The 72,089-nt window shown below is 34.8% G+C and overlaps 1 long non-coding RNA gene across 1 annotated transcript; it reads left to right on the top strand.

Moving 5' to 3' along the window:
- The first annotated feature begins 19,515 nt into the window (after positions 1 to 19,515).
- On the top strand, positions 19,516 to 30,533 carry LOC126940566 (uncharacterized). Its single transcript, XR_007720808.1, has 3 exons — positions 19,516 to 19,712; positions 28,064 to 28,126; positions 30,169 to 30,533. It is a non-coding gene; the product is annotated as an uncharacterized LOC126940566 (long non-coding RNA).
- Positions 30,534 to 72,089: the final 41,556 nt, after the last annotated feature.

Consider the following 72,089-nt stretch of genomic DNA (forward strand, 5'->3'; position numbering starts at 1 on the left):
TCCCTCTCAAAAAAAAAAAAAAAAAAAAAAAGGAATACCTAGGGTAGTTACATAGTTAGTCAGACCTCAATAAAAACAAGCTATATGAAAAACAAAACAAGTAGTAAAGCCATTTCATCACAAACTATCCAGACTGAGAAGGAGAATAGAAACACAGTCTCCTAAGATCCATTACGTACTATTTGCCTTTTCTGCTTATATGATAGGGTCCCTGACCCTATGGGTTTATTTCCCAATCTCTCAAGTCAGGAAACCCCTGACTGGATTTGGCCAATGGGAGGCCTTGGTGAGACACAGGAGAATGAAAGAAAAGCAGCAGCAGAGTTATTTCTTCTTCTTCCTGCACATTTCTAGCACTCTGCCGGTGACCTCTCTAGAAATGCTTACATGTTCTCTGTGATCTGACACCCACTAAACAGGATTGCCTAAATCCAGCTATTGCAGACAAACCTCTTAGCAGAATGGGATGGCCTCTTTCTTTTTTAGCTCTAGCTAAAATGAATTGGCTGTTCCTCGTGGTTGCTGATATTTGCATTATCTCACTGTTTTTATTTTCTTGCTGAGCTTTTCCATCGCCAGTACAACCAATCTTATTCATTAAGTTTTCTCTGCTTTGCATTCATTGAGTGATTTCATATTCCTAGTTAAAACTTGAAGAATACAAGCAATATTTGATCCACTATATATGTATAATATTAAAATGTTATGATATCTGTATTGAAACTGTCTTTTCATAAATCTGGTCATAAATGTGTATCTCCACACATTTTGACTCCATTCTCAAATTGTAAGGGAAGTTAAACTTTTATACGCACGTTTTATAATTCCTTTCAGCAAAATTATTTTATAATGTTGGCCAACTACTATCGGGCTAAGGCTTCCTATTCCTTACCTGAAAAATATCAATAAATCTATCTTGTTCCTCTTTCCAAAATTCCCCATTTTTGCAGAAAGCAAATCACCCTTCTTGGCATTATCTTTTGCCTACCTATTCTTTATTGTTTGTACTGGAGTTGTTGTTTTCTTCCACAAATTACTCCTTCATATTGGATTGGCCCAAGCTAGGAAAAAAAAAAAAAAGAGAGAGAAGAAAGAAAGAAAAAAAGAAAGTGAGAGGAGGAGAGGAAGGAAGGAAATATGCAAGGAAGGAAGGAAAGAAGGAAGGAGGGAAGGAAAGAAGGAAGGAAGGAAGGAAGGAAGGAAGGAAGGAAGGAAGGAAGGAAGGAAGGAAGGAAGGAAGGAAGGAAGGAAGGAGAAAGAAAAAGGAAGAGAGAAAGAAAATAACATTTTCTTTGAATGTCAGTCTTAGGAATGCATTAACTCTGGTTGACTATGTTTCTGGCCTTGTGGATAAAATTAACCTGCAGTACAAAGTGATGGAACAACATTCAAAGGGAAGCAGAGATAAGAAAGGTGAAGTTTAAGATTTTCCTTGCTGTTCTTTTGAAGTCGAACTTCATTAGTGTCTTTCCTATCTATATTTGTTAAATATAAATATAAGTATGCGTGTGTATACATATTAATTTAAATAATTGGGGAATATACTCTAAGCCAATATAACCATTTTTTATTAAGCTAGGTTGAGTTCATTTTCTGTCATTTGCAACCTAAGATGTCTTAAGTAATACACATATCATTTTATTACATTGTATTAAAATGTCACTGTTAAACCTGCTCCTTGGAACAAGGACTTCCCTTGTGTTAGGATAATGAGGCTCACAAAGAAGTTAAGTCATTCTTGTTGCCTAGAACCCATTTTTAAGGCTTGAATCTCAGACATCAAACAGAATTGAGAGCAAAAGCCACAAGTGGGCTACAGAGTGAAAATTTGCCTCTTTCAGTCTTGAACAGCCATACATAAGTCAAAATGTCTATCCACCTTGGGAGTAAATTTTAAAATGGTTTAAAAACAGACAGAAAGAAAGGAAATCAGGAAATATATCAGGAAAATTGAGCCAGCCCTTTTTAGATATAGTGTAAATATTGCAAGGCAATGGATGAAATAGTATTAGTAACTGTGTCCTCTGAATAAGTGAGCTGACCAGAACACAGAAACTTGACATATGAAATTATACTGTTTTCCTGCATTATTTAATGCATTATTTTCTCTTCTATTCCTCCTTGTACAACTTAAACAGATGAATCCAAGGGCAAAATGAACTGACATGCCATTGTCAGAGAAAACATGACAGGTCAGGATTGGAAGCTGCCTTTGAAATGTCTATTTTATTTTGTTATATATTTATAAAAGATACTTTAAACCTAGGTATTCATAGTAACAATATACAGAATTATTCCAATTTTGCTTCCTCCAGTTTTTTCCTACCACTTTAAATATACTATATCAAATGTTTTTGTTGTTGTTGTTGTTTTAGAATGAGACATTTATATTTAAAAACATAAAATTCTCATTCAAGAAAAGTACATATTGCCCCAGGATAGGTAACAAAAAATAAAGTTTCTGCAAAGCCTCACACCCTTTGTTTTGCCTCAACCACATTTTGGACTCTTCCCTAAACATACACTCTCTCTCTCTCTCTCTCTTTCTCTCTCTCTCACACACACACACACAATTTTTGTTAACTAAGTTGAAGATGTCTAAAAACACATAAATCTTTAGACAAATAATTTAGCAGATAAATGTGTGTGGTCACACTTTGATTCCTCTGTATATTTTTTTTCTTTCAGAACTTTCCTAGTATATGTGTCCTTCATTCCTTAACTCATTGATTATTTTCTAATAAATCTAATGGGTTAAGGGCTGACAAAGATTTTCACATTTAAATTATACTTGTATTTTAATTGGGAAATTTTTAGAGATTGAAACTTTTAATATTCATGATAAGTAAATGTTTAATGGTGGAAATTCTGGCCTTGATACTATACTAAGAAGACAGAGTTTCTATTCAACCTAAGTGTTTGAATATTAGGTTGGTGCAAATTTAATTGTGGTTTCGAACTGTGAAATTTAAATCACTATAATAGGCTCAAACACATCTTTACTAATCAAAATAGGAACCATTACAATCAACACATTTTTGCCAATGAGAAATAAGTTTGTTTATTCCTGTAGCATAAAAATCCATGCTTCAGGATTTGATGAACTCTTGGAAAGCATTTTCTGCATTCTGCTGGTTGTGGAAGTGTTTTCCCTGCAAAAAGTTGTTGAGATGCTTGAAGAAGTGGTGGTTGGTTGATGAGAGGTCAGGTGAATGTAGCAGATGGGGAAAAACTTCACAGCCCAATTCATTCAACTTTTGAAGCATTTACTGTGCGACATGAAATCAGGCATTGTGGAGAAGAATTAGGGTCTTTCTGTTGACCAATGCTGGCTGCGGGTGTTGCAATTTTCAGTGCAGCTCATGGATTTGCTATAATGGTTTCACTGGGATTCAGAAAGCTGACCACCAAACAGTGACCATGACCTTTTGTTTTTGGTGCAAGTTTGGCTTTGGGAAGTGCTTTAGAGCTTGCTCTCAGTCCAACCACTGAGCTGGTCATCATTAGTTGTTGTGTAAAATCAACGTTCTGTCACATATCACAATCCAATCGAGAAATTTTTCATTGTTGTGTGGAATAAGAGATGACAACACTTCAAAATGCAGATTTTTAAAATTGTCTCTCGCTCATGAGGCACCCAATTATTAAGCTTTTTCACCTTTCCAATTTGCTTCAAATGCCAAATGACCACAGAATGATCAATGTTGAATCCTTAGGCAACTTCTTGTATAGTTGTAAGAGGATCAGCTTCGATGATTGGTTTCAATTTGTCATTGTCAACTTCCAATGGCCGGCCACTACACTCCTCATCTTCAAGGCTCTCGTCTCCTTTGCGAAACTCCTTGAACCACTGCTTCATTGTATGTTCATTAGCAGTTCCTGGGCCAAAAGCGTTGCTGACATTGCGAGTTGTCTCCACTACTTTATGTCCCATTTTGAACTCAAATAAGAAAATCACTTGAATTAAAAGGATGAGTTTGAGTCCTTTGTAGGGACTTGGATGCAGCTGGAATCCATCATTCTTAGCAAACTATCACAAGAACAGAAAACCAAACACTGCATGTTCTCACTCATAGGTGGGAACTGAACAATGAGATCACTCGGACTCAGGAAGGGGAACATCACACACCGGGGCCTATCATGGGGAGGGGGGAGGGGGGAGGGATTGCATTGGGAGTTATACCTGATGTAAATGACGAGTTGATGGGTGCAGCACACCAACATGGCACAAGTATACATATGTAACAAACCTGCACGTTATGCACATGTACCCTACAACTTAAAGTATAATAATAATAAATAAATTAAAAAAAAAAAAAGAATTTGCTTTTTGTCTAACATCGTTTCCATAGTATACAATAACTATAAAATAAACAGCAAGTAATAAGTCATTAGCAAAAATATAAAGCAAGAAATTCCAATTAAAATGAAGTATAAAATAACCACATTTAAATAAGAATGTATTCCAATATCAAGTGGGCAATTCCAACAATGTGAAAACTGCAATCTCTTTTGCACCAACCTAATAGTTCACTGAAGTGAATACTTATTCCACCAAATTGTTAGGCAAATACTGGGAATGTCAGTATGTAAAAGAACTATGAATTATCTTAGAATCTTTTATTTACTGTACATAACCATATTAAATTATCTATTATTTAATAGTATGTACATTTAATTTTTTGAAATACTGAATTTATTCTTATTAGTTGTTACCTCATTTGGGGATCTTAGGACTTAAGATCAATTTCATTCAATATGACAGTAAAACTCTTTTTGAAAAATATATTGTATTTGTTTAAGTTCCTTTTCACTGGCATAGAAATGGAAACAAGGTACTCTCTACTTCATGCAATAATACTTAGATGTATGTCCAGATTATCTAGGTGTTTGGTTTTTAAAAAGTTTAATTCCATTAAGGTGAGTCATGAAAACACTGATGTAATTTTTGACAGGTTTTAGGAGTTTTTTTTTTCTTTTTAATTGGGTTGATTTAATTAACTTTAAAATGTGTGAGTGAATGGATGTTATCTAACAATATAAATGTCAGAATTTACTCAATAGTGTAAGAGTCTTGGTAAGGAGGTGGTGGTAAAATTAGCTTCTCAAAACTCAGTCTTCCTATGCTTTTATGATACTAATGGCATTTTTTCATTCTGGATTTGTTTATTCCCTAAACTTATGCAAGATATAATTTTTCAAAATACTGCAAAGGAAACCACTACTAATTGCTATTTTTAATACAAAATTCCTTGTTTGGGACCAAGTTCCATTTATGTCTGTAATGTAATTCTTTACTCTGTCACCAGATGATGAATATGCTCATCCATTAACTCAGTGTCACAAAGATTTCCTTTGCAGATTCTCAATGTCCTGCTGCTGTAATTAAACTAATCATACAGTGGGGACTGTTGTGGCCTACTCAGTTTTATGTAATTTTATAATTACTTAACAAAATTTCTTAAACTATTTGCAAGACTGTTTGTATAAGTGATTTCACAAGTTAAAAACAATTCTTTGTTAGACTTCTGATAATGACTTTTACTTTGCTAAACATGACCACAAAAATTACAGTAAGCTTTCCAATCATTATTATAAATATCTCTCAGCTGCTGCTACAGTTGGCCTTGTGGCCGCTGCAAATTTTACATGGCCTTTTCTAGACTCATGCACAATTATGTGTATTATTAGCATACACTGTTTACTTCCTATTGCCATTTGCCATTTTGTTACTATAACTCTCAGGAACACATATTTTTTGTCTTTCTTTCTTTCTTTTTTTTTTTTTTTTTTCTGGCTATCTGTTGTTAAAAAAACATCCAGGTGCTCTTTTCATGGTGGCATGTCATTGCTTTCATTGGTTAACCTGCTACCTCTGCCATCTTCAAGGCAAAGCTATTGTGCCTTTTATTATATGATTTATACTATTTGTGGTCAATACTGGCTCCACACTGACCATTACATCTTTCCATTCTAATACATCATATAAAATCTGATTTAGTCCTAAGAGCAACGTGATGAGGTAAGTCTCTGACTTATAAGTGCTAACATTTGAATTTACTCACCTCTCTTTTCCAACTACATTCTGAGTTTTGGAATGAAACGGATGTTTTCTACAAAGAATGACACCAGGATACCTTTCAGTGTCTCTTCCTTAGGGCACAGGATATTACATTCAGAATAATACACATAATATTTTCAAATACAGAATAGAAAAATTTGGTTAATATATAAATATGTAAAAATATTCAAAATTAGAATACATAGCAAATTATATGTTAACCTAAATAGTAAGATATACATCAAATATACTAAAATGAGAGGTTATTATACCATTCTATGGAACAAAATTGCATGGAATAACAGGAGATGTTATCCAATGAAGGAAGTAAAATATCAAGACAATATAACTGAGATTTTTTTAAGATAAAAAGAGGAGAATTATACATTTGAGAAGCATAAAGAAATCACTGCTTGTAAAATATTTTACATTAATAGAATAAATTTGAATAAAAAGTCAAATAATTTACTAAATAAAATGAAGAAATTATAAGAATATAATTAAATTATATTTTATTGTTTTAAAGGGAACCTAACAAAGTTGGAAATAATAAAGTACAAATAAAGTATGATTAGACATATTCACAAACCCAAAATATACATATGTAAATTTTCTTTAGAGTCTCTGATTCTTTACTTCTTTGATTCTGATAATACTATAAAATACTGTATAAGAAACTGTGTTTGGCTGTGTGAGAAATAAAATCCAGAATACAATATGGTGCTTGAATATAGAGTTAAGAGTAATCGTTTTATGGTTAAGAAAGACTGTACAGTAAGGAGGTACCTTTATAATAGGTAAGAAGAAACATCATTAAAATCTGAAGAAACAACATAGACAAGTACAGAGACTTGAAAGTGTCCATCAAATTCAGGAATCAATAAGACATTCACCTCTTCTGACTTCCCTTTCAAGTCTAATCATTATCAGATGAGAGAGGGCAGAACCATCTTTGATAAAAGATAATCAAAGTCCAAAATACACTAGGAAATAACAAGTGAGCACCTAGGTAATCTCAATAACTTTGGGAGTCCCGAGTCAGACAAATTACTTACTGAAGTACAGTAAGATGTGCACCGATATCACTGAACTGCAGGTAATGATGTCTGAAGAACTATGTTGAAAATAACACAGTCCTAAAATCTGTCAGGCTGACATATTTGCCAAAAACAGCAGACATGGTTTAAGAAGGTTTTTTCAAATAAATACCTGTAAGAAGTTAGAAAAAAGAAGGAGGAAGCTGTTGTTAAGAGCCAGGATAAAAGTGCAAAAAACACATATCAATAAGCACATGTCATTTTCTTTTTTCCTTGCTTTCTTTCATTTTTACCCTGCCTTCCTTCCTTTCCTTCCTCTCTCCCTCCCTCCTTTCCTTCCTTCCTTCCTTCCTTCCTTCCTTCCTTCCTTCCTTCCTTCCTTCCTTCCTTCCTCCTTCCTTCCTTTCTTCCCTCCTACCTTCCTTCCTCCCTCTTTCTCTCCCTCATTTCCTTTCTTCCTGTCTTCCTCCTTTCCTTCCTCCCTCCCTCCCTTCTTTCCTTCCTTCCTGTCTTCCTCCTTTCCTTCCTCTCTCCCTTCCTTCTTTCCTTCCTTCCTTCCCTCCCTCCTTCCTTCCTTCCCTCCTTCCTTCTTCCGTCCTTCCCTCATTCCCTCCTTCCCTCCCTCATTTCCTTCCTTCCTTCCTTCCTTCCTTCCTTCCTTCCTTCCTTCCTTCCTTCCTTCCTTCCTTCCTTCCTTCCTTCCTTTTTTCTGAACTTATCAAATTAGTTAATTGCACAGTGATAGAGTTTCACTTGTCTTAATATTGTCATTGTAGAAATCTTGGGCAGGATAATTTTTTGTTGGTGGGAGGAGTCTGCCTGCATACTGTGGGATGTTAAGCTGCTGCTTGGCCTGTCCTTCCCTCCTTACCTCTCTCCTTGGTTTGTGACAACATGTTTTTTTTTTCTCCCCTGGGGAGCAAAATCATGCATATGGTTGAGAACATTTATTTCAGATACAAGATATCTGAAAATTTTCAAGGCATGTAACGACATCTATTATTATGTTACTGAGATAAAATGAACAGATATAAACTGAAGATTTCTTAAAAGTAAGTTCATTGTTATCTGGCCTATTAACTTACTCATAAATATTTATTGAAAATTTACATGATGTCGGGCATAATATCTGGCACTGGGGTCAAAACAATATGAGATTATATATCAATATCAATTTGCAGAAAGTTTTTCATAGTTCTATCCTTAGTCTTATAATGTTCAACACCCTACTGATGACCTGGCTATAGAAAAACATGTTATGGGTACCCAAGGAAATCTGGAAGCATTGTTTAAGTGGATTTCCAAAAATTAATCAGCATTTGCTATGCAAAAGAGGAGGAAAGTGGAAGTTGGAAAGTGTTTACACTGAAGAAACAGAAAATCTAAAACCCCTGATGTGAAAACCTCAAGCTCTGTTAGAAGAACTTTTAACACACCATTCAGTTGGAGACAAAGAGTAAGGAAAAGGGTGAGAGTAAGGAAGAGCATGTAAAAGTTACAAAGAAAAAAAGGGCAATGCCATGATAAGCCTTGTTAATAGAAAGTCATAGAATATTTTGCTTACATATGAGCAATGAGAAGAAATTGGAGGGGTGAAGAATGTGTAAGATAGGAAAACACTTTTTATTTACAAGATTAACACTCAATGCAATGTACAAAAAAAAAAAAATAGACTGAGAACAATAGAGAGCCCTTGCAATAATCAAGTCAGATGTGATTAGAATGGTGGGGTGAGACTGAAGAGAAGCAGAGGGATTTGAAATGAACTTAAGATGAAGCGAAAGAAGATACTGTTGTGCAACACCCTGATCCACTCCCACCCCTTTCAGAAATGAAGCAATCATTCCCACAGCTGCTGGGTTGTGGGAAGCTGACAGCTCTCAACTGATTGCCCACCTGGAAATTGCCTTTTAGAAGAGAGCCACTATGTTCAAAACCATGACCCATTTTTATGGTCAACCTGCATTCAATGAAAAGTCAATGCGGAGTTACACAATTCTGGGATGATTTGTTACACATAAAGACTAATTAAAACATGCCTATTGTTTCAGATGCCTGCGATTTTGCTTTTTAATTAGTTCATGAATATCTTGTAAGCTACAAATGACTGATGTGATGAAAATTGTACTTGATAAAATATTTACATCTATCGTGGACACTGTTAAATTCATAATGTTGCATGAAAATCACTCTGAGAAATGGTAGGTTTTGTGGTAATGAAAAGTGGTGAGGTGTTAGCTTTGTTGCTTACACTTAGGGTGTTTCCTGATTGACTTTCACTGCTTGGGAAGTTTTTAAAAAATTCCATTAATTCTGTTGCAATGAAATATTGTATTTATAGCCCCCAAATGCATGAAGTATCACATTTTTCACTTGAACACATTTTATGTAAAGGCTAAAAGACAGCCAAAGATAAGAATACACCTTACAATCTCAAAAGAAGATAAGGACATAGTAAGAAAAAAAAATTGCAAACATTAGTACTATAAAGTACTCAAATCTTGTACTGAGTATATTTGTCTCCTACTTTCCCTTCAACATCACAGCTTTTCTAAATGTTTCACTCTAAATTTTAGAATGCTGTAATATGTGCTTTATAGTTGTATCAAAATGAAAAGAAATCTCCACCAATGAATATTGACCCAAAGAAACTTGCTTCCATCCACATTTCCATTTCCCCAGAACATTTTCTGTACGGTTTCTGCAGGTTAGTGTTGATCCTTCAGTTTCAAGGAGGGAATCTCCATGTACTTTTCCTATATTCTTCTTTGGTACCTTTGTTCTGAAATGAGACAAGAACGGTGTACTTTCTGCAATGAGCCACAGTTCAAGTAGTCCTTACTTTTAAATTTTCCAATTGCTCCTCTTTCTCGAGACATTTACTTAAGAGTGTTCTTGATCATTATTAAATCTGGCAGATTCATCCTGAGTGCCTGCAGTGCACCAGTTCCTTTTGGAAGCAGAAAGAGAGAGAGACTGCTGTACAGAGAATAACATCTGTCTGAAATAGCACTGAGCTTTGACCTTGGCAGTTTCTCTTTAGCTACTTTAAGCATTTATTCAGAGTAGGCAGTGACTCACTGGATCTGTTACTACACTGGTCATGTTATATTAATTCTGAAGCCTTGGTGTGGCAGAGGCTCCATCTTTAATCTCTGTGTGTGTACGACAAGTGTTCAGACTTATGTATAGTTAGACTTCAAAATAAAGTCATTGTATGCTTTTAAACATTCATTTGGAAATAATAAAGATCTGGTTATGGGACTGTTTTTCTAATTGTAGAGTAATGATAAGATAATCATTTGTTGAACTACCTTGTATGTGGCACCCTTTTTGCTGGCGTTTGCAAAGTAATTTCAAAATTTTCTTCCCATGATGAGAAAAATAGGAATATTACTTTTATTTCATTTATCTGGGCCTATTAGAGTAGGAATTTTATTTATATGTTCACATGCAATTTAATGTAAAGAATTTTTAATACTTTGTCAAAAACAAAACTAAAATCATATGGCATTCTCAAATATACTTCACAAATACTTAATAGTTACCATATATATATACACACACACATATACCATATACAGTTAAATCCATCAATACCATTAGATTTCTTTAGACTAATGATGATTTACAAAATAATAAAGCAATGAAATGCAGAAATTATTTAATATATGTTTTCTCTATTCTGACCATGATACACACACACACACACATACTCTCACACACACATATATGTGTTTTCATCGTATGTATATATTTATACATACATACATACATATATATATATAGTGAAAAATGTTTTATTTGGGCAATAGTTTTTGAAAAATGTGCCATAACCTCCATTAATATAAACTAGACTTTTAAAAATTACATTGAAATGAGATCATAAAGAAGTAAAGATTTAAGCATTTTGACTATATGGTGTCACTCTGATTATAAAATCCAATATCATATAGTTCACATGTCATTTCTCTTTTCTGAAACTATCAAAGACAAACACAGAAGGAAAACAAACTCTGTAATTGATTACAAAACCAGATTTTATTTTCATCAACAAAATTTACATCTGAAATTATATTAGAATTCTATCCTTCAAAAAAAATTACCTATTCAATTTCATACTTGAAGTAAGTTTTTAAAATGGTATCTTAATTAAAGTTAATTATTTTCTACAGTGAATTTGCCATTTTATTTAAGGTGCATTTAATCATGTATTTCTTTTGAATATTGAATGAGTAAAATTATATACTCTCTCTCCCACCTTTCACACGTTTCTCTTTTGCAGCATTTCTCTTTTATTATTGTTCATCAATTGAATTAATGAACTGTGAAATCAATTATTATTCTCAGGGTATATAAATTATCATTTTTAAATCTATGCTTCCTTTAATCCATATAAAACTGAGAAGCATTTTTCATACATCCTGAAAAAGGAGTAAATAAGCATCAACCTAAGAAATCAGTGCTGGTGAGTTAGAGAGTGTCAGTCACTAGCTGCACATGTGATTCCAGCAGAGACATTGCACTCCATGTGCAAGCTACAAGTAAAGGGTATAGAAAGTACTCAGTCAAGGTGAATCTGTCCTCTGGGTCTCTACAGAACATAATTAGTTTCATGTAAAATGAGTGGTTTTCAAGTTTATTATATATGAATTTAATATACCAAATAGAATACAAGAAATGATAAGTGGGAAAATTTCAAAAGATTTATATTTCTTCAGTGAGCACAAAAATAGCCTATCCTGCATTCTTCTCAGTTGCCACAAAATGTGTAGTACTCTGACTTTTCCCACAAGTGAAGTGATTAACTGTCTTGTGAGGGTCTTTTTACTCTTTCATTTTTTTTTTCTACTAAGGATAAAAAAGAAAAGAAAAACATAAAAAGGACACATGACTGAGTTTGTAAAATTAAAGTCTGTGCAAAAATGACACCTCCTCCATATAAAGTGTTTGAATTATACAAATCTCTGGACAATAATTTTGGAAAATTTCATAGGTGCCTTTCAGTTCACCTCTAGTTTACTTGTTATTGATAATATGAATACAACAGGAAAATGAATTTGATAAATTTCTTCTGCTTATCTATGATAATGTATTTGTTTTAGGAAGCTTTCCTTTCTATAATGCATTAATAGGGACTTCTCTAAGATTTTATCTTTAGCTTTCTCTTATTACATATTTGAAATAATATATTATATTATTAGAAATATATTTCTTAAATAATATTAGAAATAATTTTTTTCTTAGACAGAAGTAGTGTTTTCCTATAATATTTTCCTTCTGTTAAAATCTTTACTTAATTAAGCAAAAGACCTTTATGGCCAGAGACAACTCCTTCTAGGCTATATGTTTGGTGGATCAGAGAAATGGCAATGTACATTCTCAGGGGCTATCTTTATGAAAAGCCCTTCTCTGACTACCTGTTCTGACATTGTCTCCTCAGTTAATTCTTAGTATATCATTCTGTTTCATTTTCTGTCTAGGATTTACTATTATTTGGCACATTTTCTTCACTTACTTTTTCCCGATACATATATTTTTTTCAGGTTTTGCCCCCAACTACCATCATTTCCACACAAGATCAGTATCCTTGCCAAACTTGTTTCTTCTTTCTTATACCTAGCAGTATGCTTTGTACCACTAAGAATCAAGAAAAACACTCAAAAATTACCTTTACATATCAAGGACAAAAGGAAAATAAATGACACATATATTGAGCATCAGTTATGAATCTGACAGTAAAGTAAAAAATGTGTGTGTGCAACTGGATCTTAAAATAAAGGTTTCACTTAGGCACTTTCTAAAATGAGATGCTGACACAAGTTTCAAAAATTTTCAGATTACTATTCAAAAAACAGTAGAATAAGAAGCAAGAAGATTGAAAGAGAGAAACAGCAAGGCAAATGCAGAGAACATGTAAACAATGCAGGAAGCATGCATTGAGGAAATAAAGCTCATTTCTATCTTTGACTCCCTTCTGCTCCTGTCTACTGAACATTCTGGGAACATAGTCTGTACATTCATCATTTCTAATGCAGCATTTCGTTTCTTCACTCAAATGATTGCTGCTCCAATTTTTCCTACCTGAAATATCATTCAGAGTATTTAAGGCTTAACTCAGTTGCCATGGCTTCTGTAAGTATTTTCTAATCCCACCAGAATATAACCCCAAAATATAGCATTTACTTCATTTTAGACCTTGGAAAATATTATTGAATTCATATCTGCTTCCTCTACTTGATTTTAAGGTCTTTCATTATAGGTAACTACTTTATTGATCTTAGCAACTCAGTGCAAGAGAGGACAACTTGTATGTAATTTCTTATAAATAATGAAATGCAACGTACTCAAGGGGAAATAGTACGGACTTGGAAACCACAGAACAGGGTTTTGTCTGTCTGGGGGATTTTCCACACACTTCCCAGTCAGCACACCACACACTAGCTTTGCCATTTTTAATAAGATGCCTAAATTCCCTAAGCCTCCCTGTATGGCTTATAAATTTAGATGTCTAATGCCTGCCTCATAGAGTTTTTGCAGCAATTATATGAGGCAACATATATAAAAAACTAACGCATTCCATATATTACAGATGCTATTACTATTAATACTTTAACTGCGATTAACATTTTAATAATTGCTTTTTTAATGGAAATCAATTTAGTTAGAATGTTGAAAAAATATAGTCATATGTATTTGTGAGCTTCTTCCTTCCACAGTTCAGTGTGCTCATTTTTCACTGATGTATAACAAATTGCCACAAATTGAGTGGCTTAAAGCAACATCCTTTCACATCTCAAAGTTCTGGAGGTCTGGAAGTTTTTTGCAAGGCTTTTTGGTATTCTCTACTTTGTTTTCCAAACAGCTGCATCAAGGTCTCAGCCAGGATTGGGGGCTTATCCGAGGCTCAAGGGTCCTCTTCCAGTTTTCTGCTTGTTAAAAGAATTCAACTCCTCACAGCTGCAGAACTCATGGAGGCTGTGTTTTCAAAGGCAGCAGAATCTCTCTAATGTCTCACCTTTTTTAAAGGCTTACAATGGCTATGTTGACCCCATCCAAGATTATGTTCCTTTTGAATAACTCAAAATCAATTAATAGTAGCTTTATAAAGGGAGAGATATCTCATCTATAAGTTAAATCCATACTCAAGGGAAGGGGATTATACAGGATGCCCAGGGATGAAAATTTGGGAGGCCATTGGAGAATCTTGCCTATTACAGTCAAGTTAATAACAGCAAGCTAGAAAATGCATGTGCATTTTCTATATATATGTATATTATTGTAGTTACATATATTAGCAGTGTACCTGTGTGTGGGTGAACATGTGGTTACAGCAATTGCGTTGGAATATACCAAGTAAAGTGTTCTGAAGATCTTAGTGGAACTCTTGGGTATAAATGAGTTGGATCTCTGGAACTGAGAAGCAGAAACATGTAAAAGTATATTTTATTATTTAAAAAATATGTATCTATAATTAAAGCAAGTAGTATGTGTATGTGTCATGCGTCCTTAGGATAAAGACAAACTAATGTTCTATTTTTAAATTAGTGAGTAAAGAGGAATCTGGTTTAAAAAATATTTGATGTGGTAAGAAAAAGATGTTGAGTTTGGTTGAGAAGGCTTTTGGTCTTTGAGTGGTGCCTATATAGCACAAAAATGAAAATCAGTTAAAAATAGTGTTTCCAAAGAATTAAATAGAGAAAGGAAGGTAGCAGGGTGGAAGTAAAGAGAGAGAAAAAGGAAGACAAAGATGAGAGTTTGGGTATAAAACGTACCCCCTACCCTTCCGTCTACTTGAAATACATTTTCTGGTGATGGCAATAAAGATAAAAAGAGATGAAAAATAAACATGAAGAAAGTGACCTAAAACCAAAATGCTAAAATATATACAATTTATATAGAAAATTATTGAGAAAAGTATTCAAAAAGAAACTATATACTTTGTTATGATTTAAAAACCAAATTGAAGGCTCATAGCTTTTTTCAACCTAAAAGTTTACATCATGAAATTTTTGCAACATTATTTTTAAACTCTAGAAACATCACACCTTGCCCAACTACTGCCTACATACTCTAGAAGAAAACATGGGATTCTTACTAACAAATGATAGACATATTTGTTTTGCATTTTAATGTGATATGCAGAAATAGATTGGAAGCAAATACTGCATTTTTAGGTATCATTTATCAGAAAAAAACTTTGAGAAAAAAATGTTTTATAATTAGTTTTGACTTTGTGGTATACCAAATGCATTCATTTTGGGGGCATGTTTCCTAAAAATCCCTGAAGTAATGATGAAACTTTAAGTCTATATAAGTATTTGTTGGCATAATTCCACTCTGAACAGCAAGTACATATGACATGAGGGTCGCATTGTGCTGGGGAAGATATGAGTGAAAAGACTAAGAACTAAATGGGAATTAAAAAAATGCTTTTTCTTAATAAAAGGAAAGGAAGCCTTTTCTGCAAAACTTAGACTAATATCCCTGGGACATTAGTAAATTATTGATGGTTTATAAATATTAATATATATTTATTTTATACAAATACATATAAATATATGTATACATATATGTGCATATTTTATACATATATAAAAATATATATGTGTATATATATATATAACCTCCATGTCATACATATTTGCCATTCAGTGTGGAACTATGCCAACATATACATACATGGACTTAATTATTCATCATTACTTCAGAAATTTTTGGAAAACATGTCACCAAAATGAATGCATTTAACACACTAGAAATTCAAAACTAATTATAAAAAATCTCCTCAAAGATTTCTTCTGAGAAATTATACCAAATATGTAATATTTGCCTCATATGTATATACAGATTATATATGATATACATCTATATGATACACATATATACAGATTATACATGATATATATATTTGCATGATAGAAAACTAGTTGTTGCAGGAAACCATATACATCTTTTTAGAGTACTTTAGACATTTTCTTATCTTGAAAGAGAAGATAGAACTCCATTGTTAAAGACAAAGATTCACTTTTCTTGGGATTTTATGGTGTTATGTCCATAGATGCAAGAACATCTTTCTCTGGGTGGAGATTTACTCAAAAGGAATATTTACAGAGAATGAATTAAGCTACCATTGTATTAATAGCTCTTACATAGTCTATATAGCAGCGAATCCAGAAAAGTCTGACTGGAGCTCCTGAGTTATGATCAAAAGTTAAATCAGACTCCTAATCAGCAAAATGTCCCCTATCTCTCAGCAGTATTTTGGGACACCTGTGATCAGAGAGCTAATGGCTACAGATAGAGTTATCTACAGGGAAGGCCCTGACTCAGAGGGCCTGACTGAATAGACCCACAAGCCTGCAGAATTTGAAAACTGAGAGCAAGAAACTTGACCCTGAAAATCCAAACTGCCCAATGAATGAAGCTTTTCACAGGTCTGTTTTCTATATAGAGGCATGGAGCTCTAGAAAAACAATATTCTTTAAAGGATAAAAAAAGATCCTCTTTAGTAAGATTTAGCTCAAGGAGCAGAGAAGGCTTTGCAAATAGGTTTAAGATATTGTACAACATGCCCTGAGCTTAGTTGTGTGACTCAACATTTGCAATGATGCTATGTATATTAGACAGAGAAGCTATATGAGGTCTCTGGAAAGCTCCTACTTGAGCTTGCAACTCATGCTAGTGTACTGTAGCAAGGCCATGTATTCAGTCACAGAGAATTATTCTTTGTGTTTAAAATAGTTCCTGCTATGTGAATGAATTCCTGATCACAAAAAAAGCAAGTGACTGTGTAATCAGACTATTGGCTGCAACTCTGCCCAACACCAGATACTGGGCAATGACTATCCCCATCATCATCTTGGTATTATAAAATTACCAAATCATAAGGTTAGGTGGCCATAGAAGTAATCCATTATGCAATTAAAATGATACTTTCTGGAACTGGCTGGAGAACATTAGGAGGGCACAAGTTACATAAGCAGGTAATAAGCCCTGTCTTCTTGAACAAAGTCTCTTTCTCAGCTCATATCTCTGGCCTTATGACTGACAGAAGCTTAGTTCACAGATAGGTTGGCCTGATAAATTAATACAAGCTGAAAATATAAAACCACATCAAGACAGAACAATGAGGAGTTTATCTGTTTGCTAGGGCTCTTGTAAAAATATACCATAGTCTTGGTGGTTTGAAACAGCAGAAATTTATTTTCTCACTGTTCTGGAAGCTAGATCTCTGAACTCAAGACATCAGCAGGGTCATTCTCTCTCTCAAAGCTGTAGAAAACAAGTGTTCCTTGCCTCATCCTAGATTCTGGAGGCTGTCAGAAATCCTTGGCATGTGTTGTCCTACAACTACATTGCTCCAACCTCTGCCTCTGTTGTCACATGACATTATACTCGTGTGTGTCTCCATATCCAAACCTTTCTTTCCTTTCTCTTATATAGACACCAGTTACTGGATTAGGGTCACATTCACCAGTCCCAAGAGTTACAACTTCAACATATATAGGTTGGTGCAAAAGTAATTGTGGTTTTTGCCATTGAAAGTAATTGAAAAAAACGCAATAACTTTTGCACCAACCTAATAATTTGGGGAGCCACAATTCAACACATAACAAGGAGTGACACTAAAGACTGGTGCCAGGGGGAATCCTCATTGTGAGCAAACCTTGGAGGAGTAACTTGGTGGCTCACTTCTCTAGCCAATTGGTGAGGGTCTTGAAAGGAACGAGGTGAGAGGAGTTCAGAATCAAAGAGGCCTGGAGGAGCAGTACTCATGTTTATGCTGGTGAAGATTTTTGTGCCTCAAGGCTGGAAGCAGTGGCTCATGCCTGTAATCCTACCACTTTGGGAGGCCGAGGTGAGGGTGGATCACCTGAGGTCACAAGTTCAAGACAAACCTGGCCAACATGGCAAGACCCTGTCTCTACTAAAAATACAAAGATTAGCGCTAGACTTAGTGGCACATGCTTGTAGTCACAGCTACATGGGAGGCTGAGGCAGGAGTATTGCTCGAACCTAGGAGGCAGAGGTTGCAGTGAGTCGAGATTGCACCACTGCATACCAGACTGGGCAGCAGAGCAAGACTCCATCTCAAAAAACAACAACAACAACAAAAAAAAGTTTTCGTGCCTCAGGTTAATGACCACTACAGTTTACACATCACATAGGACATGTTCAAAACCGAAATAGACTGGCAGGGCATGGTGGCTCACGCCGGTAATCCCAGCACTTTGGGAGGCCAAGGCGGGTGGACCCCTGATATCAGGAGTTCAAGACAAGCCTGGCCAACATGGTGAAAGCCCGTCTCTACTAAAAATACAAAAATTAGCCAGGTGTGGCGGTGGGCACCTGTAATCCCAGCTACTCCGGAGGCTGAGGCAGGAGAATCACTTGAACCTGGGAGGTGGAGACTGCAGTGAGCCGATATTGTGCCTTTGCACTCCAACCTGGGGAACAAGAGCGAGACTTCATCTAAAAAAAACAAAAACAAAAACAACAACAACAACAACAAACACCATATAGACAGGATGGCCATTAAGTGCATTAAGTGGGCATCAGTCAGCTTATTTTCTTGACTACCAGTATTTGTGGAGGAAGCCATGAATACAGTAAGTGTGGCAGCAGAAAGGAAAGCTATGCATAGGTCCAATGGTTTAAGCTTCTTTTCAAAAAATCCAGATCTACCTTCCACTGATGTTTGAAAGTCTAAAGTTGACAAAACAGGTATCAATGCTGAGCCCAGGAAATGGTGCTAATGGCTCCAAGGAGACTAATTCAGTCGCTCATGACAAAATAATTATTTCCAGCCCTTGTATCCTGGAGGGAAGCATTTCAACCAAAACAAAATTAGCTCTTACTTTAGTACTGATTTGCCTTCTCTGCCCATAGTTTTACTGACAACACCAACATCTAAGATTTATAACATGTGACATCATTTCAGTTTAAAACATCCATTTTATAGAAAAGATAGGGTGGCAATGAGAACATGACTGTGAGATCCACTGATTCTATCCTATGTCATATTATCCAGAATTACCAGGCTAATGGTATAATGGGATGTCTTATTATAAAAGACTCAACTATGGTACTATGTCTAACAAAACACTCCTCAGGGTTGCAATGTTGTCTGCAAGAATACAGTGTATGCATTGAAATGATTTCTTGATATAGGAAATTTGAATCAAATAGTGAAACATACAAGTTCATTGATGAAAGAAGACTGGCCTTTCTCACCACCACTGCCAGTCACCTTGAGGAATGTAGGCTTCCTTCCCCTGAAATCTTAGGCTCTGATGGATTACATTTCTTGGTTTCTTAGGTATGAGAGGTGGGAACATTTGTGGTAGGGAACACAGTAGAATAGGGTTCTCTATTACATAATGGTGGCAGGGAGGATGTGTTGACATTGGAACTTCCTCTTGGGCCTCTGGTGGTCTTCCATGCCTAGTAGAATGGGGAAAAACAACTGGAGCAATTTAGGTTAGGGTCAAGGAACTCAAGGGCTTGGACTTCTCAGAGATGAAGATCTGGGTCACTCCATCAGGCAAGCAACGAAGGCCAGATGAAATGCTGCTTGAAGGGTTGGCATATCTAGGATTGGTGGTGGAAATGTGAGATGAAAAATATCACGAACAACCTGGGGGCCAGTTGGAGTCAAGATGATTGCAGCTTCTGTAGCTTATTTCGCTGACCATTGCATATTAAATCATTTGTAGAGACCATGAAGACTAAGTAACAGAGAAGATTTAATGCAGGGTGCATATGGATTGAGTGCAGGGTGCGGTTTTCATCCGTTTATTACTAATATCCCAGGTGTCCATCCCCCATGCCTCCCCCATGATTTCTTCCAAGGACAAAGGAGGAAGGGCCCACAGAAAGTGCAACTCAAAAAGACGGGAATAAACACTCCGAAGAAGCAATTTTTGATCAATTGAAGTGAAAGCTGATGGATAAATTATTGGATTGGACAATCTTGAAAAGCATCCTACATGCTTCCTAGAAGCATCTGTTGCCCATAACGATAAACTCAAAAATGCACGTTGGTATTGTTTTTCCCTTCCTCCCTGCCTCACTCTCCCTAGTTCTTCCCTACTGCACCCTGGCATCGCTTCCCAAACCATCTGCACACAATGCCTCATCTCAAGTCTATGTTTGAGGAAATTCAAGCTAAGACAAGAAACTTTATCCTCCACCCTCCAACTCATTTTTAGCATTGTTTCAGTCATTATGACAATAATATATTTATCTCTAACACCTGATTTTTAAAAGTAGCAAACAACCAAAGCAGACTGTGTCCCATAGCATAGACTATTAACACATAGATTAGCATGCTTTGCTTATTTTCAGCTTTTTTTTTCCTCTTACGGTCTCCATGTCAATTAATAAGACAAAGAGGTGCATATGTTTAATTTTAAAGTCCTCAAGAAGGATCGATAAACTGTCTTTTTTAATACAATGGGGGGCCACTCGAAAGATGAATATCTGTTATTAAGGAACACTTTGAAGTCGGTTCTCTGCTCTCTTTCATGAAAAGAGACAGTCAGAAAATCTGAGAAAGTAAGTAGGTTATCTAAGGTAACTCCCGAGGATTATGAACAATATCCTGATTATGAACGATATCTCAATTACTTGAGATCTCTTCATTCATCCAAACCACTAATATTTTGGTCATCTGATAGGTTCCAGGAAGTTTTCTGGATATTTAGAGTATAGCAGTGAATAAGATAAAGAGCCTCTACTTGCAACTTATATTCTATTTGGTAAATTGAACAAAATCATAAGTGTGTATGTCATGTAATGATGCATGCTAAGAAGAAAATGGTTAGAAAGGTAAAGAGAGATAAAAGGGATAAAGAGGGCTGAGGATTGGCATCTAGACAAGGGAATAGAAAAAGACATTCTTAAGAAGATGACATTTCAATAGCATCCTGAAGGAACTGGGAAGTGAACCATCGACTATTTGGGGATGAGTTTTCAAGACAGAAAGAATAAGAGGGAAAGGATCTGAGGCAGGAACATGCAGAGCACACAAGGAAAGAGTGAGGAGGCCAGGGCAGGGTGCAAGAGGGAGGTGGGAAAGAGAGGCCAGATTGCTGAGGGGCACGTAGGCCACTGTAAGACCTTTACTTTTTTTTCTTAGAAAGATGGAAATGCCCATGAGTGTTTTATGCCCAGGGAAACCTTGACATAAAAAGAAGACGCAGATCAGAAGTGTGATGGCATCCTAAGCAAGCAGTGTGGTAACAATAGGGTCTCAGGATTCTATTAACTTTCAAAGCACACAATATTAATGGAAAATTTAAACATTAAGTAAAACTATTTTAATTCCACTTTAACTCTATAGTAATGTGAATTCAGTTTTTAGCCCACTCTTTCTCTCTTCTACTCTCTCAATATCTGAGATTGTTGACTGCTAAAATATCACTGATTTTACTATAATCTGATACAATACAAAATTTGTGAGACATAGTTGTGATTGCCTGTCTCTAAAAGCTTCACAGACAGAATACAGAAGCCATGGATAATGCTGAGCCTCAGACCTAAGGGATTGCTCTTGACTAATTGCAAAGTTTATTTTTTTTGTCTCTTTTTATAACGCTGTGTCATCTAGGGGTCCCCAGTCCAATGGCTTGTGTTCTCTTGCTTAGTTCCTCATGTCTACTGAACAGCTGCTAAATGTGGCAGCCTGGTGTGCAGAGACCACAAGTCACATTTCCAGCACACATTCCCACATTACCATCGTTATTTCACATTTTAAAATAATACCAACTGAAAATGAGGTGCCAATCTTTTACAAAAGCCAAAACCCATTTATTTATACAGATAGAAGGATAAAAACATATACATTTGATATTCAAGCAACTTTTATTTTATATAAAAATAAAAAGTTATTTAACATCAGAATTATTTATTGACTGAAATATCTCAAAGGGGTACCCTGACATATATTTTATATTTATGAATTATATATTTCAAAGGAAATACAAGATTGCTTTTTTAGGAAACTAGTCTGAGGTTTATAGTATGCCTCATACACCTATGCCCTTGATTTTATTTTCTCAAATGAGCAGAGATTTGAAAATGGCCCTCATGAAATTCAATTACCATTTCTTAATGTGCCAGGGCTTCCAAAGACTGTAATTGTGGTAAATCCTCAGAGATTATCCCGATGATCAATGGAAAGTCTTTGCAGGGTAGAAAACATGTTGCCTAATCTTCTCTCAAAAACAAATTTATCTACCAAAGGTGGTCTTTATAGTAAACCGATGAGCAATTTTATTTCCTTCACCCAACGCCAAGAACTGCACTGGTTTCCCAACTTTGCACTTCTGCCATATGAGAGCACAGCCAGGAGAGAGAGAAGAAATGGATAAAAATGGCAGCATGAAACTGTGTACACCAGCAGGTGTCCAGTCACAGCCTCTGTGCCATACTATATCTGAGTTTCCTAAGCAACTATGCTCCCTAGGAAACTGGTTAAACTGCTTCTGTAGAAACTATTTACTGAGCAATTCCTCCTTCAAATCAGCTTTATGTAGAGAGTGCAAGAACGTGATGAGAGAATATTTTCCACCTCCTCAGTTCTCTAGACCTTCTTGTGGAGTATTTTAGAACTATACTGAATAAATGTGAAACCGTATTTGTCATGGTTTTCTATTACTTTTCTGCTTATTTCATTGCATATAATACAGGGAAAGCAATACTGTAGAATGTTGTTCTTCATTTGATAGTTTTGGACAGCTAGAGAAATTACCCAAATTGCTTATGGAACTAATTTGAGCTATTCCTTTCCCAAACAAGGCACATAAATGACATACACTGTAATGTGGGTTCAAAAGAACATTGAATTAACCTGTCTTATAATGAATTACATCTATCTTTACTAAATTGAGCCATATTTATGCACTATCATGAGAAACATGGAGTTACATTTTTAATACAGTGAAAAATGCATATATTAATAAAAATACACACCTTCTTGTGATCTCCATGTTTTATTCACATGTTTATGAAAGTTAATTTTTATTACTGCTTTCATTTATTAATCCAACCTTTAAATATCCTGTACATTTCCCTGTTTTATTAACTTTAAGACAAGATTTGAAGTTTAGAAATAGAACTATTGTCTAGGGCCAAAATGTGTGTGAGTTGACAAAAGAAAGAAAAGAGAATTATAAAAAAAATCTTTATCTGTAAATTTCTTGATCAACCTTATGGTGCTTGTTACAGTAGAAAATAATGCACTTGTTTTCAGATCTATTTTATCCATTAGAATACAAGTCCCATAAGAACAAGTATAGTTTTCATTTTTAAACCCTAGCTCAGAGAAGGATCATGAATATTCAGTAGATTAAAAAAAAACTAGTGCAAGATAAAGTGAACTGAACGCCCCCCAAAATACCTGGAAAAGCTGGATCTGCTCAGTTTTTCACAACAAAACATTTATTGCTTTTCTCTGCTTTATTTTCAAATTTAATATATTAATATGTTAAAGAAGGTAAACTTGCTAAGTTCTTATCATCCTAAATTAAGTACTATTCATAGACTATAATGGTATGTTTCTCTATCGACATATATGCATGTATGCCACACACATGCTTTTACTTAAATAAGATGTGATATTACTTTTAAAATATACATATTTGTCTTCTTTTCTCTGCCTTATACCACTCCTGCTCTAAGCCTTTCATTTTTTGTCATTGTAAAATTAGTTTAGTAGAAATTCTTATGTATTGTAAGTTTTAGCAAAAGAAATACTAAGGCAAATTTTTTGACTCTTGATGCTGTTTACATCTCTTGCCATATTTTGGATATTTTTTACATATTCAAATATCTCTATCTTTTCTTATATAATTTTCAACATTTCAGTATTATTTTTTAAAATCCTCAATATCTAGATTATAAAGACAAGCTTTTATATTATCTTTTTGCATTTTTATTTGCTTTATTTTCTACATTTATGTCACTAGGGATGACAGAATTTATTTTTGTACATAATGTAAAATCAAAGTCCAAATGTATTTCCTTCCAGAGTGAGCTGGATGGAACCTTTCCCCATTCCAACATATACATAGAAAGCAGAGGGCTTATTAGCCATACAGAATCCCTTTAGTCTTAGAAATTAGCTGTTATTCATTACTGAGTGTCCAGAGCACACCAAAACCTAAATTACAAAACAATATTTTAATAATAATTTCTCGGCCGGGCGCGGTGGCTCAAGCCTGTAATCCCAGCACTTTGGGAGGCCGAGACGGGTGGATCACGAGGTCAGGAGATCAAGACCATCCTGGCTAACACGGTGAAACCCTGTCTCTACCAAAAAAGACAAAAAACTAGCCGGGCGAGGTGGCGGACGCCTGTAGTCCCAGCTACCCCGGAGGCTGAGGCAGGAGAATGGCGGGAACCCGGGAGGCGGAGCTTGCAGTGAGCTGAGATCCGGCCACTGTACTCCAGCCTTGGCGACAAAGCGAGACTCCGTCTCAAAAAAAAAAAAAAAAAAAAAAAAAAAAACAATAATAATAATAATAATAATAATAATAATTTCTCTGTTAATCTTTTTAAGATACTTCACATTTTCTTGCTTTATTGAATAATGTTGAGTTACATTTGTTGCTGAGGTCTGTTTCTGCCTTCCTCTTATTCCTTGCAATAGACTTGAAGCTCTTTACCATTCCTACCTTAAATCATTCTCTTATTTTAACGTGGTGGAAATACAGGCTGACTTACTTCTAGCCAACACTCCACAATCTTTATCAGTGTCTCCACCAAAAGAAATGTACACATTGAAATTCCACAAATTTTTTTCCAAGCTTTGTTTCTTTTCTCTTTGTGCTCCTTGATAGGTGGCTATTATGAGTTGAATTTTGTCTCACAGAAAAGTACGTTAAAGCACTGACTCTCAGTACCTCAGAATGTGACCTGGAAATAAAATCTTGTACCACATAACCACATAACAACATTTTGGTCAATGACAGATCTCATATAGAACAGTGGTCCATTAAGATTATAATATCATATTTTTACTGTATGTTTTCTATGTTTAGGTATGTTTGGAGACACAAATACCACTGTGCTACAATTGCTTACAGAATTCAGCACAATAACATGCTGCACAAGTTTGTAGCCTGGGAGCAATAGACTCTATCATATAGCCTAGGTGTGCAATAGACACTACCGTCTATGTAAGTATACTCTACATAGACAATATAGTCTACTAACACCGTAGAAGACCCAATTCACTGTTCTCCTTACTCACTACCATCTAGCCGCACTGCTCATCTTTCACATATTGGAGTATTTGATTCTGTTTGTTTATGCTGTTCTCTTGTGTGAATAATTCTCCCCCATACCCACAATCATTCTTTTTCATGGATGTCTCTTCATCATTATTCAAGTATCAATTTAAGTGCTACTTTCTAAGAGAGGCCGTCTTTAACTACCCTATCTAATGCTGTTACTGGATTTGCTATTACTATTAATCTATTTCAAAATATTTGGCCATTGGCTCCATCCTACTTACCATAATATTATATAATTTACAATGTCCAAAATTGTAGAGTTTTTGTATGCAAATTTGATAGCCATCTGCCTTCCACTTTAGACTCTTAGATAATTTAGACACTTTAGTCACTTTAGTTCTGTGAAGAACAAAGCCACAACTATTGCATTCGCCACTGTGTCTTGCTTCTTAGTATAAGGCCTAGTAATCAATTAGCAATCATCAATAAAGAAGAAAAGGAAGGAAGGAAGGAAGGAAGGAAGGAAGGAAGGAAGGAAGGAAGGAAGGAAAGAAGGAGGGAAGGAAGGAAGTGAGAAAGGTACTGAGGGAGAAAGGAAGGGATTAATGACATAAACAAGAGATGTTATTCCTAAAATGAAATGGCTCTCATTTAACATGCTAAATAATTGGGTAGAGAGACTCATCTATTATCAGCTGTTTCTTGTCTCTGTTGACATGTGTCCAGCTATTGGAATCTATGGCATTGTTTTAAGTGGCCAAAGAGAGACTTTAGCTTCTAATGCTATACATTTAGCTAGTCTTTGTATTTTCTCTAAATTTGGGGTGAACAATTGTGTTTTTTAAATGTTAAGCTTAAAGAAAATCTGATTTCTTCTCCATGAAGATATTACTATCATTATCTGAAGTCATTCAGTCATGTATTTATAGACTGTGCATTATCATTTGATATTTATTGTAAGAAAAACACTAAGGTACATTCAAATATGTATTATATATTAAAACATTGTTTATATTTGTTTATTTATTTTAATATTTTATTCATTTTTTTGAGACAGAGGCTTGCTCTGTTGACAAGGTTGGAGTGCAGTGGCATGATCATGGCTCACTGCAGCCTTGACCCCCTAAATGAATTAATATCTCAGATCAAACTGCAGATTTTTAAAAAGAAAGTATTCCGTTCTTATTGAATGTGACTAAAGCAGGATGGAAGAAGTTATTTGATTTATCAATAATATGATTGTCCAGTTAATTTTTTTCAAATTTTAAGGAATTCTGGAAATATTATATATTCACATTATATAGTTTAAGGAGGAGTGATTTAAATTGTTTTCTCCAATTTTTTTCTCCTGCTTCAACTTACTGGTTCTATTTCTAAGATACAAAACAAAGTAATGGAGGAAAGAAGAGCATACAAGCATACAAAAATAATATTTTGGAAGTATTTCTTCAGGGTGATTAGGCAGCTTTCACTTAGGAATGTTCAGAAAGTATATGCCATGCTCTCAGAACATCTCAATGAACTCAGGTAGCAGAAAGAAGCAACATGATGGGTTTCCAGTGTCAGTCATGAGCATCTTACCAGAAAGCCTTAATAAACTGAAGAGCTTTGCAGTGCCTGCAAATCAAATTTATAAGCCAATACAAACTTTTCTCTAGTAATATAAAGGAAAACCAAAGAAAATTAAAAGAGAAACTCAGTGGCCTCATTTGTGAATTCTGACCACATAATTATTAAAGACCATGGACACTGCATTTTTATGTTTTACTTTTTGGAAAAGACAGCTTGAGTTAATCCAATAGTCCCCCAAACTCTATTGAATGTGATTTCATCATAAGGTTTATATGAAGTAGCTACTAGTAAAAGAACAAAAAAAAAAAAAAGAAAGAAAGAAAGAAAGAAAAGTGGATAACACTAGGCCTACACTGTTATTCTATGATTTATTAGTGCTTCATTCCATTGAGGGTATAATTTTTCTGTCTACATTTAATAGTTTCTACTGTTTTTCTATAATTGGAAAAAAAATAACTAAAACTGCCTATCTCACTGGTCCGTAATGAATGCAGATTTAATGTTAGACAATATTAATGGGTGGGAAAATGCAATTATTCTCATGGCAGCAACTCTTAATTTAGGTTATCTCCCAACAAGCTGTTGGCTATTTCAAAAAATTAAAATACTCAATCCAAAACCATCTTGAGATATGTATGGTAATGCTAGACTTTTTCTCATAGCCTTGTATTTAGAACCTAAGATTTCTTAAAATTCTTGTTTCTTAGCAAATTGGCAGAGTCTCTGGCTTGAATAAAATTGTTAAATTTCTGAAAAGACCATGTGTATTTTATTTTAATGTTCATCATATGTATCTTTTCCAGGAAAAGTAGTTAAAATTTGACTTCTATATTCATATAGATGATGGCAGCTTAGAGGCAATTTAGCTCATTCTTGTGTGTTAAGCAGTGACTATTTCCTCTGAGCAATATCAGACTGATAAAAATCAATTCTACTTTTCACAGACTTCTATAACAAGTTACTGCAAGAACCTTTTCATCTAATAACAGTGTGCAAATTTCTTCATTGTATTTCTTTTTTTTTTTTTCAGTTTATCTCTACCATCATAAAGGCAGTAAGAAATTTCAGGGATAATTTATCCACCCCAGTGTTTTTATATAAAAAAGTAACTGAATCATTTAGATAGCTTGTTGTCTCTTCTATTTTTAAAGATCTTTGCTTGAAAGCTTGCTCAAGACACACCATGCATATTTGACATCACAAGGAAAGAAATGGTAAGGATTTTCAGACAAAGATTCTGAAGTTATAAAAGACTGGGCCACAACTGTTTTCTAAATTTGTAGTCTTCGATAAGTTATTTCAATTCGGATGCTGTATTTTCTCATCTGTAAAATGACAATGATAGTACACCCTCATGTTTATTAAAATAATTAATTGCTATAATTCAAGTGGAGTTCATACGTATTTATAATAGGAACATTGCTTTTCTTACAAAGGTTGTACTAAATTTAATTTTCTATAAAGGTAAAGTCAATATTTCATATGGGTAAGCTGGGCATTCATTTATGAGATATGGTTTAGAAAAAAGTACTGTAAATTAAAGGTAAAAGTATGTTAAGTTATAATTACCACATCATATACCAATAAGGGTTATGAATAGTTTGATCCACGTTAAAAACTATTTTTACAGAATATTAATCTAAATGCTCATTTCAGGCAAGCATCTTGTCTACAAAAAATTCTGACAATGACTTTTCAAACTTTATATAAAATTTCTAAGAATGAAGACACTGCTGTCTTTATAAACACATGATTCTGTCTTCAAATAACTATAAATATAAGAAGTTTATGCCAACACTTCAGTGTAATTCCCTCTTGTAATTTCTACCCATTTGTATCAATTATAATCCTTATATATTAATCCCTCAATCTCAGCAAGTTATTCTAATACTGATATTTAATGATATCAAGCTCCATTCTCTACTATTTTTTCCCTTCAAGTTAAATCTCCCTTCAGTCATTGTTTACCTCACATAATTAAAATTCAAGTTATCTCATAACCACATTAATCCTTGATAAATGTAAACCTTTTAGTCCACCAAACACTTGCGTTAGCAGCTAAGAATTGTTCTTTCCTTCTTTGGTCCCCTTCCCTTCCTTAAAGGCAAGGCTGTAGCACTATGTATATATTATGTTCTATCTTGCAAGTTTTGATTATAAACCAATCTGCATTCTTATATTCGCTAATGGCTGATATAAAGTATGATGTGCCCTAAGGTAATTTACTTTCTAAGGAGAATCTTGATATGCAAAACACATTAAAGTACAAAGTAAGCTGTAATGGTGGAGTGAAGTTTTATGATGTGATCATAATTTAGAAAGAGACTCAGTTCAGGGCTACATCGAATGACAACATAGAGAAAGTTCCTCATTCTAACTACTCATAAATGATCATATTCTTTTAAAGATATATTGAGACAGACTATCAAGATTTCTCTAATTATCCAATAGGGATTTTGCTACAGATACAAAAGCCCATGGCCATTTTAGTCAGAGAATATTAGGAGAGCATGGAATCTTTGTGATTATTTACCACTCTTTTACACTGGCTGAAGTAATGCCCAGAAAACTCAAAAAATTTGTACAAGTTCATACACTTAGTTCACTTGGAAGATGTGCCTTACTTAAATCCAGGCGTTTTGAGACTTAGGCCCATTTTTGTTCTATTAACTTCATGAAACCACCATCAGTTGATGTTTGTGGGGATGAGGTGATATTTTAGACAGTATCAAAACTATCCTGGAGTTGGCAAATTGTCAATACAAATAATCACTTATGGATGAGAAAAGATAATTTTATTTCCATTTATATTTAAAGAGATACATTACTAGAACTTTATGTTTGCTATATAGAATTTGTTGATGATATTAGAATCATCTAAGTTGTCTTTGACACGTGTGTTTGTGCTCTTTTTGAAAGTTAATTTCTGTGCAATCACAAATTTAATTGGAATTTACAATTAATAGGTAGATTTCTGCCTTTGTGAGCCATTCAAATTCAATAGTGCCTAATGACTATTGGATTGTCACCATCAATACAATATGTATTGTCAAGCATATACCTATATCATGCAGTCATTTAAAAAATTAACACTATGTTTTACACCAAAGGGTTAATCATTGAGAATTGAGAATAGTTGTTCAGGCACTGTGATAGATGTTGTTTGATGTGTGAGTTTCTGTGATTAAAACAATGGCCTTCAGTTTGCAGTGCCATCAGCCCGGTACATGTTACCAATACTAAATTCACTTTTTAGAGTAGAACCATACGCCCAACTTACATTGCAATTACTGCAGAGGAAGAGAGATGGAGAAGTTAAAATGAAACATTTCAAGGATGAATGGGCACTGAAAATTGGTAAAGTGGCAGAAAAGTCCAAGCTGGAAGAATGAAAAAGTGAATGTACGGAGAAAAAGGAGTTTGGAAAACAGAAAAAAAAAGAAGATATTTTGCAGAAACATCTGTTTGCTGTTGCTAAAAATTTTAGCATTTAAATGTTCTCATTTAGGCTCTGAAGTTAGCACTTCCTTGAAGTAGTTCACACCTTTGCTATTGCTCCTGTTCAGCTACAGATCATTTTATACGAGGCTGATTTTAACAATAAAATGGTGCATTAATTTACAACGTGTTGAATGTTTTAAAAGTGGCAAAATCTAGGCTTTTGTAAAATTTTAGAATCTGGAAAAATTAGAAATCCTTTATAAAGCTCTTTAAAATACCAGAATGGCTTTATGCACAAAAAATTACATGCTGATTAAGAAAATTAGAAAGTTCAGTAATAAAAGAAGAAGTATATCTACCTCTAAGCCAGTGGGTTTCCAATGACTTTCTAGAGTTTCTATTTGGTTGTGAGGCACATATAAACTTAAACACTATTTAAATATAATTTTTATTATAATCCCTCGTTATTTTCTTCCTTCCCTACCTCTTCTCCCTCTTCTTTCTTCCACTCTCTTATGTTTTTATTTCTATTTTTTCCTTTCTTTTCTTTTTGTCTCCATTGCCCTATTTTCTTTTTTCTGCCTCTTATTTTTTTGTTTATTTCAAATGTTTATTTGTGTTTTTATTAAAAAAAATAAACTGGAAAGCAAAAAAAAAAAAAAAAAAAAGCCTGTTCAGGGTTCTTTCTCATCTCCCTCACTGGAGTAGCTAATGTTTTGGAGTTTCACATTTCTGAAATATCTTAATATTTCAGATGCAGATAAGATAAGCAATGGAGCATTCTGTGCATAATATACATATTTTTATATACTTTTTTGTACATACCAAACTAATAGGCAAAATTGGCCTAAATTTATGAATGATGTTTCATTATTTAATACAATGAATTTCCCCAAATTAAAATTATCAATACAGTAATTCCTCACTTAACATTATTGATAGGTTCTTGGAAACTATAATAAAATCTATTTTATCATAAGCCACTTGGTATAAACCAGAGTTAAGTTCTCACATCATACTTGGGTCACAAAAATATCATCAAACCCTGAATAATGACCCAAAACACTTTTAATATTAAACATTGAACCAAATATAAGGTGTAAGGTGTACATACATTTAAGAAAAATTAATAAAAACAAGTGTAATAATTACTTACCCAATTATTACAGTTCAGGGTTGAGGGTCACCTAAGTTCATCTAGGCAGCTTGGGGTACAAGGCGGGCACCAGCTCTGGATCAGATACTGACTCATCTTGGGGTGCACTCACACGTACAGATACAGGCAGTCAGATGGGACAATCTAGACAAACAAATTCACCTAATGTGTATATCTTGGGATGTAAGAGGAAACTGGAGCACCTCGAAAAGCCCATGTAGACATGGGGAGAATGTGGACACTCTATTCAGACAGTAGCCTCAGCCAGAAATTAATTATTTCCTCATCAATGTTATAACAAAATGACATTGAATGAAATAATGCTATTTGAATTCCTGCTGTATAAAGTTGGGGACTTCTATTGGCTAAATATGAAATTTGAAAAAGACTACTTTTCTGATACAATAATTACTCTCCTTTGTCAAAGTACCATGACAATTGAACACAAAAGAACATAAACAGTATTTGGGTGCTGTTTGAGTCTGTTTTGGGCACTATAACAGAACACCTGAGACTGGGTAATTCATAAAGAGCAGAAATGTATTTTTCATAGAGTGAAGGCTGAAAAGTCCAAGATCAAGGTGCCAGTAGGTTATGTTGTCTGGTAAGGGCTGATATCTGCTTCCAAGGAAGGCAGAATGGTAAGCTAACTGAATGTGGCCTGTAGCCTCTCCAATAAGGGCCTTCAACCCATTCACAAGGGAGAAACCCTCCTGGTCTAATTACCATTCAACATCCCACTTCTTAATGCGATCACATTGACAATACCTGAATTTTTAAATGGACATACTCAAACCACAATTGCTTTATAGACTAAAATTAGAATATGTAGTAGAGAAGGGATACTGTGCTTGTTTTACACATTTGGGGCAGACACTAGACTCCAAAGCATATATGACCCAGAAAAATAACTAAGTTAGAGACAAATTTATTATTATTTTAATATATGTAGGTGGAAAAATAAGATAAGGAAAGGTATTAATGTACAATAAGAAAAACATTAGTGAGGATAGTAACAATTTTTTCAAATGACAAACTAAACTCATGGGTGATAATAGAAACAGTGAGTTATGTTACAAAGCAGATTATGTGCTGCTTTAAACCTAGGTTTCTTTAGCACTACCTGCCAGTCAAACTCATTCCCCAAGCCAGTCCAGACCAGAATAAGCAGCATCTAAGGACTATGCTGTACCATATGGTCAATTTCCTAGAAAATTCAATTAGGAAATGCAAATAATTATTTTCTGAATTTATGAGAGTTCATTATAATTACAGAAAAATCCGCAAAGTACATGAAGAGTTATTGTACATAAATTTCATTGATATAAGAATAAAGATGGCTATAGGTAGGAAGATAGGGAAGGTAGAGACAGATAGATAGATAGATAGATAGATAGATAGATAGATAGATAGATAGACAGATGATAGGTAGATGATAGACAGATGAATAAGAGAGTAGACTGTTCATTTGTGGCACATGTTTGTAGAAATTAGATTATACTCAGCTCTAGTCTTTCTCATTTTTTAAATAACTTCCTAATATCTAATGGATTTACAAATCTACTGCATTCTTACACTGAGAAAAATTCTGTAAGTAAATAAACACAACTTTCACTAAACCAGTAATATGATTTTTGCTGTAAAGCAAAAATGCTAAAGATATGCCCTTACCTATACATGCCCAAATTGAAGGAATGCAAAGCTACAACCCTCTAAGTACAAACAGTTGACTGAGCTTCTGGGAATAGAGAAATAGAAGTAGAATATCAAACATATCCTGAAGAAGTTAGAGTGATTATACTTTTTTCAGACTTTCTCACTTTTAAAAATATATTTATATTAGGCTAAGGATATGTTTTGCGTTTAGATTACAAATCAATTATGCACAGGGTTTCTTGTTTTCCTTTTAACTTATCTGTTAATATACATTTTTCTTTCTTGTATCTGCTTCTTATTCCTACTTGATCACGGTTTTATTTATATATTTCACTTTTTACCTTTGTCTTTTTTATACATTGCTTCTCCACCTGTAATTGTAAGCTATTGCAAATAAGCACACATGTTGTAGGATCTCCCAGGTCCCCTGACTTTTTCTCTTGTCCTGACCTAGAAACAAAGAGTGTCTTGAACATTCCTGGGCGCTGAGTAAAGTGTTTAGGTAGTTTCCCAAAACACTGAAAGAAACTAGTCCAGCCCTAAGCCAAATTCCTTAAACTCTCATATAAACTCCCTGTCCTGACACCCTTGTTGCAGACATGCCCTAGGTTGAACATCTCTTTTTCTTGTTGTCTGCCCAAGGAAATGCTGCAGCACTCTGTAAGTAGTTCCCTTAATAAATGCTTTGATTGGTTACCCTGGTGTTGAGTGTGTTTTTCTTTGCAATCCAAATTGACCCCATTTCAGGACAATTTGGGTCACTCTCTTGTGGAAATTCCCCTACTACTGCTTTTGGGGAAACTCTAGCCACAAGTTCTTCCAAGACAAAACATATACACATAAAACTATAATTCTGCCTGTGTACCCACCCAATAGGTTCCTCCTGTCTGCTGCACAAATAAAGACCACAACATTGAAGTAAAGAAAGGCTTTAATTGATGAGAGACTGGACATACCACATGGGAGATAGAGTTGTACCTCAAATCAATCTCCCCAAAATTTGGGAATCAGGGTTTTTAAGGATAATTTGGGTGGCAGGGGGACAGAAAGTGGGGAGTGGTGATTATTGAGTCAGAGATAAAATCATAGGGAGTTGAAGCTGTCTTTTGCAGTTAGTCAGTTCCTGGGTGGGAGTCACAAGACCAGATGAGCCAGTTTATCAGTTGGGGTGGCATCAGCTGGTACATCAGAATGCAATCTGCAAAATATTTCAAAAACTCACTTCAAGTTTTACAGTAGTTACTCCTAAACCACAATTTTGTGTCTAATTTGTTAGTCCTGAAAATGCAGCCTAGTTCCCAGACAAGAAAGGGCTGTTATTGTTCTTGTTTCAAAATTAAACTACAAACTAAGTTCCTCCCAAAGTTAGTTTGATCTATGCCCAGGAATGGATAAGGACAGCTTGGAGGTTAGAAGCAAGATGGAGTCTCTTTCACGTAATTTTCTGTTACAATTTTTGCAAAGGTGGTTTCATTTGTATTTGTGCATCCAAATCTCTTATTAATTTACTCCAAGCTTATTGAATTTTGCCAAATCTAGATAGAATAACTGAATAATTACTCATTAAATCTGTAATTCAGATGTATTTCTTTGTTTATGGGAAAATAATATTCAACTCCCTTCCTGTATGAGAATGCTTCTTCTGAAAGAGGGGCATTAAATGACTAGAAATGTAGAATGAGACCCTGCTAAATGAAAATGTAAAGAGGACAAAATGATGTCGTGATTTTTATTACTAACCCATTTGACTTGTTTTATTTATTTATTTATTTATTTATTTATTTATTTATTTTCTTATACTTTAAGTTCTAGGGTACATGTGCACAACATGCAGGTTTGTTATATATGTATACGTGTGACATGTTGGTGTGCTGCACCTGTTAACTCATCATTTACAGTAGGTATATCTCCTAATGCTATCACTCCCCCATCCCCCCACCCCATGACAGGCCTCGGTGTGTGCTGTTCCCCATCCTGATTCCAGATGTTCTCATTGCTCAGTTCCCACCTATGAGTGAGAGGAGTGTTTGCTTTTCTGTCCTTGTGATAGTTTGCTCAGAATGATGGTTTCCAGCTTCATCCATGTCCCTACAAAAGACATGAACTCATCCTTTTTTATGGCTGGATAGTATTCCATGTTGTATATGTGCCACATTTCCTTAATGCAGTCTATCTCTGCTGAACATTTGGGATGGTTCCAAGTCTTTGCTATTGTGAATAGTGTTGCAATAAACATATGTGTGCATGTGTCCATTTGGCTTATTATTATTATTATTATTATACTTTAAGTTCTAGGGTACATGTGTACAACATGCCGATTTATTACATATGTGTACATGTGCCATGTTGGTATGCTGCACCCATTAACTCGTCATTTACATAGGTATATCTCCTAATGCTATCCCTCCCCCCTCCCCTCTCCCCACAATAGGCCCTGGTGTGTGATGTTCCCTTTCCTGTGTCCAAGTGATCTCATTGTTTAATTCCCACCTATGAGTGAGAACATGTGGTGTTTAGTTTTCTGTTCTTGCGATAGTTTGCTGAGAATGATGGTCTCCAGCTGCATCCATGTCCCTACAAAGGACACGAACTCATCCTTTTTTATGGCTGCATAGTATTCCATGGTGTATATGTCATTTGGCTTGTTTTTTAAGCTCTTTTCCCTCAGCTTCAAAACATCCCTTCTCTACTCTGTTGCATGAGGTGAGTCTAGGGCTGGGGTGCTGTAAAACACATTTCTACTTCTCTAGCATGCTCCTTTAGACTCATGAAAGAGCACTTGAAGGAAATCTAAATGTTAGAAGAGAAAGAAAAAACAATCTATTTTCTGTGAAAACCAGCAACATTTCTTACCCTGACAGTGGCAGTTTGTTCCTACAGTGGCATTTTATATATAATTATTTTATAATATGATATATAATAATATATATTATATGTAAAATGCTCTGTTAAAATAATGAAGTTCTCTCAAATGTCCTGTCTGGACCCTACCATATATACTATTTTTTATTTCAGGCTATTAGCTCCTAGCTACTGGTAGTTATGTGGAAGCAACTAGGGAGATAAAAATTGGAAGTTATATCTTTCCTGAACTCATCTGCTTATATAGTTTTTCTTAGAAAACACTGAAATATAGGATTGATCTGTATTATTTTCCTCAGGAAAGGAAGCTCTGTCCTACAGGTACGCTGCTAGTTTTTATTTCAATATATATCATTTGTACAAAAATGAATCATTTTCATTATAATCTACTTGTAAGTGATTGTATTTGAAAAACACAGATTAGAGTTCATAAAGTTATGACAGCTATATTTAGGTAGGAAGAAAGCTTTATAGACTCATCAAATAAGAGCCTTAAGAAAGGCAGTGGTTAAATCATTCATTCATTCAAGAATAAAGATTGATTATGTGACACATACTATCCTTCAAGAAATGAAAAACATGATTTTTATTTTCAAATATTGTATATTCTGTGTAGAGGAGAGCTTGACACCAGATTATATGAGTTTGAAAATATAACAAACACATATTATGACTTTTGTTAAACACTAAGGCAAGAGAAATACAGGCTATACAGGAAAAAGAATAAGGTATTTTGAATAGTGGAGGCCTCAAGGAAGATATAGATCATTCAACAAGCATTTTTATGTTCTACTGACCATGGTAATTGAGAATAAAGAGTGAACATCAGAGAGAGCTGTGCACTAAAAAATATCTATAATCTTAAGTAAATTATATGGAGATTTATTCCTCTACGATTATGCAATACTTAGTGGCTTCAAATATACAAACAACACTTAGTAGCTTAAGACAATAGAAATCAATTATTTTGCTTCTGAATCTTCAGTTTAAGAGCATTCATCTCTGCTTTACTCATTCTGGGATGTAGTGTCTCTACTTGGATTTAAGGAGATAATTCATTCACATTGTAGGTAATTTGGTGCAGTCAGCCCAGCTGGAATCTCAGCTGAGGCCAGTACAGGGATTGGGTTCCCCTTCACATCGGCCCCTTCATGAGGCTGCTTGAACTTCCTCACAAGATAGTGATTGAATTGCAACAGCTAGTATTCTAAGAGACAGAAAGTAGAAGATGCCAATACCATGTGGAATCAGCCCAGAATCTGTGTTACATTCTCTGTATTCTTTTTAGTTAATTAGTCATGGAGCCCTCAACACATTCAGAAGTAGAGGTCACAGACCCCACTTCTTATTGGAAGAAGTGTTTAAGAATGTGAAGCCATCTTGTGGAATAAATACCACATATTTATTCTGTCATATTTGTACATGTCTCTTATATTAACAGATATTGAGTTATCAGTTTTAGGGGTGTTTGTTTTTGAGACAGAGTCTCACTCTGTCACTCAGGCTGGAATGCAGAGGTATGATCTTAGCTCACTGCAACCTCGACCTCCCAGGTTCAAGTGATTCTCATGCCTCAGTCTCTAGAGTAGCTGGGATTATAAATGGGTGCCACCAGGCCATGGCTAATTTTTGTACTTTTAGTAGAAACAGGATTTCACCATGTTGGCCAGGCTGGTCAGGAACTCCTGACCTCAAGTGATCCGCCCTGCCTCGACCCCCATCAAAGTGCTGGGATTACAGGCATGAGCTACCACACCTGGCCAAGGGAGTCAGTTTTAAAATGTTAAAAAAAAAAAAAAAAAGCTCAGTTAAAAATTATATTCAGAGTTTGCATAATTCACTTTTAAAAATTATATATGTATATCGATGAGAAGGATCTCCAGAAGGGCAAAAGTTTTCTTATAATATATTTCTCAACTAATGATATTAATAAGCAGCTGGGATAAAGTTAATAATGATAAAGAGTTACATTAGATGACAAGTGATAATTATCCCCAATTAACTAAAATTCTAAGGAAGGGAAACAGTATACATATTCAACTGCATATTAGCGTGAAATACATGCATTTTGAAATAAATATATGTACTTTTAACTTTTTGTACATCTAATGGTCTTTGTTTTTCACCATAATTGTAATTCAGCTTAATCCATTTATTTAAAAAATTTTCATCACATCTGAGACTTGCTTCAAATTAATTCAAGAGAAGGAAGAATGGCTGAGGATATAGATGAAAGAAGATTGACCATGAATGGGTCATTGTAATCAACAAGTAATGACCATTTAGGCTAGGAAGAAACTGGATCAACTAATGAGCAAAATAACCAGTTAATATCATAATGGCAGGATCAAGTTCACACATAACAATATTAACCTTAAATGTAAATGGACTAAATGCTCCAATTAAAAGACACAGACTGGCAAACTGGATAAAGAGTCAAGACCCATCAGTCTGCTGTATTCAGGAGACCCATCTCACATGCAGAGACATACATAGGCTCAAAATAAAGGATGGAGGAAGATTTACCAAGCAAATGGAGAACAAAAAACGCAGGGGTTGCAATCCTAGTCTCTGATAAAACAGACTTTAAACCATCAAAGATCAAAAGAGACAAAGAAGGCCATTACATAATGGTAAAGGGATCAATTCAACAGGAAGAGCTAACTATCCTAAATATATATGCACCCAATACAGGAGCACCCAGATTCATCAAGCAAGTCCTTAGAGACTTACAAAGAGACTTAGACTCCCATACAATAATAATGGGAGACTTCAACACTCCACTGTCAACATTAGACAGATCAACGAGACAGAAAGTTAACAAGGATATCCAGGAATTGAACTCATCTCTGCAGCAAGCAGACCTAATAGACATCTATAGAACTCTCCACCCCAAATCAACAGAATATACATTCTTCTCAGCACCACATACACTTATTCTAAAATTAACCACATAATTGGAAGTAAAGCACTCCTCAGCAAATGTACAAGAACGGAAATTATAACAAACTGTCTCTCAGACCACAGTGCAATCAAACTAGAACTCAGGACTAAGAAACTCAATCCAAACTGCTCAACTACATGGAAACTGAACAACCTGCTCCTGAATGACTACTGGGTACATAACGAAATGAAGGCAGAAATAAAGATGTTCTTTGAAACCAATGAGAACAAAGATACAACATGCCAGAATCTCTGGGACACATTTAAAGCAGTGTATAGAGGGAAATGTTATAGCACTAAATGCCCACAAGAGAAAGCTGGAAAGAGCTAAAATTGACATTCTAACATCACAATTAAAAGAACTAGAGAAGCAAGAGCAAACGCATTCAAAAGCTAGCAGAAGGCAAGAAATAACTAAGATCAGAGCAGAACTGAAGGAGATAGAGACACAAAAAACCCTCCAAAAAATCAATGAATCCAGGAGTTGGTTTTTTGAAAAGATCAACAAAATTGACAGACCGATAGCAAGACTAATAAAGAAGAAAAGAGAGAAGAATCAAATCGACACAATAAAAAATGATATAGGGTATATCACCACCGACCCCACAGAAATACAAACTACCATCAGAGAATACTATAAACACCTCTATGCAAATAAACTAGAAAATCTAGAAGAAGAGTGGATAATTTCCTGGACACTTACACTCTTCCAAGACTAAACCAGGAAGAAGTTGAATCCCTGAGTAGACCAATAGCAGGCTCTGAAATTGAGGCAATAATTAATAGCCTACCAATCAAAAAAAGTCCAGGACCAGATGGATTCACAGCTGAATTCCACCAGAGGTACAAGGAGGAGCTGGTACCATTCCTTCTGAAACTATTCCAATGAATAGAAAAAGAGGGAATCTTCCCTAACTCATTTTATGAGGCCAACATCATCCTGATACCAAAGCCTGGCAGAGACACAACAAAAAAGAGAATTTTAGACCAATATCCCTGATGAACATCAATGCAAAAAATCCTCAATAAAATACTGGCAAATCGGATTCAGCAGCACATCAAAAAGCTTATCCACCATGATCAAGTGGGCTTCATCCATGGGATGCAAGGCTGGTTCAACATTCGCAAATCAATAAACATAATCCAGCATATAAACAGAAGCAAAGACAAGAACCACATGATTATCTCAATAGATGCAGAAAAGGCTTTTGACAAAATTCAACAGCACTTCATGCTAAAATCGCTCAATAAATTCGGTATTGATGGAACGTACCTCAAACTAATAAGAGCTATTTATGACAAACGCACAGCCAATATCATACCGAATGGGCAAAAACTGGAAAAATTCCCTTTGAAAACTGGCACAAGACAGGGATGCCCTCTCTCACCACTCCTATTCAACATAGTGTTGGAAGTTCTGGCTAGGGCAATCAGGCAAGAGAAAGAAATCAAGGGTATTCAGTTAGGAAAAGAAGAAGTCAAATTGTCCCTCTTTGCAGATGACATGATTGTATATTTAGAAAACCCCATCGTCTCAGCCCAAAATCTCCTTAAGTTGATAAACAATTCAGCAAAGTCTTAGGATACAAAATTAGTATGCAAAAATCACAAGCATTCTTATACACCAGTAACAGACAAACAGAGAGCCAAATCAGGAATGAACTTCCATTCACAATCACTTCAAAAAGAATAAAATATCTAGGAATCCAACTTACAAGGGATGTAAAGGACCTCTTCAAGGAGAACTACAAACCACTGATCAGTGAAATAAAAGTGGACACAAACAAATGGTAGAACATACCATGCTCATGGAGAGGAAGAATCAATATCGTGAAAATGGCCATACTGCCCAAGGTAATTTATAGATTCAATGCCATCCCCATCAAGCTACCAATGAGTTTCTTCACAGAATTGGAAAAAAAAAACTGCTTTAAAGTTCATATGGAACCAAAAAAGAGCCCGCATTCCAAGACAATCCTAAGTCAAAAGAACAAAGCTGGAGGCATCATGCTACCTGACTTCAAACTATACTACAAGGCTACAGTAACCAAAACAGCATGGTATTGGTAACAAAACAGAGATCTAGACCAATGGAACAGAACAGAGTCCTCAGAAATAATACCACACATCTACAGCCATCTGATCTTTGATAAACCTGACAAAAACAAGAAATGGGGAAAGGATTCCCTATTTAATAAATGGTGCTGGGAAAATTGGCTAGCCATAGGTAGAAAGCTGAAACTGGATCCTTTCCTTACTCCTTATACGAAAATTAATTCAAGATGGATTAGAGACTTAAATGTTAGACCTTGTACCTTAAAAACAATAGAAGAAAACCTAGGTATTACCATTCAGGGCATAGGCATGGGAAAAGACTTCATGTCTAAAACACCAAAAGCAATGGCAGCAAAAGCCAAAATTGACAAATGGGATCTCATTAAACTAAAGAGCTTCTGCACAGCAAAAGAAACTACCATCAGAGTGAACAGGCAACCTACAGAATGGGAGAAAACCTTTTGCAATCTACTCATCTGACAAAGGGCTAATATCCAGAACCTACAAAGAACTCAAACAAATTTACAAGAAAAAAACAAACAACCCATCAAAAAGTGGGCAAAGGATATGAACAGACATTTCTCAAAAGAAGACATTCATACAGCCAACAGACACATGAAAAAAATGCTCATCATCACTGGCCATCAGAGAAATGCAAATCAAAACCACAATGAGATACCATCTCTACACCAGTTAGAATGGCGATCATTAAAAAGTCAGGAAACAACAGGTGCTGGAGAGGATGTGGAGAAATAGGTACACTTTTACACTGTTGGTGGGATTGTAAACTAGTTCAACCATTATGGAAAACCGTATGGCGATTGCTCAAGGATCTAGAACTAGATGTACCATATGACCCAGCCATCCCATTACTGAGTATATACCCAAAGGATTATAAATCATGCTGCTGTAAAGACACATGCACACGTATGTTTATTGTGGCACTATTCACAATAGCAAAGACTTGGAATCAACCCAAATGTCCATCAGTGACAGACTGCATTAAGAAAATGTGGCACATATACACCATGGAATACTCTGCAGCCATCAAAAAGGATGAGTTTGTGTCCTTTGTAGGGACATGGATGCAGCTGGAAACCATCATTCTTAGCAAACTATCACAAGAACAGAAAACCAAACACCGCATGTTCTCACTCACAGGTGGGAACTGAACAATGAGATCACTTGGACTCGGGAAGGGGAACATCACACACCGGGGCCCATCATGGGGAGGGGGGAGGTGGGTGGGGGGAGGGGTTGCATTTGGAGTTATACCTGATGTAAATGATGAGTTGATGGGTGCTGACGAGTTGATGGGTGCAGCACAGCAACATGGCACAAGTATACATGGGTAATAAACCTGCACGTTATGTACATGTACCCTAGAACTTAAAGTATAATAATAATAATAAACTAGTAATGGCAATTTGAGTTTTTTATATTATTCATTCTGTTTTTTCACAGTTTGAAATTTTCCATTGTTTAATGTGAAATACAGACATTTTACTCATAAGAAAAGTTTTATAAAAGGCATATGAGTAATTCTGTTGGGTTTCACTTTCTGAGAGCTAGTTGTTAAATATTACTAATCCTAAAGGAATTTAAGAACATTCGTTTTTAATCTCTGTCAGTTTAATGATGATCTCTGACACTAGGGAGCACCTGATTTGTATTGTTTAATTAAAGACAAAACCTTCATACATATGAACGTGTTTTATATCCAATCGTCATTTGAAGTCTATGGAATCTACCTATTCATTTTTTTTTCTTATTCCTTGCTAAAAGCATATGTTTAAACATAAAGTTTTAGTCCCCTGCCCCAGTAAACGTAGTCTTCACTATGTAAATCAATGCAGGACTGTCACACTAAGCCTCAAGCCAAACAGACTAAAGCAATATGACCAAAGGTGATATTAATGAAGGTTTATTCTAAGAATAAAAGATGCACCATTTATATATTAACATTATTAGTCCAGTATATCAAAACAAATACCTTCCATTCACATATATTTAATAAACTGGAAATGAAATAAACTATTTCAACATCAGACTTTATTGGGCAAGAATAGCCCTCCATAGATTAGAGTGGTTATACTTTTCCCTCACTTCAGGTTCACGAACTGGTATGGGATATGACATTTAGATAGACAATAACAGAGATTTGTTTTCTTTTCTAGAAGGAAAGATAATACATTCTGTATTTTCTTGGGACATACTAAAAAAATTCTATCCTATTAATTTACCTATTAGTATTTATGTATTATTCACACAGATTTACTTGCACCTTTGCTTACATGGTTAAGAAAAGTGAGTTGAATGCTTCATATATATAGTCTTTGGGGAAGAAACCCTACTTACTTCATAAGAGAAATAGAAAACATTGCAAGAAAATTTAAACACTACTGAGACAGAAAACATCAGAATTTTAAAAAACTATGCTTGCTATTTTGCTACTGTGCTCATCAACTTTCTAGAGCTTCATATTTATTAGCAAAAACAGAGAGAGAATTATAGAATTAAATGGCTACTAACTGTAATATTTACTGAAGATATTGTGATACTTAGCATAAGGATGACTACTGTAATATATAAATGCCAGGAGAATTTTCCTGCTCACTTGTGTCAGTTCAATGCTGATTTTCTTTTTTTCTTTTTTTGAAACATAGTCTCACTCTGTCACCTAGGCTGGAGTGTGGTAGTTCACTCTCGGCTCACTGCAACCTCTGCCGTCCTGGTTCGATCAGTTCTCCTGCCTCAGCCTCCTAATTAGCTGGAGTTACAGGCGCCTGCCACGACACCCAGCTAATTTGTGTATTTTTAGTAGAGATGGGGTTTCACCATCTTGACTAGGCTGATCTTGAACTCCTGACCTCATGATCCACCTGCCTCGGTCTTCCAAAGTTCTCGGATTACAGACATGAGCCCCCATGCCTGGCCAATACTGATATTCAATAGGTAACCTTCTATAAGGCAATTCTAAAAATCAGGTTCTTACCAAATCATCTCCATTATCAACGTGTGTCTTCAAAAGTCACTATTTAAGAAGTAAGCAAGCATGTGGATAGTAAGGCTTACTTCTTAATAACATCAGCCCCAAATAATACACATAGCATCTAGAACACCGTAAATGGAAATTGAAATGCCATTAATAGAAATGGATACTCTTTTCTAGACAAAATAACTTCTTCATAGTTCTAGTAATCCTTGGGTTGACAACTTGGACATGTATTATTTTCTGTGGCCATATTTAAATTGGATGTAGGAGAGACTAGGCAGCTTCTTAGCCTGACTCCTCTGCAAGTTGTTTTAAGGTTTATCAAATAATCACAGACTTCTTTTTAAGTATATAGTTTCTTTCATGAGAATTTATCTTAAAATTGGTAAAGACTAATTTCTGCTTCTGAAAAGATACACTAGACATACTTTTCTCTATTCCTCCTGCTGACTATGTGCAGCACAAAACCCTGTCCGTTACCTACAAAATATACGTTGAAAGACCAGAAAGAGGAGAGAAGAAGAAAGACTAGCTAGGGATTACAGGTCCTAAGAACAACATGATAAATTTGATACCAAAAACACAATCTATAAAAAAAAAATAATTTTACTTCATCAAAATTTAAAACTTTTGCTCTATAAAACCTTTGCTGGGAGGATGAAAAGTCAAGGTACACACAGGGAGAAAATATTTGAAAGCCACACAGAGGGATGGCAAGATGGCCAAATAGGAACAGTTCCAGTCTCCAACTCCCAGCGCGAGTGATGCAGAAAACTGGTAATTTCTGCATTTTCAACTGAGGTACTGGGTTCATCTCACTAGGGAGTGCCAGACAGTCAGTGCTGGTCAGCTGCTGCAGCCCGACCAGCTAGAGCTGAAGCAGAGCAAGGCATCGCCTCACCTGGGAAGTGCAAGGGGGAAGGGAATCACTTTTCCTAGCCAGGGGAACTGAGACACACAATACCTGGAAAATTGGGTAACTCCCACCCCAATACTGCGCTTTAAGCAAATGGGCACACCAGGAGATTATATCCCACACCTGGCCGGGAGGGTCCCATGCCCATGGAGCCTCCCTCATTGCTAGCACAGCAATCTGCAATCTAACCGCAAGACAGCAGCGAGGCTCAGGGAGGGGTGCCCGCCATTACTGAGGCTTAAGTAGGTAAACAAAGCCGCTGGGAAGCTTGAACTGGGTGGAGCTCACAGCAGCTCAAGGAAACCTGCCTGTCTCTGTAGACTCCACCTCTGGGGACAAGGCACAGCTAAACAACAACAAAAAGCAGCAGAAACCTCTGCAGACACAAATGACTCTGTCTGACAGCTTTGAAGAGAGCAGTGGATCTCCCAACACAGAGGTTGAGATCTGAGAAGGGACAGACTGCCTGCTCAAGTGGGTCCCTGACCCCTGAGTAGCCTAACTGGGAGACATCCCCCACTAGGGGCAGTCTGACAACCCACACCTCACAGGGTGGAGTACACCCCTGAGAGGAAGCTTCGAAAGCAAGAATCAGACAGGTACACTCACTGTTCAGCAATATTCTATCTTCTGCAGCCTCTGCTGCTGATACCCAGACAAACAGGGTCTGGAGTGGACCTCAAGCAATCTCCAACAGACCTACAGCTGAGGGTACTGACTGTTAGAAGGAAAACTATCAAACAGGAAGGACACCTAGACCAAAACCCCATCAGTACATCACCATCATCAAAGACCAGAGGCAGATAAAACCACAAAGATGGGGAAAAAGCAGGGCAAAAAAGCTGGAAATTCAAAAAATAAGAGCGCATCTCTCCTTGCAAAGGAGAGCAGCTCATCGCCAGCAACGGATCAAAGCTGGACGGAGAATGACTTTGATGAGATGAGAGAAGAAGGCTTCAGTCCATCAAACTTCTCAGAGCTAAAGAGGAATTACGTACCCAGCGCAAAGAAACTAAAAATCTTGAAAAAAGAGTGGAAGAATTGATGGCTAGAGTAATTAATGCAGAGAAGGTCATAAACGAAATGAAAGAGATGAAAACCATGACACGAGAAATACGTGACAAATGCACAAGCTTCAGTAACCACTCGATCAACTGGAAAAAAAGAGTATCAGCGATTGAGGATCAAATCAATGAAATGAAGCGAGAAGAGAAACCAAAAAAAAAAGAAGAAAAAGAAATGAACAAAGCCTGCAAGAAGTATGGGATTATGTAAAAAGACCAAATCTACATCTGATTGGGGTGCCTGAAAGCGAGGGGGAAAATGGAACCAAGTTGGAAAACACCCTACAGGATATCATCCAGGAGAATTTCCCCAACCTAGTAGGGCAGACCAACATTCAAATTCAGGAAATACAGAGAACGCCACAAAGATACTCCTCGAGAAGAGCAACTCCAAGACACATAATTGCCAGATTCACCGAAGTTGAAAGAAGGAAAAAATCTTAAGGGAGCCAGAGAGAAATGTCGGGTTACCCACAAAGGGAAGCCCATCAGACTAACAGCAGATCTCTTGGCAGAAACTCTACAAGCCAGAAGAGAGTAGGGGCCAATATTCAACATTCTTAAAGAAAAGAATTTTAAACCCAGAATTTCATATCCAGCCAAACTAAGTTTCATAAATGAAGGATAAATAAAATCCTTTACAGATAAGCAAATGCTTAGAGATTTTGTCACCACCAGGCCTGCCTTACAAGAGACCCTAAAGGAAGCACTAAACATGGAAAGGAACAACTGGTACCAGCCATTGCAAAAACATGCCAAAATGTAAAGACCATCGAGGCTAGGAAGAAACTGCATCAACTAACGAGCAAAATAACCAGTTAATATCATAATGGCAGGATCAAGTTCACACATAACAATATTAACCTTAAATGTAAATGGACTAAATGCTCCAATTAAAAGACACAGACTGGCAAACTGGATAAAGAGTCAAGACCCATCAGTCTGCTGTATTCAGGAGACCCATCTCACATGCAGAGACATACATAGGCTCAAAATAAAGGGATGGAGGAAGATTTACCAAGCAAATGGAGCAGGGGTTGCAATCCTAGTCTCTGATAAAACAGACTTTAAACCATCAAAGATCAAAAGAGACAAAGAAGGCCATTACATAATGGTAAAGGGATCAATTCAACAGGAAGAGCTAACTATCCTAAATATATATGCACCCAATACAGGAGCACCCAGATTCATCAAGCAAGTCCTTAGAGACTTACAAACAGACTTAGACTCCCATACAATAATAATGGGATACTTCAACACTCCACTGTCAACATTACACAGATCAACGATTAACAAGGATATCCAGGAATTAAACTCATCTCTGCAGCAAGCAGACCTAATAGACATTATAGAACTCTCCACCCCAAATCAACAGAATATACATTCTTCTCAGCACCACATCACACTTATTCCAAAATTGACCAATAATTGGAAGTAAAGCACTCCTCAGCAAATGTACAAGAACAGAAATTATAACAAACTGTCTCTCAGACCACAGTGCAATCAAACTAGAACTCAGGACTAAGAAACTCAATCCAAACTGCTCAACTACATGGAAACTGAACAACCTGCTCCTGAATGACTACTGGGTACATAACGAAATGAAGGCAGAAATAAAGATGTTCTTTGAAACCAATGAGAACAAAGATACAACATGCCAGAATCTCTGGGACACATTTAAAGCAGTGTATAGAGGGAAATTTATAGCACTAAATGCCCACAAGAGAAAGCTGGAAAGAGCTAAAATTGACATTCTAACATCACAATTAAAAGAACTAGAGAAGCAAGAGCAAACGCATTCAAAAGCTAGCAGAAGGCAAGAAATAACTAAGATCAGAGCAGAACTGAAGGAGATAGAGACACAAAAAACCCTCCAAAAAATCAATGAATGCAGGAGTTGGTTTTTTGAAAAGATCAACAAAATTGACAGACCGATAGCAAGACTAATAAAGAAGAAAAGAGAGAAGAATCAAATCGACACAATAAAAAATGATATAGGGTATATCACCACCGACCCCACAGAAATACAAACTACCATCAGAGAATACTATAAACACCTCTATGCAAATAAACTAGAAAATCTAGAAGAAGTGGATAATTTCCTGGACACTTACACTCTTCCAAGACTAAACCAGGAAGAAGTTGAATCCCTGAATAGACCAATAGCAGGCTCTGAAATTGAGGCAATAATTAATAGCCTACCAATCAAAAAAAGTCCAGGACCACATGGATTCACAGCTGAATTCTACCAGAGGTACAAGGAGGAGCTGGTACCATTCCTTCTGAAACTATTCCAATGAATAGAAAAAGAGGGAATCCTCCCTAACTCATTTTATGAGGCCAACATCATCCTGATACCAAAGCCTGACAGAGACACAACAATAAAAGAGAATTTTAGACCAATATCCCTGATGAACGTCTATGCAAAAATCCTCAATAAAATCTGGCAAATCGGATTCAGCAGCACATCAAAAAGCTTATCCACCATGATCAAGTGGGCTTCATCCCTGGGATACAAAGCTGGTTCAACACTCGCAAATCAATAAACATAATCCAGCATATAAACAGAAGCAAAGACAAGAACCACATGATTATCTCAATAGATGCAGAAAAGGCTTTTGACAAAATTCAACAGCCCTTCATGCTAAAATCGCTCAATAAATTCGGTATTGATGGAACGTACCTCAAAAATAATAAGAGCTATTTATGACAAACGCACAGCCAATATCATACCGAATGGGCAAAAACTGGAAAAATTCCCTTTGAAAACTGGCACAAGACAGGGATGCCCTCTCTCACCACTGCTATTCAACAGAGTGTTGGAAGTTCTGGCTAGGGCAATCAGGCAAGAGAAAGAAATCAAGGGTATTCAGTTAGGAAAAGAAGAAGTCAAATTGTCCCTCTTTGCAGATGACATGATTGTATATTTAGAGAACCCCATCATCTCAGCCCCAAATCTCCTTTGGTTGATTAACAATTTCAGCAAAGTCTCAGGATACAAAATTAATATGCAAAAATCACAAGCATTCTTGTACACCAGTAACAGACAAACAGAGAGCCAAATCATGAATGAACTTCCATTCACAATTGCTTCAAAGATAATAAAATAGCTAGTAATCCAACTTACAAGGGATGTAAAGGACCTCTTCAAGGAGAACTACAAACCACTGCTCAGTGAAATAAAAGAGGACACAAACAAATGGAAGAACATACCATTCTCATGGAGAGGAAGAATCAATATCGTTAAAATGGCCATACTGCCCAAGGTAATTTATAGATTCAATGCCATCCCCATCAAGCTACCAATGAGTTTCTTCACAGAATTGGAAAAAAAAACTGCTTTAAAGTTCATATGGAACCAAAAAAGAGCCCGCATCTCCAAGACAATCCTAAGTCAAAAGAACAAAGCTGGAGGCATCATGCTACCTGACTTCAAACTATACTACAAGGCTACAGTAACCAAAACAGCATGGTATTGGTACCAAAACAGAGACCTAGACCAATGGAACAGAACAGAGTCCTCAGAAATAATACCACACATCTACAGCCATCTGATCTTTGACAAACCTGAGAGAAACAAGAAATGGGGAAAGGATTCCCTATTTAATAAATGGTGCTGGGAAAATTGGCTAGCCATAAGTAGAAAGCTGAAACTGGATCCTTTCCTTACTCCTTATACGAAAATTAATTCAAGATGGATTAGAGACTTAAATGTTAGACCTAGTACCTTAAAAACAACAGAAGAAAACCTAGGTAGTACCATTCAGGACATAGGCATGGGAAAAGACTTCTTGTCTAAAACACCAAAAGCAACGGCAGCAAAAGCCAAAATTGACAAATGGGATCTCATTAAACTAAAGAGCTTCTGCACAACAAAAGAAAGTACCATCAGAGTGAACAGGCAACCTACAGAATGGGAGAAAATTTTTGCAATCTACTCATCTGACAAAGGGCTAATATCCAGAACCTACAAAGAACTCAAACAAATTTACAAGAAAAAAACAAACAACCCCATCAAAAAGTGGGCAAAGGATATGAACAGACATTTCTCAAAAGAAGACATTCATACAGCCAACAGACACATGAAAAAATGCTCATCATCACTGGCCATCAGAGAAATGCAAATCAAAACCACAATGAGATACCATCTCACACCAGTTAGAATGGCGATCATTAAAAAGTCAGGAAAAATCATTAAAACAACAAGTGCTCGAGAGGATGTGGAGAAATAGGAACACTTTTACACTGTTGGTGGGATTGTAAACTAGTTCAACCATTATGGAAAACAGTATGGCAATTCCTCAAGGATCTAGAACTAGATGTACCATATGACCCAGCCATCCCATTACTGGGTATATACCCCAAGAATTATAAATCATTCTGCTATAAAGACACATGCACACGTATGTTTATTACGGCACTATTCACAATAGCAAAGACTTGGAATCAACCCAAATGTCCATCAGTGACAGACTGGATTAAGAAAATGTGGCACATATACACCATGGAATACTCTGCAGTCATCAAAAAGGATGAGTTTGTGTCCTTTGTAGGGACATGGATGCAGCTGGAAACCATCATTCTTAGCAAACTATCACAAGAACAGAAAACCAAACACCGCATGTTCTCACTCCTCGGTGGGAACTGAACAATGAGATCACTTGGACTCGGGAAGGGGAACATCACACACCGGGGCCTATCATGGGGAGAGGGGAGGTGGGAGGGATTGCATTGGGAGTTATACCTGATGTAAATGACGAGTTGATGGGTGCTGACGAGGTGATGGGTGCAGCACACCAACATGGCATGAGTATACATATGTAACAAACCTGCACGTTATGCACATGTACCCTAGAACTTAAAGTATAATAATAATAATAAATTAATTAAAAAAAAAAAGAAAGCCACACATACAAGTTAACAAAGGACAAGGAAATGGAATACATAAGAGATTCTCAAACTCAGCAGTTTAAAAAAATCCAATTAGAAAATGGGCAAAGACATAAAGAACCATTTCACAAAGGAGCATATGCAAATGACAAATAAGCACTTGGAAATATATTCAGCATTAATAGCCATTGGAGAAATAAAAAATTAAAACTACAATGAGAAACCATTTTATACCTGTAGGAATGGTTACTTAAAAAAAAAATAGAATAATGACATCACCAAAATCTTTTAAGAATTTGGACAACGGATCACTTGTATCTTGCTGGTGGCTGGTGGGGATGTGAACTTGCCCAGCCATTTGGAAAACAACATATTTGTTTCCTTTGAACCAAATGCACAACTTCTATTTGACCAAGCATTGCATTGTGGGCATGTATTCAAGAGAAGTTAAAATTTACTTTCACACAAAACCCTATACATTAATGTTTACAGAAGCTTTGTACATTGTAACCACAATAATGTTTCCAAAAACTGGAAAGAACTCAGATATTCTTCAATGAGTGCATGGTTAAACAAACAGCACTATATCCATACCCTGAAATACTACCGTGCAATGTAAAAGATCTATTAACATATACAACAACCTAGACAGATCTCCAGAGAATTATCCTAAATGAAAAGAGTCTATTTCAAAAAGTTGCATACTTTAAGATTCTATTTATATAACATTATTGAAATTATGAAATTATAGGGTGAAAAGCAAATCAAAGTTTACCAACTGTTAGTGACAAGGGAGTAAGGCTGGGTGTGGCTATAAAGGGGTAGTATGAGGAATATCTTTATCATCAATATTGATAGCATAGTAGAAATAATCTGTAATTTAAAAATAAAATAGCTTGTTATCTTGATTGTGGTGACTACCCAAATCTACATTTATGATAAAGTGATATAGAACTATACAAGTGCATTTTACCAATGTCAAAATTTTGGCTTTGAGAGTACACGATGATTATGCAAGATGCCATTGGAACAAACCCAGTGAAAATGCATAACACTTATTTACACCATGTTTGCAACTGCCTGCATATAGGTAACTATTTCCAAATTAAAAAATCCTTTGGTGTGTATAATGTCTTCATCATGTCTGTTCTACATGCAGTGACCTTACTCAAAGTCTTTCTCTGTACATAGATTTTAAGTCTGGTTTATTATTTTTTGCTTCCTTAAATCATGTTTTCCGAACTTCTTAATTTTGTGATGGATACCTTAGGCAATCTGAAAAAAAGCACTCAAATCTTTAACAATAAGCTCTAATATGAAACAATTGGCTTTCATCTTTTCTGTGATGTTGAGTCATTAGTTGGAGTGAAGAGTTTTACATAGTCTTTGTGACTTCAGGTATGAGACCTTTCGAAATAGACTCTTTTCATTGAGGATAATTCTCTGGAGATCTGTCTAGGTTGTTGTGTATGTTAGTAGTTCCTTTACATTGTTCAGTAGTATTTCAGGGTATGGATATAGTGCTGTTTGTTTAACCATGCGCTGACTGAAGAATGTCTAAGTTGTTTCCAGTTTTTGGAAAAATCATTGTGGTTACTATGTGCAAAGCTGCTATATACATTAATGTACAGGATTTTTTGTGAATGTAAGTTTTAACTTCTCTTAAATACATGTCCACAATGCGATGGACATGTTAAATAGAAGTTGTATATTTAGTTCTTAAGGAAACAAATATGTTGTTTTCCAGAATGGCTATGCAAGTTTACATTCCCACCAGCAAGATATGAGTGATCCCATTCTCCAAATTCTTTGTGACTGTTCAGTCTTCCATCATCAATGTTGATAGCACAGTGGGGAGAATCTGTAATTTAAAAATAAAATGTAGCACTGGCTTAATGGGTAGACAGTGTGAGAAAACTGATATAAGTGATTGGAAAGCTAAAGCATTGCATAAGGACAATTATGTCGTAACTCATCATCATTAAGAACTTGGGAAAGAGACCACATGCCTATTGAGCTTGAAGTTCTATTGAAAATGGTAAGAAAATCAAGAATTAGTGTGAAGTTGTTGCTCTTCGTTGAGTGATCCTCTGCCATAAATAACGACTAGCATTTTTGCAAAATTGACTTTGACATTTTAAAGGCGTCATATCTTTTTCTGTACTATAGTAGTTATTGCTTCTAAAGTTTAGTCATCCAGGAGTCTGCAGATTAGCTCAATTAGTATTAAGTATCTTTTAAAGCAATCATTTTTTATATGACTAAGTAGACTTAACTAAAATTTCTGTTTATGTTAATCATGGTTTTGGCTACAAATAACAGAGTATCCAATTTTTTAAGTATAAAAGTGTGTTATTCTAACTATATATGTACACATACACATATATGAATATATACACATTCATATACATATATGTAGACATATATATGTATAAATGTGTGTATAGTGTTAGAATAATACACACACACACACATATAGGTTGATATATAGACATGGGTTGATAGCTCCAAGGTTTGTTCAGTGACTTTAGTGTCAAGGATCTGAGCCAACTTGTCTGAAAAGTTTTTGATCTTCTCGTGATTAAAATATGGCTTATAGCATTGCTAAGCATCATAAAATTGTCCAGAAAGAAGGGCTGATATGAAGGGGTAGTGAGACAGCTTGCTGAACATCTCCTCTTTTTATCAAGTAAATTAACATTTTCCATCATTAAAACTGCATTCTATTTCTTTGCCAGGTGTGGACTTATGAACATCCCTAAACTGATCATTAGTAAAATTAATGAGTTCATTCTCTAGAGGTTATTGTCTAATATCTGAACAAACTCCACAATAAACTCCACAATTCTTTTATTCAGAAAGCAAAGATAGACCACCAATAGTGGCTACTACACCATGAAAAGACAGAACTAGGGGAAAACTGTGGGTTCTAAATATTCAGTATAACTTAATAAATATAAAAGAATGTGGCAGATGCATTAGTTTTAATGGAATAGGTGAACGTTCCATTCAAATGCCACAACTTAGCACATATTCAAGATTAGAATGCAATAGCATTTTGATATTATAATCTATACGCACTTCTTTTCATTCAATGCCACTACATATAACCTTGAAGTGAGGTGGCCATATCTTCCTCTCAACCTCCCCTATTTATGATCGAAGGCTTGAGGGATAAGTTGACATCTATTGCAAACATAGCAACATACATATTGGATTTCCTTTGAAAATTATAATTTCAAATACTCCATTCTATTAACAGCTAAGTATAGTAGTAATTTTTAGATCAAGTATTCCAAGTTTCTAAGATCAAACTTCCATAACCAGAGTTAAGTAAAAAGATTCCCTGCTTTTCCCCCAACTCAATATAACCATAGTGTATAATTGATCACAATACTTTTCAAGTTGATAAGAAAGAGAGAAAACCATACAGAGAGGGAAGGAATATTACATGCACTGTCTTCAGCAAAGTTGAGAATTTATCATAATAGTTTAAAACAAATCCTGAAAGAATAAAAGTATTTTGAATATTTATTGAGAAAGATTTATATAACTAATGTAAAGATTTGCTTATTATTTTTCAGAAATATGTTACACAATTATTATACAGTGAATGGGTGTTAGCTATGAGCAATAAGGCATAAGGTAATCGAGTAACACAAAGACAAATTGGACAGGAATATGATAATGATTCAACAGCTCACTTCAATTCCAGAAAATAGAAGTGTTTTAAATATTCAGAGAAGTAAAAGCTACTTTTCTCTCTCCCTCTGCCTCCCTCTCTCCACTCTGTTGAAGATGAGTATGGCATAGAAAATATCAAGGATTAAGGAAATTTCAGTGTTAGAGGAAGCATTTTATCTGAGCTTTGAAAATTATATGTATTTGATACATGCAAATATAGAAATATCTGTATTTTTCACTAGCCCCCATACATTTATCTTCCTGCATTGACATGCTATGTCAATGTTTTTTTCTTCTCTATTTTCTTCTAACATTTCTACCTATGATAATATTCAACTATATGTAGTTGTGATAAATTACCTGAGTGTAAAAAAGAAACTTTTAATTTAATAAACAAATACAAAACTTTGTGCACTAAAAACTCTTCGCAAATTATTACGTTAATAATGGCTATTTTTTGTCATAGTAACAAATACAAAACTACAGAGCCACTTTTTAGTTCTGTATCTCCCCCTTAGAAAGCAGTTTACTTAACTCTTGGAGGACAACACTTTACTAATAAGCACAGGAGGAAAGAGGAAGGGAGATTGGGAGTTTGGGGGGACCTCTGCCTTTTTCCTGAAAGCATCTGGACAGGTGGGCACACCATTGGGCTATCTCTTTCACTTCTCAGCACTGTATGACAGATGTGCACAGCATGCAGCAGTCAGAAAACAGCACAGTATAAAGAAGCGGCTGATTCTCTTAACCTGCAAATTCAGAAGCCCACAAATTGGTAGAAAATCTCGCAATAGTGAGTTCTTGAGGAATTTAAGGTGCCATATAGCACAAAACCCTAATATATAATCTCTTCCTCAAGGGAAAGATGTAGTTTATACATTTTTAATGTGTAGACTAGTTTAACATGAAGATGAAAGTAATCATGGTTGTTCTACGTGCATTTTTTCCATTGCTCCAAGTGGGGGGAAGAAAAAAGCAGAGATGTGTTCTCAAACCAGCTACTACAGATGCTATATTATAAAAATGCTTTCAGTTATTAAGAAGAAACAACATTTATTAAATTGTTTTAAATATTTAATTGTCTATAATTGCTATTATATATCATTGTAATTATATCCTTACGTCGTACTAACCAACACCTTCATTGTTCAAGGAGGAAAGAAAACTTTATTCATTGTTCACTGAAAGAAAACTTTCAGAATGGCCATTTTTAAAGGATAATAAAATAATCCTAAAGGCACATGCAAATAAGCACGTAGAAAAGAAAGCTAGGATTGTTAGCAACAGGGTGAAGTGGATGGTGGGTTGCGGGAAGGTTAATTGTATACTATTTCCATGCAAATGTTTCTCAACTGTCATTGACAAAACCAGAAAAAGATTTCCATTTGCAATTGTTTTAAATTAAAGCTTTATTTTTTAAATTTTTTTTTTTCTGGTGAATACATTAAGGCATGGATAGTTCATTCTGAGTTTTCAAAATGAGACCTCATGATGACAGATTCAGTAGCATGGACATGATAATAACTCCAATAATGGAAGCTGACTCATGAAATCAAAGTGTTACAGGAAATACTAAGTTGTTTCCTTCAAGTTTCACAAAAAAAATTGGCAGAAAAAGCTAGGTGGACAACGAACAGAGCAGATACCTACTCTATTCTTTTTCTTATCTAATGGGACCAGCCTAAGCATATCCTGTGTCCTTACTACTGAATCTTGAATTGTATGATATTAGCATTCAGCTTGACCACCCATGTGTGTAAATCTTAGGCTAGATAAGCACTAGTAATGCAGCATCTTCTGCCTTCTATTGCTTACTCTGAACTTACACACATAATATTCTACAGTCACTAATACCACATCAGAGCGGTCTGAAATTGTTTATTCCTCTCGTTTCTGATTGCTCAGCCACTGACATTCTATGGAGAAGGTGACACATAGATGTTTAAGCAGAGCATAAAAATGGAGACATGTTTTCTGAGCAGTCACTATAATCACAACAAATAAAACATACTGCAAAAATAGATAAAGTGTTTAATCTAATAGGAGCTCAGATCCTAATTCTCCAATGACCTTCTCAGTTGAAAAGGATTACCTTTGGGAGTAAATACTCTGAGACAACACATTCTTATAGACAGCTGTTATTAAAAAATAACAGAAATTTTATTTGACACTCAAATAATGGATTTGATTAAAACCTAGGGTCTTATTGTAAGTCAAAAACAAAAATTAGACTCCTTTACATTTAAGTGCTAACTACTTTTTTCTATTCTTGTTGAACTTCCTATTCTAAAACCAGGAAAGGTGTGGTAAATAACTTTCAAACTTTTTACAGATTCTTCCTACAATCGAAGTAAATGTGAAATGTAATGCATCAGGTCCTGTAACCTTATCAGAGACATTAAAACATACAGGATTGTCCAATGTTTCATTTTATTTTTAAATTAGCAATGTTGCAGCATGGTGAATGTAGTCAATAATAAACTTGTATACTTGACATTTACTAAGACCAACAGATCTTAATTCTCATAAAAAGAAAAAGTAAGTATGTGAGGAAATGTTAGGTAGCTTGATTGGGGGAATCATTTCACAACAATACATACATCAAAACATCAAGTTGTAGGTCTTAAAATAATTAACAATATTGCTCTTTTATTGAGTAACATGTTTAATTTCTGCTGTAGTAAATTTCAGTTTGTCGTTTCTGTGACTATTAGCATTTACATAAATAATGTGTAATCTTGCATTCTCTACATAGATAACCAACCTGCTGACACATAAAATTATGACAACAATTGTAAAAAAAGGTACATAAGCTAGTGATTAATAACTTAGGTGCTATAATAGGAAGGATTGGCTTGGCATACCTTGGAGAAGAAAATTTATAAATAAAATGCAATTTATTCAGTACAAAAAAATAGTGTAAGTGTTGAATATCCCAAATCTAAATGTCCAAAATCCAAAATGCTCCAAACCAGAAACTTTTGGAATGCCACCATGACACTCAGGGGAAATACTTATTGGAGCATTTCAGATTTTAAATTTGTGGATTAAAGATACTGAGCCAGTAAGTATAATGCAAATATTTCAAAATCTGAAAAAAAATTGAAACACTTCTGGACCCAAGTATTTTGGCTAATGGATATTCAAACTGTATATTTCTTAATAGTTTATTAAAACCATCATAGCGCAGATGACATAGTCTTATCAATGCTTTGATAATTAAGAAAGGTATACTTCTCATATACATTTATTTCTGAACTCTCTGTGGGAGCAATATCTGTATGTGTGTGTGTATTTGTGTGCATATACATTTGTGTTGTGTGTGCATATAGTATATATAATATAGTATGCAAAATAAGAACAGAAAATAAAAAGGAACTCATAACATGTCTCTTTATGTCTAAAACTAGAGGTTTCTAGAGCAATTGTCAGTTGCCAAATAATTTTAGCTAATCATTTGACTCAGTCAACATATAATTGTAACATCTGAACATTGACCATTGACAATTGCAATGAATATTTTAATCCATAGTGGACAGTAGGGGTGGGTGTGTGTGTGGGGAGAGAGAGAGAGAGAGAGAGAGAGAGAGAGAGAGAGAGAGAGAGAGAGAGAGAAGAGAGAAAGTAATAATAAATATAGAAAATAATTTGGAATTAATGTTATCAGTTGGGTGAAAACAGAGATGACATTGGTATATGAAGTCGACTTCCCTTCCTTTTCTGTACCCACTATAATTTTTGTTTTCATCCACATAATGTCTGGGATCTGTTGCCATGTAAATATTTTAAGATTACTAACTGAACCCTTGCTATCGTCTTAACTGGTTTTATAGTCTTCAAGTTTCTTTATTTCAGAATTGCAGAAAGTATGTCATGGTTCATGGGCAGTATTACAAAACTCTGATATCCTAACAATAACATTTATTTTGATTATATATAGGCTATACATTAACTTCACAATGCTCTGAGACTATTTATATGTGGAACATGTGTAGCTTCTCCCCAGAGGATTTTGAAATGATTCCATGGACTTATAGTTAAAAAAAAAAGGTCTAACACTCGGAGCACATAAATTCTTCGAGAGTGAATTTCATTCATAGGGAATGAAAACAGCCCATCCTATAATCAGGTGGAGGCTTCTAAGTTGTCAAATCTTCCTTAGACACACTCCTGTATAACATCTGAGTAACAAGAACTGGATAATTTCTCAGGGATTCCTGGATGGGTCTGTCCTGTAGTAAATCGCCCTTCTGTAGCTGATCCAGAACTGTGTAATAAAGATACATTTGATACACTATAATACGCTTTTTCCATTTACTTATACATGCTTTTCTAATAATCATTCCATTTTTAAAAATAAAAGCACTCAGATATCATTCAAAAACACTAATGGTTTGGTTTTTCAGTAGAAATGTATCATTAAACAGATTTTAGAGTGGATACCAGGCTTAAAATCACTTCAATTTTATAATCTTTCCACATTGGTTGTCAGAAATACTGGGCAATGGAAATAGCATCTATTAAATGAAACATCACTGTATTATAAGACAGTTTCATCTTTTAAAAGACCTTATATGCATTGTAAAAGAAACTGGGTAGCTCATTAATGAGAATAGAGAAGAATAAGATCTGGCTATTATTCCAAATGTTCTGTTTTAGCCTCTCTCTCTTTTTTTTTTTTTTTTTTTTTTGAGACGGAGTCTTCCTCTGTCGCCCAGGCTGGAGTGCAGTGGCCAGATCTCAGCTCACTGCAAGCTTAGCCTCTCTTTTTTAATTAAAATGAAAAAGCATATTAGAATAGAATAGCACAATATGTATTACTAATATGATTTTCTACACTCAGAAGTCACAGTTGCTGTTTTTGGCAGCTGCCAAAGGAAATGGGCAAAAGAAACCATGAATTCACAGTGAATGATAAGTTATACCATACCCAAGGAAATGTCTTGCTGATACAGAATTCTGTATGATGTGTTTTAACTGGGTTTATTCACTTTGGATCCTGGAGTCCTAACTATAACTGTAATGTAGTAGCCTCCTGAACAAAATTCAAAATAATATCTCAAAGACTTCTAAAACATGTTGATGTTGAAAAGACGTACCAAGGATGTCTGAATTCATTCTCCAATTGTTAACAATATGCATTTTCTATAAATTCATTTGTAACTAGTTATAAAACATGTTCAATTGCTTCTGTTATAAAAATCACTTTTTTTCCTTATCAGAGTCCATTAGAACCTGTATCCTGGTAGTTGAGAAATTAAAATACTAAATTCTAATATAAACTTACTTCTGAGATACTAGCAGTATTCATGTCTATTTAGCTTATATTCATAATATGATATCATTTGTTTTTGCACTAATTTGTTGCTACAAAATAATATTTAAATACTAAGATCTATACATGAGTTCTACAGAAATTTATTTTTATGGTGAAAATGTTTATTGAAATTGACAGATAAGAGTATATGTGTTTATTGTATATGACATAACTGTTTTGAAGTATATGTATATTACACATATCTTTATATACACACACATATATGCTAGTTATTTTGTACTAGTTATTTAAATGTTTGATAGCATTTATTATATATTATATAGTATGTATATATTATATAAAGATATATATACACATATACATGCTAGTTGTTTTGTACTCATTATTTAAATGTTTGATGGCATTTGCTATATATATATTTAGTCTAAATATATAGCAAAATATGTTTATATCTTCACTTGCACATTAATGCAAGTGAAGACATAAACATGAATAGTATTTAATTCATGAATAAAATGTATAGTATTTAACTACACAATTATTCAATTGTGTATATATATAAGCTTTTTGCTAAATCTAGCAAATTAACATATACTTTACCTCACATAGTTATCATTTTTGTTGTGAGAACACTTTATATCCACTCTCTTAGGATTTTTCTAGAATATAGTAAATGTTAACTATAGTCATAATTGTTTGCAATAGAGCTCTTAAACTTTTATTTCCTTACTGAATATTTGTACCCTGTGACCAATATTTCTTTAACCACCAAACCCCAACAATGTCAGCCCCTGGTAACCACCATTCTCTCTCCACGTCTATGATAGCAACTTTTTAAGTGTGATACTTGTCTTTCTGTGCCTGGCTTATTTCACCTAACATAACATAACACAACATAACATAACATAACATAACATAACATAACATAACATAACATAACATAACATAACAGTACCCTCCAGGCTCATTGATATTGTAGCAAATAATGTCCATTAGGTTAATCCATGTTGTAATCTTATTTGTTATGGCTGAATAGTATTTAATTATTCAATCGTGTATATATACCATATTTTCATTGTCTATTCATCCATTAACAAACGGGCATGAAGGCTGATTTCATATCTTCGCTATTGTGAATAATCCAACAATTAATATGCAAATGAAGATATCTTTTCCACATACACACAGTAGTGGAATTGCTGGATCATATTTTTATTCTGTTTTTACTTTTATGAGAAAACTATTTTTGAGGAATACTGTTTTTTAAAAGGACTGTATTAGTTTACATTTCCAACAATAGTCTGTAAGTTCCCTTTTCTCCACATCTTTGTCAACACTTATATTTGTATTTTTGATAACAACCATTCTAACAGGCTTGAAGTTACATCTCATTGTGGTTTTAATTTACTTTTCCCTGACAATCAGTAATGTTAAACATTTTTAAGTATATCTGTTGATCTTCTGTATGTCTGCTTTTTATAAATGTCTATTCAGATTCTCTGCCCATTTTGTAATTAATTAGGTTTTTTTCTGGCTATTAAATTGTTTGAGTTCCTTATATATTTTGGATATTAACACCCTACCAGATGTGCATTGTTTGCAAATATTTTCTTCCATTCTATACGTTGATTCCTCACTCTGTTGATTGTTTTCTTTATTGCGAAGATTTTTAGCTTGATGTAATTGTGTCTGTGTACATTTGCTTTTTTTTTTTTTCCTGTGATTTCAAGGTGATATAGAAAAATTGTTACTTATATTGATATCATGGTGCTTCTTCCTTATGATTTCTTCTAGCAGTTTCATAATTTCAGGTCATACAAGTAAGTCTTTCATCCACTTTGAGTTAATTTTTGTATATGGTGTGAGACAAAGGCCAAATTTCATTCTTCTGCATGTAGATATCCAGTTTTATCAACATCAGTTATTGAAGAGATTATCCTTTCCCCATTGTGTGTTCTCGACACCTTTGTCAAAAATGAGTTGGCCGTAAATGCACGAATTTACTTCTAGGTTCTGTATTCTATTCCATTTGTCTATGTGGCTGATTTTTATGCCAGTACCTTGCATTTACTTACTAGAGCTTTGTAGTATACTTTGAAGTGAGATAGTGTGATGCCTCCGGCTTTGCTCCTTTTGCTTAAGATTGCTTTGGTTATTTGGAGAATTTTGTAGTTCTATAGAAATTTTAGGATTGTTTTGTCTATTTCTGTAAAGAATATAATCAATATTTTGATAGGGATTATATTGAATCTATAGATCATTTTTTGGTATAATGGACATTTTAACAGTATTAATTATTCAATTCATGAACACCAGATATCTTTCCATATATTTGTGTCTTCTTCAATTTCTTTCACCAATGTGTTACAGTTTTCAGTGTAGAGATCTGATATTTCACTTCCTCAATTAAATTTATTTCTAAGTATTGTATTTTTATTTTAGCAATTGTAAACAGAAGGACTTCTTGATCTCTTTTTCAGATAGTTTGTTGTTAATCATAGAAATGCTACTGATTTTTGTATGTTAATTTGGTATCCAGTAACTTTACTCAACTTTTCTGTTAGTTCTAACGGAGTTCTGGTGAAGTCTTTGGGATTTTTTAAACATATAATCCTGTCTGCAAACAGAAACAGTTCAACTTCTTCCCTTCCAATTTGGATGTCTTTAACTGCATTCTTTCCCCTAAGCACTCAGGCTAGAATGTCCAATACTCTATTGAAGAGAAGTGGCAGTAATGGGCATCCATGTCTTGTTCAAGATTTTAGAAGAAAAGTTTTCAACTTTTCCCCATTAAATACGACATTACCTGTGGGTTTGTCAGATGTAGCCTTTATTACATTGAGGTTTATTCTTTCTATACCTAATATGTTGAAATGTTGTATCATGAAGGGGTGTAGAATTTTGTCAAATACTTTTTCTATATCTAATGAAATGCTTAAGTGGTTTTACTCTTTTTTTATTCTTTTATGATTTTCGCTCTTCATTCTGTTAAAGTGATATATTGCATTTACTGAGTTTTATATATTGAACCATTCTTGCATTCCTGGGATGAGTCCCACTGGACCGTGGTGAATGATCTTTGTAATGTGCTGTTGAATTTGGTTTGCTAGTTTTTGTCGTTGTTGTTGAGGATTTTTGCATCTATGTTTATCAGGGATATAGGCTTACCTTGTAAAACAAGTTTGAAAGTATTCCTTGCTCTTCGATTTTTGGGGAGAGTTTGAGGAAAATTAGTACTAGTTATTAAGTGTTTAATGGAATTTAACAGTGAATCTATCCGTTCCTTGGCTATTTTTTGATAGGAGACATTTTACTGTTGATTCAATTTTCTTACTCATTACTGGTTTTAATGTTTTCCATTTCTCCATAATTCAGTCTTGGTAGATGTTTATATTGTCATCCAATGTGTTGGTATGTACTATTTTATAATAGTGTCTTATGATATTTTACATTTTGGTTGCACCAGTTTCAATGGCACTTTTTAATTTCTGATTTATGTATTTGAGTATTCTCTTTCTTTATTCCTAGTTAGAAGTTTGTTTATTTCACTTATCTTAAAAAAAAAAAAAAAACTCTGTTCTTGATCTTTCCTATTACTTTTCTCAACTCTATTTCATTTTATTTGCTCTTAGCTGTAATATTTTCTTCCTTCTACTAAAATTGGACTTAATACGTTCTTAATTTTCTAGCTTTTTGAGGTGCATCATTTGGTTGTTTGAGATCTTTGGGTTTTTTTGTTTGCATTTTGATGTAAATGTTTATTGCTAAATCTCCACTCTTAGAACTGCTTTTCCTGTATCCCATGTGTTTTTCTATGCGGTCTTTCCATTTTGATTTTTCTGAAAAAAATTTTACTTATTATTTTAATGTATTTATTCACCCATTGTTTGCTGGGGGCTCGTTGTTTAATTTCCATGTATTTGTGAACTTGCCAAATTTCCTCCTGTTACTGATTTCTAATCTTTATACCATCGTAGTAAGAGAAGACACCTGATGTGATTTTAATACATCTTAAACTTGTTAAGATGTATTTTGTGACCTAACTTATGATCTCTGCTGGAGAATGTTCCATGTTCAGTTAAAAAAGATGTGCATTTTGCAATTTTTTCTTACTGATTTTCTGTCTGAATAATCTGTCCATTTCTGAAAGTAAGATGTTGAAGTGCCCTAATATCATTGTATTGTAGTCTATCACTCCCAGATCTATTAACATTTGTTTTGTATATTTAAGTGTTCCTATGTTGGGTATATATATATATAATTGTTATATCCTCTTGATGAATTATATAATGACCTTCTTTGTCTCTTTTTATAGTTTTTGACTAAATATCTATTTCATCTCATGTAATTATAGCTACTCCTGCACTCTTATGGTTTCTGTTTCCGTGGAATATCTTTTCTCACCTCTTCACTTTCAGTCTGTTTTTTTCTTACAAGTAAAGTGAGTCTCTTGTAGGCAGCATATAGTTCCATCTTGTTTATTATCCATTCATCCATTCAACCACTGGTATATATTGTTACCTTCCTTCTATTTTTTTGTGCTTCCACTAGATGATTTTGCTTTGTGGTTGCCATAAGGCTGACAAAAGTTTTTGTAGTTACAACTGATTATTTTAAACTAAAAACAACTTAACTCTAATGGTGAATAAAATAAAACACTTTCCGTTTTTACTCCATTCCCTACATACACATTTAAAATATTTGATGTCACAATAAACAAAAATAAAAATGAATTAATATTCCATATTTTTAAATAATAGTTTTGTTTTGTATCCTTTACACAAAAGATATAAGTGATTTATACACCACCATTACAGTAGTATTCTGAATTTGATTGTGTACTATCTTTTATTAGTGAGTTTTATACATTCAGATGTTTTTGCATTACTCAGTGTCTTATTTTCTTTCAGCTTGAAGAATTTCCTTTATCATTTCTTATAAGACATGTCTGGTGGTGACAAATTCCCTCTGCTTTTGTATTTCTATGAAAGTGTTTATCTCATTTTTATCTAAAGGACAACTTTAATGGGTATATTATTCTCAGTTAAATTTTTTTTTTCTTTCAGCTCTTTGAATACATTATCCCACTCTCCTTAGGACCGTAAGGTTCCTGCTGAGAAATTTCCTCCTAGGCATACTGGAACTCCCTTATCTGTTATTTGCTTGTTTTCTCTTACTGCATTCAAGATTCTCTCTTTGTCTTTTTTTTTTTTTTTTTTTTTTTTTGACAATTTGATTATGATATGTCTTGAGGTAATCTTATATGGATTGAATATGATTAGAGACCTTCGACTTTCCTGTACCTGATATTTATCTCTTTCTCTAGGTTTGAAATGTTTTGTACCATTGTCTCTTTAAGTAAGAATTTTATCCCTTTATCTTTCTCTTCTTGAATGTCTACAACTCTAACAATTGCTGCTTTGACACTGTCCCATAAGCTTTCTTCATTTTTCCTTTTTAAAAATGTTTTTCTCTTCTGACTGTATATTTTCAAATAATCTGTCTTTGAGTTCACAGAGTCTTACTTCTGCAATTAATTCTACTGTTGGTGCTCTATTGCATTTTTCATTTTGGTCATTATACTTTTAGCATCAAGATTTCAATTTGATGTTTTAAATTATCATTTCTATTTCTCTATTAAATTTTTCATTTTGGTTACTTGTTGTTTTCCTCATTTTGTTGAATTGTTTGTTTGTTTTTGGAGTTTTCTAAGAAACCTACTGGACAAAAATCTTTGGAAGTTTGGCTTAGGGAATCTGCATTTAAAAATACCCCATGTTGGTTTATGTGCACTTTAATGCATGTTCTACATTGGTTTAATAAATTTTTATACTATTTGTATAGTAAAAAATATTTTATTATCTGTAATTATTTCACTATATATAACATAATACAGAATAGACAGAGAAACAGATGAGATAGAAACATAATATGTAGCATGTATTGTGCATATATATGAGGTAAACCTCGTATAATAAAAATAATAAAAAATAACATTGTATTAATGTGGATCTAATTTTCTGAGGTAATAAGAAAGAGGTTACTGATTTCTCTACATTCATCTAGTCCTTACAACTCTGAGCCTTCCAACTGCTTTCCAAGTAAGTAACTAATATTTTATCAAAGGCAAAATTTTAACAAATCTTGTCCAAATTGTAGTCAATGTTTTATTACATTTGTATGCTATTGTCTAAGCTGAAATTAAAAAGTAAAACAGTTTTTCACTATAGTAAATGTAGTTATGTTAACTGGTAAAGACATGCAACATCACAATATTTACTAGGATTCAAAAGTAAAATCATCATCATAATTTTATTTCATAATTAAATATTTACTTAAAAATTTTTAATGTGCCAAATATATTGTTTTAGCTAACTTGAATTTTAAAATGGAAACTGTTGAAGGATAATAATTTCTCAGATTATAAATTCCATAAGATTAGGGCTCATAATGTTCTTGTTCTTAATATTATTGCCAATTCCCAACATTAGCCTGACACATAGAAGATTCTAAAAAGATACTGACTACACAGTTATATCCAAATTTGTATCTGTATGAAATTATTTAAATAGTACCTTCTGCATTTGAAGATTGTTTTGCAAAATAGTAGTTGTTGAATAAATTTTTTTGGTTAGAATTGGGTTTGATTTATATTTTCGTAATCAAGGGAAAATTAATAGTAAAATCTATTAATAGATGGTGTTCAACCCTTTAATGTGAGGACTTTTTGCTTATCTATGATGGCAGATATCACAAAAATTATGCATGGACTTTTTTTCTTAGCTTATCAGTTATAGTTAGTGTATTTTATGTGTGGCCCAAGACAACACTTCTTTCAATGTAGCCCAGGGAAGCAAAAAGGTTGAACACCCACCATCTAGTATTTACACAGTACTCACAAGTTCATACATTAAGAAAATACTGTGTCTATTCTCTTCAAGAGGTAAAGGATATTGCATCTACTAATTTTCAATTGTGCTTATTATATAAACATAAGTTATTATTGTTATTACACAATGTCTTCATGTCAACTTGTGTGCAACAATATATCTACATAGATTGCATGCACACACATATTTATTCCAAACCCAAAAGGGTTACATGAAATAAATCAGACTCAAGCAAGAATGAAATGCTTTTATATGATATATTTTTAAGAGCTGCATTCATGTATGATACTTCAAATTACATTGTCTGAAAAATTCAATTGAGTTAATTGATTTAGGCTTATTAAATTACTGAGATTTTAGAAAGATACAGTTTAGAATACTACTTAAAATTAAGTAAAATTCAATATGGTAACTTAAAAGACAGTTCTAAAATAGAATCACATTTAAGTTAGTTTTCTGTATTTTCTGCTTACAGAACAAATAAAGAAAGTGGAGCAGAAAATCAGTCACATTAAATTTACCACCATCCAAAAAGCCAAGGCAAGCTTAAAAAGTACATTAAGCTTTTATATATGGCTAAGGTTCACAGGTTAACAGAGACAAGTAAAAATTATTGCTAGTTCTACTAAAAGCTTCCACTCAAAACGGAGCTTAAAGATATTTTAAATATCTTCTTTAAGTTACATATATGTTACATTAGAATAAGCAATCTTGCAGAGCTAATTTTTCTCTTACTCCAATTATTATTGTTATTACACAATTTATAGAAATGTTAATGCTTTGCAATTTAATTGTTAAAGAGTATTTTATAATTCAATTTTATTTAGATTTTGTGTCCTTATACATTGTTAATTGCAAATTTATAACGCAGGAGCCATAATTTTTTATTTTATTCATAATGCCCATCTCCGTATGTGTAGAGAGTTAATGTTAAACTGCCAGTAGTGATTTTCAAAAAGCATATGATAATAAACATTGACTATAGAACACTATGACAGTCAAGAAGCAAATGACTATAATAGTACAACTGGAAACAGTTAAAAACATTGGCATGGAGAACTCCAAAGCAATCTGAGCTGGATGAAAAACAAAAGCCTTTGCTAAATAGCTCTTTCCTACAACTCTCTAAAAATAAAGCACAAAAAGGCAAAACAACCTTCTCCAAGCATCAGTCTGTCATTAATTTTAATCTCTTTATTTGCAGATATCCAAAAACTCTGTTCACTGTGTCTTCATTCAAAATTCTGTCATAGTATAATTGTAGAACTCAGGTTGAAAGTGCTCCACAAGGTTCTGTGTAAAGCAGGATTTTGCTGATTTTTTTCAGCCAGTTCTTAAGAATTAAATACACACTAATTTGGGTGAACATTTGATTTTTTGGAAGAACCTCATGTAGTTGAATATGGCCTAAAAATTTTGTCCAAGAATATCTGATACCACTTTGAAAGCCATAATTTCTTCTTTCTGAACTTTTATTTTAGGTTCTGGGGTACATGGGCACATTAGCTGCATGGTTGTATTGTGTGTCACTGAGGTTTGGGGTGTGCATTATCCTGTCACCCACGGTGTGAGCATAATAGCTGATAGATAGTTTGTCAGCCATAACGCCTCTCTTTTCCTCCCCCATCTAGTAGTCCCATGCCTCTATTTTTTTCACCTTTATGTTTATGTGTACTCAGTCTAGCTCCCATTTATAAGTGAGAACTTTTGGTATTTGGTTTTCTGTTTATGTGATCATTGGCTTATGATACTGGCCTTCAGCTACATACATGTTGCTGCAAAGTACATAGTTTTGTTCTTTTTTTAAGGCTGCTTCGTATCCTGTGGTATATATGTACCACATTTTCTTTATCCATTTCCCCATTGATGGGCACCTAGGTTGATTCCATGTCTTTGCTATTGTGAATAGTGCTTCAGTTAACATACAAGTGCATAAATCTTTTCAGTGAAACAATTTATTTTCCTTTGGACGAATACCTACTAAAGGGATTGCTGAGTTGAATGGTGGTTCTAAGTTCTTTGAGAAATCACAAAACTGTTTTCCATAGCAGTTGAACTAATTTACATTCTCCCTAATATTACATAAGCATTTTATGTTTTCCACACCTTCATCAACATCTGTTATTTCTTGACATTTTAATAATAGCCATTCTGACAGGTGTGAGAGAGTATCTTATTGTAGTTTTGATTTGCACTTCTCTAATGCTTAGTGATCATGAGCATTTTTTCATATGTTTATTGACTGCTTGTGTGCCTACTTTTGAGGATGATCTGTTTATGGTTTTCCCCATTTTTTAATGAGATTAGGGTTTTCTAGGTATAGAATCATGTTATCAGTGAAGATAGATTGTTTAATTTATTTTCCTAGTTGGATGCCTTTTTTGTCTTTCTTTCGCCTGATTGCTCTGGCTAGAACTTCTGGTACTATCTTGATTAGATGTATGGAGAGTGGGCATATGTGTCTTGTTTCAGTTCTTAAGTAGAATGCTTTCAGCTTTTACTCATTCAGTATGATGTTGGCTGCAGGTTTCCCAAAGATTGCTGTTATTATTTTGATGTATACTCCTTCATTGCCTAATTTTTGAGAGTTTTTATCAAGACATGATATGAGATTTTATCAATAGTTTTTATCGTTTCTATTGAGATGATCATCTGGTCTTAGTTTTAATTTTGTTTATGTGATAAATTGCATTTATCGATTTGCATATGTCGAGCCAGTTCTGGACCCCTGGAATAATTCCTAGAGATCATGGTCAATTAACTCTTTAATGTGCTGTTGGATTCAGTTTCCTGGTATTTTTTGTTTGTTTGTTTGTTTTTAGAATTTTTGTGTCTATGTTCATCAGTAATATTGGACTGTAGTTTAAATATTTTGTTATGTCTTTGTCAGATTTTGCTATCAGAGTGTCACTGGCTTCGTCAAATGTGTTAGGGAGGAGTACTTCTTCTTCTATTTTTTGGAATAGTGTCAGTAGAATTGGTACCAGCTCTTCATCATATGTCTGGTAGAATTCAGCTCTGAATTAGTCCTGTCTAGCATATTTTTGGGGAGTTGGTAGGCTTTTTCTAACTGATTCAATTTTGGAACTTGATATTGGTCTGATACGGGTTGGCTATGTCCCACCCAAATCTCATCTTGAATTGTAGTTCACATAATCTCCACATGTCATTGGAGGGACCTACTGGGATATAATTGAATCATTCATGGAGGCAGTTTCTCCCATACTAGTCTCATAATAGTAAGTTCTCACAAGATCTGATGGTTTTATAAGGGGCTTCTTCCTTTGCTTGGCTCTCATTCTCCCTGCTGCCACCTGGTGAAGAGGTGCCTTCTGCCATGATTGTAAGTTTCTTGAGGTCTCTGCAGGCACGTGGAACTGTGAGTCAATTAGACCTCTTTCTTTTATAAATTACCCAGTCTCAGATATGTCTTTATGAGCAGTGTGAGAAGGGACTAATACAGTAAATTGGTACTGCAGAGAGTGGGATGCTGCTGTAAAGATACCTGAAAATGTGGAAGTGACTTCGGAACTGGGTAACAGGCAGATGTTGAAACAGTTTGAAGGGTTTAGAAGGAGACAAGAGAATATGGGGAAAGGTTGGAACTTCCTAGAGACTTTTTGAATGGCTTTGACCAAAATGCTCATAGTGATATGGACAATGAAGACGAGGCTGAGATGATCTCAGATATGCAGCTTAGCTTGGCAGGTTATGATATTTTTGGCTGGAAGTGTTTTTGTTTTTGCTTTTTTTCTTCCAGAATGCTGAAAGTAGGCCCCTTCTGGCTTGTAATATTTCTGCTGAGAAGCCCACTTTTAACCTAATGGGCTTCCTTTTGTATGTGATCTGAACTTTTTGTCTACCTGTCTTTAAGATGTTTTTCTTTATTGTTGACATAGTGGGTCTGGTAACTATATTCAGATAATCAGGCATTACATTTTCATAAAGAATATACAGCCCAGACCTCTTGCACGCTCAGCTAACAATAGGGTTCACAATCCTATGATAATCTAATTCCACCACTAATCTGACAGGAAATAGAGCTCAGGCAGTAATGCTTGCTCATCTGCCGCTCACCTCCTGCAGTGCAGCCACAAAGGAGTACTGGTCTAACAGGCCACAGATGAGTACTGGTCTGTGGCCTGGGAGTTGGGGATCCCTGTTTTGTACTATCTGGTAGATGTCTGAATTTTGTATATGTAGATGTCTATGTTTCTAGGGAGATTAGAAAAATTTTCATGAGTCATTACCTCAAATGTGTTTTCTACATTGTTTATTTTTCTTCTTCTGTCTCAGGAATGCCAATAATTAATAGATTTGGTCGCTTTACATAATCCCACATTTCTCAGAGACTTTGTTCATTTTTTAAAAATGTTTCAAACTTTTTTTTTTTTTTTTTTCTGACTGGGTTAATTTGAAAGACTCGTTTTCAAGCTGTAAAATTCTTTCTTCTGTCTGGTCCAGTCTATTGAAGAATCTTTCAACAGTGTTTTCAAATTCCTTAAGTGAGTTTTTCAGTTCCAGAAAATGTGACTGACTTCTTTTCAAGATTTTTATCTCTTTCTTCATTTCCTGAATTGTTTTATAATTTTCATCGTGTTTATTTTCAATCTTGTCCTGGATCTCCTTGAGCTCCCTTTCAATTCATGCTTTGAATCCTTTATCTATCATTCCTGAGTTTCCATCTTGGTTAGGGACCATTGCTGAGAGCTAGAACGATGTTTTCGTGGGGTCACAAATTCATATTTTTTTTATGTGGGCAGATTTCTCATGTCGCTTCCTTCTCATCTGGAATAAGTTTTGTTGGGTAGGATAATTTTGGCTTTGCTTCTATACTCCTATGCACTTCTGTCTGTAGGTTTTGTATTGGGCTGTGTGTTTCAACGTGCTGACCAGTTGATGGCATTTGCAGGTAGGAGTCAGGTACCACACAGCTGGTGGATGTGGACCTGATCTTTATTTACTGTGAGATATTCTCTTGTTTCAGGTGAAGGGCTGCAGAGTGGGCTGCCTGGTGCTCTGAGCTTCCTCTTCCATGTAGTTGGTAGACACAGCTGGTCAGAACTTGAGACCCTGGCTCGCCCATGAATACCCCATTGGTGATCACAGGCACTAGCCCTCACAAAGCTGACTGAGAGGAGTTCCTGGTGAAATGTGCTGAGGTCTCTTCAAGGGAGTGAGAAAGTTTCACTGGCTCACTGACCTAGGAAAAATGTGATTTGTTTTCCTGTCACTCTCCTCTTCCAGGTCTCTTGATTCCTAATTTAGATGCACACTGTAGTCTACCTCTGGACCACAAAATATGGCTGAGAGCCATGGGGAATGCCTGTTTGATGACTGTAGGAGT

The sequence above is a fragment of the Macaca thibetana genome, chromosome 17 (assembly GCF_024542745.1).
Source record: "Macaca thibetana thibetana isolate TM-01 chromosome 17, ASM2454274v1, whole genome shotgun sequence".
Classification (NCBI taxonomy): domain Eukaryota; kingdom Metazoa; phylum Chordata; class Mammalia; order Primates; family Cercopithecidae; genus Macaca; species Macaca thibetana.